Genomic DNA, 70,646 nt, shown 5'->3' with positions numbered 1-70,646 from the left:
GAGCACAGCTTTGAGCTGGACGCTGCAGCGCTGGAGAAAATCCTGCTGCAGGATCACGTGAAGGACCTGAATGTCGTGGTGGTGTCGGTGGCAGGGGCCTTCCGCAAGGGCAAGTCCTTCCTGCTGGACTTCATGCTGCGCTACATGCACAATCAGGTGAGGCGAACCTGGGCCTCCATGCTGTGTCTGAAAAGTCAAGGGACTTTTCCCTGTAGGATTAATTTAAAGTACATCGCCATTATGTGTTTAATATTTAACAAGCCATAAAATAATAATTAAAAAAATTGTCACATTTGAATGTTGGTCCACTGCTGCTGCTATCAGTTTGGCTCGTCTGAAATGTAAACAATGCATTTTACTGATGGTGAACTGAGATTTTGCTGCAGTTTGCAAATGTCAGACTGTTTGTTTGCATAGACTGGAACTGCTGGAGGTTTTGCATGGTCAGATCTTTTTGATTGCATGCACGGTGATTTGGTGAGAAAGTTTTGGAGAGATTTAATTGTTAGTGTGACTCACCTGAATCTATTAAACGGCTTTTCATGATGAGAATAAGGATGATAAAGCACTTGCGTATGTACGCGTGCCAGACATTTTTTCTATCAGTCCTGGTATGATTGCTCAAACTGTGTTTACACTGTTGCTGAGTGTTCATGACAGTTTGTCATATTTGCTCTCATTCTGAAAGGCAAACTCCTTGCTGTAGGTCTGTTTGTACATGTGGTGTTATACATTTACTTTGCACATTTCTCGTCTGGAATATTGTGTAACGCTCAGTCAGTAGAGATTGTGAAAGCAGGTGGATAGATGAACAAGTACATTAGGTCAGATCACAACTAGTACTGGCATGTGTACAAGAAAGTTGCAAGCAAAGACGAGATGAATTTGACCTGAATTACGTTGTATAATAAGAAGTTTACACTCCTCCAGATAGAAACCTTGTATGCTAGTAAATAAAGTTGGGAAAGTTGGGTGTAAACATGATAAACTGAAACTGCTGCAAAACACGCACACACACATCCAGCAACTGTGTAACTTCTGCTCCAACACAAATGTCAACTCTTCCTTCTCTAGCAGCAGCTGGACACTGAATCAACAGAATCATTTTACACACATTCACACATCCACGTACTCTCTCTCACTCACCCACCCACTCAGAGGGGTGCAGCGCATGTTCGCCTGGATGTGGACAGATTTCTTGGAATTACTTCATGTTTTTTCTCTGAATATTGATTTTTATGGAAGTTCTTTGCATCTTTCAGAGCTGTTTATGTCTGTTTCGTCCGATTGCGGTAGGAGCGCATGAGCTTGTTATCCAGTTACAGATTATGATGTAGTCCTGTCATGGGATAGTGGTTAGCATGCAGGGCAGGTTACTGACATGATGTGGTCAATAAGAATCAGTGCTCACGCGTATTTTTGCTTGCAAATAGGTGATTTGCCTTTGAGGCTTGTTCATGTTTCCTGACCCACCCCCTTTTGCAAAGCCAGCCATTTATGCTGTCATTCAGTCAATGCATCATCATCATCATCATCATCATCATCATCATCATCTATTGGTTAAGTACAGACAGCAAGACTGTAGTTCCCCTCTGTGAAAACTGACATTGTTGATTATCCCATCATGGGTGTAATTTGTCCAATTGTCATGATTTTCCAAATGGAGTAAAAAATAAAGACCCAAAACAAACTGGAATGCTTTCAAGTTGACATTTTTCAGGGCTCCACAGTTCTTTAGAATGTCTTGGCACAAAAATTGAGAATTCCTACATTTCTGTCCTTTCAATTTCTTCGCTTCATATTTATGCATGTCCCTTTTTTCCTTGCCTCTCTCTTGGCTCCTCTGCAGGAAAGTGAGGACTGGATGGGGGGTGATGATGAGCCCCTGACTGGGTTCACCTGGAGAGGTGGTTGTGAGAGGGAGACCACGGGAATCCAGGTCTGGAGCAAGGTCTTTGTGGTGGACAAGCCCGATGGAAGCAAGGTAGACTGTTGATGATGGCCGCACCTCCACAAGAATATGTTCATGTTTGTATACGACACTTTTGCACTCCCCACATCTCCTCCTGACAGGTTGCTGTACTCCTGGTTGACACCCAGGGAGCCTTTGACAGCCAGTCCACCATTAAGGACTGTGCTACTGTGTTTGCCCTCAGCACGATGACCAGCTCTGTGCAGGTTTGACTGGAAACACACTGTAGGAGCGGGAAAAAAAAAATCCCTATTTTCTTTTCAATAGTTTTCCTAAATTTCTGTGGTCTTTATTTTCAGGTGTATAATCTCTCCCAGAACATACAAGAGGATGACCTGCAGCATTTGCAGGTTGGTGTCACCTCTTAAGAAAAAGAAGTACCTAAGTTTGTGTTTTCTAATTTAAGTTTGTCCTCTGCAGCTCTTCACAGAATATGGCCGGCTCGCAATGGAGGAGATCTACTCTAAACCTTTCCAGGTACTGGCTTGTAGTGGGATGATGGAGACGTCCGAGCCGTGCACTGTTTGTCTTTTCAGTGAAACATGTGGCTGCACAGCAATAAATTCTTGGTGTCAGGGTTTGTTTGTTTGACTGTTTGTTTTAAATAAGTGAAGAATAAAGAAATGTAATTTTAATGAGTCTTGAACTGAAAATGTAGAGTAAAGATCTTGTTTTATTGATGGATAAGTACTATTTTAATGATGATGTTGTGTTACTGTGGTGTCGGTTTTTGTGTGTTAGTCCCTGATGTTCCTGATTCGGGACTGGAGTTATCCCTATGAGCATTACTATGGCCTGGAAGGAGGCCACACCTTCTTGGAGAGAAGATTACAAGTGAGAATCATTTTCTAAATCATGTTGAAATGTATGTTTGTGACGGTGCAGCTTGGTGTTTCTTATACTAGGATGTTTATTGAAGTGTAGAATGTATTCATGCCCCAGGTCACATACATGTCTCAGTCAAATCAACCATCTCTCCAAAATATGCCCAGATTATGAGCACCAGCCTGTGATTAACATGGTTGATGTCGTCCGCCAAAACAGGTGAAACAGAACCAGCATGAAGAGCTGCAGAACGTGAGGAAGCACATCCACTCCTGCTTCTCCAACATCGGCTGCTTCCTGCTGCCACATCCAGGTCTCAAGGTGTCAACTAACCCTTACTTTGATGGCAGGCTGAGAGGTGGGAACGCCTGAACGCACATCTACTGCAGTTACTTAGCGCACACAACAAACACATACTAGGGTGAAGAGCCGCACTGCAGGGGACAGTCAGGGTGTGTTTCTGTGTTTCAGACATTGATTGTGATTTTAAGCGGGAGCTGGCCGACCTGGTGCCGCTCCTCCTGGCCCCTGAACGACTGGTGGAGAAGGAGATCGGAGGCAACAAAGTCACCTGCAGGGATCTGGTGGAGTACTTCAAGGTATGGCAGCATTCACTCCGAAGAGCCATGATTGAATGAACATAAAAAACTTCAAGTATACTGAGGCACTGTGCTTTAGGAGATCTAAATTGTGTTCTGATTAACATGACAAGACATAGCTAAAGTTGTGTCCACTTTAACAGACGTTAGCACACTAGGAAAGGGGGAGTGAATTTAACCTGACCTCTGACCTCTACCCCTGAGCTCCGATTGGTGCTTTTTACTTCAGTCTGGATTGTGGGTGCTGTTTAATTTTCACCTGTCGCCCCTCATCCAATTACAGATGAAATTACCAATCGTTTCTCAGTAGCTCACCGATCCTCCTGTTAATCATGTTCAAGTTGGTCGTGTATGTCTGATGATGTAAAACATGCAACACGTAATTCAGTTGGAGAACCAATATGGCAGGAAAACAGAATACATAGAAGCTCCCCTAAAGGGTTTTTGTCACATTTTAAACTTGTTAACATTGTGGCACATGAAGACGTGTCTGCCAAACCTTAAGAGGTTTTTCTGGAGTACTTTGATAGTGTAGATGACTCAGTACACACCTGGAGGGTGCAGGTGGAGCGGTACTAGCATGTGCTTCTTAGTTGTGGGAGTGGACAGGACGACATCAGTGGGACTCCCTCACAGCCACTTGATGCACATTATCTCACATCAGCATAGAAAGCCAGGTCTCCTCAGCACTACATTGACGTGTCAGACACGAGCAGCTGAACATAGACAGCTTAACACACACCAGCTGCTTACTGAGGGGAGTTTGGTGGATGTCAGAGTTGCTAATACACCCAAACAAGATGTGCCACCCTGTGGCCCTTCGTGGCATTGCAGTAATATAATGAATGTAGGATCTGTTGCTTCATTTCCATGGATGGTTTGTATCCTGCCTAGAGAGAGAGACACACACACACACACACACTTAAATGAGGCTTTACTCTTCATTTCTGCAGGCCTACATCAAGATCTACCAAGGCGAGGAGCTTCCTCATCCAAAGTCTATGCTGCAGGTGAGTTTGTATTAGTGCTTTGTGTTAACAGAACTATGTAGTTTAAACTTCATTGACACATTTATTGACTTTTGTAGCAGAATCAAAAATTCTGCCCATCTGTTTCATGATGGTAATATCTTGGAGTAATGAAACAGCACGGTGGGGCTGTGCTCCCCCAGGGCAGGGTATCTCAGAGTGCTTTGGGTTCCTTTTATCTCTGTAGTATTAATTCTCTTGCTGCTCTACTGGATGTAAGATTACCAGACATACAGAATCATTTTAGTCTTGTTTCCTGTATTTCAGGCAACAGCAGAAGCAAACAACCTGACTGCTGTAGCTGGGGCCAAAGACCTGTACAGCAAGAACATGGAGACGGTACAGATGTGTTCTTCACACGTGCACGCTGACATCATTATGTTCTACAAAACCGCGTACACTCCCAGCGGCTCGTGGCGCAGAATAGTTGCAGCCATTTATCTAACAAGAAATCAGATCTCCATCTTTACCCACCTTTCTTTTGTCCTGATTCGTATTCCTTTCTCAGATCTGTGGAGGAGACAAACCCTACATCGCCCCCGCCGACCTGGAGCGCTGCCATGATGAGTTCCGTGAGCATTCGGTGCGTTACTTTCGCTCTGTGAAGAAAATGGGCGGCGATGAGTTCTGCCAGCGCTACCAGAACCAGCTGGAGTCCGAGCTTGATGAGGCCTTCACCAATTTCTCCAAGCACAACGACGGCAAAAACATCTTCTACGCAGCGCGCACACCCGCCACGCTCTTCGCGGTCATGTTTGTCACTTACGTTGTGTCTGGTGTGACGGGCTTCATCGGGCTGAGCACGCTAGCGGCGCTGGCTAACCTGGTCATGGGCGTGGCGCTACTGTCGCTCTGTACCTGGGCTTATGTGAAGTATTCTGGAGAGTTTCGGGAGGTGGGAATGTTGATCGATCTGGTGGCCGAGACGCTCTGGGAACAGGTGGGTACGGACCAACGCTGAACATTTGTCAAAATACGTTTCATCTGATTTGTAAATGGTGAACAGCTTCAACTGTGTTCCATATTTAAAGAAAAAGGCTTAAATATGTGCAACCTAATTTTCTGGGCATGCAGTAATTTTAGGGTTTCTACATGGGATTACTGCCTGTCTACAGTGCTCAGTGTGTATTTTGTACGCACACGGACGGCAGGTGTGGAATTACAGGATATGAATCGCATTTTACAAGAGTTTCCTCAGAAGATCTGCTGTTAAGGTCTTCCGTCAGTCTCCTTGTTTTACTCTCCTGAAGTTTATCTGAATAAAAATTCCTCCTGCCACAGACACCCCCCCACCCACCCACCCCCATTCAACATCAGTTGTCTCACACAACAGGCATTTTTTGTGGTTCTTGGATGGTTTTGTTGTTTCCTGTACATTCCAGCTTTTCTGTTACTCTGAAGCCCAGTCAGCACCTCTTTGCGTTTGGTCTTCCTTCCTCCATCATGTGACCTCCAGACTTCATGTCTCAGTCAAACCTTAAGGCAGGCAGGAGTGTGTCAGTGACCTGCTTGACAACCAAAGTTAGGAAGTTGCCTTCCTCCCCATCGTCCTCGTCCTCCCTCCCCTTCTTTTACTAAACCCAGTCAGAAAGGTAACAGGTACTCTTTCTCGGCCTGCCTGATTTTCTTTTCCTTCCCTGTCCACCTTGGTTCTTCATTTTCTCCTTCTTTGTGTTGTTGTCTTTCCTGAACCCCTGGATGGTTCCCTCCTCCTCTGCCTGTCACTCGGTCTGGTTTAACTCTGCTGTTCCTCCCTGCTGTTTGTGCTCTCAGGTGTTTTCCAAACTATTGAAGCCTGTCAGGAGCCGCTTGGCGTTGCCCGCCTGTCTGCTCCCTTCACTTCCATCCGGAGTGACGCTGGGACTCCGAGCTTTGTCCCCCCTCAACAACAACTACAAGAAGGCCAACTAGCTGCCGCCTGACTGCTTCACTGGCAGACTGTTAAACTAACTTCTCATGACCAAACCTCTGCACTTCTCTGGCTTCTCAATCATTCATTTCCAGTCCACATGTGCTGGATTCTTTCATTTTTTTTCCGGAACCACCGGGCTTCTCAGTGGGGACACAACCCCACTGTTTGTGAACATCGTCAGGCCAGACTCATCTCAGGACCTCAAGGACTAGCAGCTGGCCCAAACGGTTTTTAACTGTCTTATTCTAGTGAATGTGGAGAGGATGTTTGGTGTTTTCAGTTGAAGCCGTTTCGTTCTGTTGTGAGTTTTGTTTGGTTCAAAAAGATGTGATCCGCATGTCTCCCTTTTTTTCCTCCCTAACCTTCTTTCTTTCAGTTTCTTTGTCCCCTTTATGGACTCTTGTGTTGACTTTTTAAAGATAATTTTTTCTCACTTTTTGCGTTTGTCCCCCTTTCCTTTCCTCTCCTGCAGGTTTTGAAGCCACTAAGTGAACATTATATGGAAGACAACGTCAGACAGACGGTGTTTAACTCCATCAAAGCCAGCTTGACAGAACAGGGCTCGCAGCACACCAAGTTAAAGACTCACTGACACTCCTCCTCCTCTTCATCTCCTGTCATGTTCATCAACCTCCTGCCCACTCACTCAATGAACTAGTTCAACACCAAAGCTGACCCTCCCCCATCACATCACTGTCCCCTTTCTGTAGTGGACCTGTATGCTTCTTCATCGCCCCCCAGTGCCTCGGAGCAGAAACTGCACGTTCTCCTGTGGACCGAGTAGCTGGCGTCGCCTTTTTTTTTGCCAAAACAGCACTTAAAAGGACTGTTGTCTCCTCCGGTGTGCCATGCAGTGATAGATGCATCTGGTTTTTTTAGTGCACACTGACAGCTGACACACACACACACGCATGCACACACGTGTATATTTTTTGGTATCTACATGTCTGATAGATGGCAGCACTCGCTTCAGGATTTAGCTGTAATTCAGGGATAAGCTGTGGGCAGCTCCTCTCAACAATGGATGCAAACTGAAACACTTGTGGTCGTGTCTTAAAGTGCTCGGTTTACTTTCTCCTCAGTCTGTTAATGATTCTTTCCTCAAAGCACAAGTGACTGATCCACTCAAAAACAAATTATGTGATGCGTTGTTTTTTGTTCTGTTTTCTTTTGTTTTTCACTAAAAAGAGGAAACGATTTGTGTTGAGGGGAAAGTAAATTGACCTCTCGTGTTACGGACCAGCTGTTTTTAAAACCTGTCCTTGTGGTCTGAAGGATCGAAAACTGAACTGATGCGTAGAAATGGACTGTTGTTTCTCTCTCGCTCTCTCTCTCTCTCTCTCTCTCTCTCTCTCTCTCTCTCTCTCTCTCTCTCTCTCCCTCTCCCCCCCTCCTGACATACTAGTAGTTCCCTTGCCTCCAGCTTCAGTTTTTCACACTAAATTTAGAAGACGCGTTAACATTTGTTGAATCAAACTCTGGGCTCAGGTTGCCTCTAGACGAGATCCCCATATGTCTGCCCCCCTTCTGTCGTGATCCTGTAAGACACCGCTCAGCCGGTGGTGTTTTTATAGTAGAACTTGTTTTATCTGGCCTTTACTGGAGAGCGTCCTAGTGGACCTGCCAGTGTTGGGCCCTCTGCATGGTGTTAAGAGCTACTGTACTGTAGCATTAAGCTAGCTAAGAGCTGTTAGAGCCCAGCTGTAGTCAGGTAGCCAGACGCGGGCCTGTTTCTCTTCAACTGCCTTTCATTAAAGCTGTACTCGTCCCAGGCTCCCCTTCATCTGTAGGGCCTGGAGGCTGCATGTGTGACTCACTCTTAGGTGTGGAAGTGATGACTCACCTTCATGTCAGCGGCCTCCCATTTAAAGGAGTAGTTTGACATTTTGGGGGAAAAAGGCACCTACTGGTTTTCTTACTGAGAGTCGAAATAGAATTCTTGTGTCTGCGTGAAGACCGAAAGGTCAAAACAGCTCAAATATAAGAGTTTCAATATAAATGTAACTGGATAGTACAATTGTCACCTTGTGGTTGAATGCTGGGTTACTTGCTGCAGCTATTCCTGGCCAGGTGTAGTGACACTTCCAAAAACAATCACGTAAGACTAGAAAATGCTGGGTTTGTGTTTTTTGTATTCTGGACAATCTGTATCTTCATATTTGAGCTCAGCACATCAGTGTCGTCCTCTCATCTAATTTCCTCAGAGAATTATAACTTCCCAAAATATTGAACCAACTTTTAACTGGTGAGACGCACGTCACCTTTGGTTGGGCTCCTCTGGAGCGGCTGACTAATCATCACGGATCATTTTAAGTCAAGAGGAGTGTTGACTAATGGCCGAGGAGCGTTCAGACCATCAGGGTCTGAGCTCTTCGGCATCAATTCCATCCACACCATCTCTCACCTCCACCACCAGTCTCATCATGTACAGTGTTTTATTTTTTTTGTGTGTGTTCACACATTACAAATCGGGCATGTATGTTGGATTCAATATTTAAATAAACTTTGTATACGTTTTACAGTGAATCATTCGACGGCGGTTTTCCTTTGTCTGGTTTAAGAGTGATCAGATGCTTCTGTACGCGAGGATGTTGATAGAAACGACAACGTGAATATTTGGATTCTGAAAGGAACCTTTAGAGTTGGAGATGTCTGTCTACCTTTTAAAGATATCTCTGGTAATTTATTTTTGAATAAAGTGTTTACCTTAAGAATAAACCATTCATACAGTTCATGTCCTATGTTTGGTCTTTTATTTTCACATCCACGTGTACAACAATATTACCTGATGTTAAATGTGTGGATTCAGTTGTGACCCATGCCTTCACATCATATTTTGGGTTTTCTGTATTTAAGTCAACTTCTTACCTTACCACCTCTCCGTTTAACATAATTCAAGTAGTTTTTATTGGCTGAAAGATGAATTAAAATGATCCCATTACATGAAATTAATTTGCAGCCCAAATATTTACTGGTTTAAGGTTCAAGCTCAGATTTGTACTGAATGTAATCGTTGCTTCATTACTTCATCACATCTTCCCAAAATATACTTAGATGTGTTCAAGGTCGGTGGTGCGGTGGTCAGCACTGTCGCCTCACAGCAACAAGGTTCTGGGTTCAAGTCCCGGCTCCAGCATGGGATCATTCTGTGTGAGTCTCCATGTTCTCCCTGTTCCTGTGTGGGTTCTCTCTGGTACCTCGGCTTCCTCCCACAGTCCAAAGACATCAAGAGGGGACGAGGCTGATTGATACTCTAAATTGACCGTCGGTGTGACTGTGAGTGTGAATGGTTGTTTGTCTCTATGTGTTGGCCCTGCGATGGACTGGCGACCTGTCCAAGGTGAACCCCGCCTCCCGCCCATAGCCGCTGTGATAGGCTCCACCCCCCCCGTGACCCTTAACAGGAATAAGCAGAAGAAAATTGACGGATAGATGGATGTTCAAGGTGAAATCCCTTTGTTTGTTTGATTGCCTCAACAATTCCCACAACTTTGTTTGAATCTGAATTGGGACAAGCAGAAGCGCACAGTTCAGAAACACGAGCTGCCGCCAGTTGACGTGATGAAGCTTCTGTATCAACATGTTTTACGTCACAAAGCCAAGCACTTCCAACATTCCCATTTAGCATTGTGTTACCAATGACGACCAACAGGAGGAGCCAGATTCTTAAAAATACACTGTTTATTTGACCACAAATTTTCAGCTTCATGTCACTAACAGGTTCTTAGGATGAATCCAGCTGCTAATCTAATTAATACTGCTTACAACTAAAACGCACTTAAAAAAAACAACAAAAACAAGGCATCAGACGGCTAAAAACATGTTATTAACAACAACGGAACACTGAAAGGCACACAGCCTTTTATTCTCCCACATTTAATAAAAAAAAGGGCTCCGTTTGAAAAACATACTCAATACTGCCAATATAACACACTTGATGATAAATGGCACTGACTCATAACGGCACATTCTAAGTCACAGGCAGCTTCATATTTGTCTTCCACTGTGCTTGAAATACATCCTGGCAGGCAAAGGTTGGAAATAAGGAAAGACCTTGTGATTCAAACTGAAGGAGTGTTTACACCGAATAGGCGCAGTTTGGTATAACCACGTCTAAAACTACTGGACTCAAACTAAAACATCACGATCTCTCAAGAACAGGGAGGTTCCCAAGCAGCCCTCATTGATTTAAACCTCGTCTTTAGGCTCCATCGCGCCTTTTGTTACATTCTTTAAAAAAACAAAACAACAATTTGTTGTGAGCGAGCTCACAAAAACAGGACAAAAAGTCAAAGCAAAACAGTTCAAACAGGTGATGGGTCGTCGACTCCCTGGTCAATTCCCATCTTTTCTGTATCTTGGCTTATTATCTGCATTTGGCTTGATCTGTAGAAGAGCTGCAACAGTCCGTCATGATGGAACGCTTGTGTTTGACATCCTAACGATAATTCCTCTGATTCCCCCCCACCGCTGGGAAGGAGTTTAATTAATGTTGGCAGTCTAAGCACAAATACCCAAGAGCCTCGTTTATAAATGTGTCCAGACTTCATTTACACACACCATCTTACATGTGACTTCCATTTATGTGATCGTCCAATAGAGGGAAAGAAATTCATAGTGAATGCGACCCTATTTACAATCATTTTAACATTACTTTTTGTGAACAAAGATGATTTCCTACTCGAAGCTCTTGGATATGACTGTACACGTTCAGGCTGCCTTCATCAACATATCCAGAACAATGAGAAAATAAGAACCACAAAAGGATTTCTGCCGTCTTCCACAACGCGATGAATCCAAGAACAGCTTTTTCTTTTGTTTTAGATTTTTGGTTTTGATTGGTGCGTTGTTCTGTTTAGGTCAGAGGAACAACGCTTTTGATCGATGGCGTCGATTGGAAATGATAACACACCTGTACACGCGATGCTGCTGAGGTTGGAAGGTACAAGTATTTCAGCTTATATTGTTGCCACGAAGACCAGTTCTCTGGTCCATCTCCACTTGATGGTAGAGAGGAGGGTGACAAGTCCAGTTCCTTAAAAGCTTCCCTTCGTGAAGGTCATGGCAGGAAGTCGGGCGATTCTCTACATCTACTGAAGCTTCTGTTGGAGGTTTTAGATCATAGCCCGGAAACCAAAGGAGACAGCGGCTCCCAAGGCCAAGCCGAGGGACAGGAAGAAGGCCATGATGGCCCCTGCTGTCTCCGCCTCATGCTGCGGCACCTTCCTGTAGGGACAGAACAGAGGGACAAAATTCATGAGAACGGGAGATTCACTATCACATCAGTAGCTCCAGGTTGTAGGGTGTTTTATTTCATTGTTGAGACATTCATGAGAAGAGGACGGTAGCATTTGCTTTTTCCTTACAATCAGGATAGAAAGCTTGAAGTTCTGGTAACATGCTGCCCCCTACTGGTTTGGAGTGTGAAATAGGAAGCTACACATTGTAAATGTGCTGCACACTTAAAGCGTGTTTCCACTGGCTCACTTCGGCTCAGGTCGGGTGGGGATGGCTCGGTATGGGTGCGTTTCTGCAAGCGCTGGTACCACGTCAGCGTGGGTGGACTCACTGGCCGTGAGTTCCCCACTGAATTTGTGTGCGACACAACAACAACAACAATGGATGGCAGCGTTATGCCTGTTGCTCGGTCAGTGGTTTTTGTTTAAACTTAACGAAAGGGACACTTGTCAATCCTTATTGACAGGTTTTGGACAAATGTGTGTGTGTGTGTGTGTGTGTGTGTGTGTGTCTCTCTCTCTCTGCTCTTACTTTGGTCCATAGCACATGCAGAGGCTGGCCAGGTATCCGTTGGAGAAGGCGAAGAAGGTCATGAAGATGATGTACCAGGCATCGTGGGCAAAGACGACAGGGAGGTAGTGACGCGGCATGACGTTGCACAGCATGAAGAGAGGGATGAAGATGATCCTCAGACCCACCAAGGTAGGAAGCCAATTACTGTCCTTACCAGGCTGAAGACAAAAACACGACCATGTCACCAACAGGACATCAGCTTCTCTGAATAACGCCAACAGAAGACGAATTACATTACACTTCCTGGTTCAACTCTCAATCAAAAAAAGCAGGAAATAAAAAGGGAGACCCGTACTTGCCCTCACAGAGCATCTGAGTTGAAACTGTCAAGAAGCTAATTAATTAACCCTAATGAAGATAAATGAACTCACATGGTGCAGAAGCAGATGACTGCTGTTAGCGCTAACACCGAGCAGCTCTGCAGAAGCAGGTCTGACGTTTCTAAACTCAATTATCCCGTCTCAGACATTCCACTCAGTGTACTGCGTTTGTACAGGACCGGTTGATTCAGTGTGATTATTTCAGTTAACACACGTGATGGGTCGTCGCCTCCCTGGTCGTTTCCCATCTTTTCTGTATCTTGGCTTAGTATCTGCATTTGGCTTGATCTGTAATAAAGCTGCAACAGTCCGCCATGATGGAACGTTCATGTTTGACATCCTAACACTAATTCCTCTGACCCCCCCACCACCACCACCACCACTGGAAAGGAGTTAAAGGAGTTGTCAGGCTAAGCACAAATACCCAAGAGTGTACAGAGCCACTTTGCTTTTTGGTGATTTTTCTGAACAAAGTTTTGAGAGGGATGAATCGAGTTTGTAGGAGAGAGTGATCACATTTCACAAAGAAAAATAACAAAAAACAGTTGAGGATCTAGGAACTTCCTCTGAAGAATGTGGGGCTCCTGATCCAGACAACACAAACGAGAAACATGAGACGGCTGAAAATACAATCGATAAAATAATCTCTAAAAACTTGCAGCCAAATGAAATTAGACTGGAGCCCCGTCTGACAATGATGCGGCTCCTCATCAGCTGCTTTGTTCATCCAGATGTTGGTGGAAGAAAACAAGGGCCGAGCCCTCAAAAAATCCACCACCGTCATCTGCTCTTTAAACCCCCACAAGCCACTTCCTCTACACTGACACCAAAACAAAGCTATTTTAAACAACAAAGCTCATAAACGTCCTCAAGGGCACTGTTTCCCCGCGTGACTCCGTCAGTTGAGGCTCGACCGACCACGCATGTCGCCCCGCATCTGGCGAAGAGAATGTGGTTACTGCACTTGGCCTGAACGCCACTCAGATAATATTTTTATTAGCTGTGCAGCTCTGGGGTGATTTATTCATGCACGGTGTGTCATGCCAGACAACAACAGAACACACGAAATATTTGGTTTCGGTCATTTAGATTGGACTCCATAAGGCAGGTGTTTATAAACAGCTGGACTGCGTGGCTGCTGCAGCTGGATGGAGATGATGTCACTGCTGTAACATGTTATTGCTATGATTGTTACCATCAAATCCAAACCAAAAGCGGATATAATTCAGCGACATGCCTCGTGAGTTTCTACGTCCACTGAGGAGGTCATGTTTTTGGTGGCGTTTGTTAGCAACATTACGTGAGAGCCATGAGGCTGCCAACTTGGTAGAGGGCTGCAGCGCGGGCCAAGGAAGGATCTGCTACGTAGCAAAAGAAACCATTATTTACATGGATTTTGGTATGCTTTCTCTGAGTGCCCTCTTGTTTAGAAATGTTTTCAGAAGCAACAAACTCCTTTAGGAAGTGAGAAAACCAGGAAAATATCTGGAACTTTACAGTCAACTGGAATTAAGCCAGGAAAGTAATTAACTTCACTCAGATCTCCAAAGAGGACGCCAGCCCTCCAGCCTGGTCTACAGGCCCCAGTCCAGACTTCTGCTCCCCTGGCGTTTGTTTGATGAAGTCCCATCGATTTTTTAATTGTCCAACATGGGTTCTGTTTAGTGTGATCTTGCTGTTACTGACCCACATACAGAAGGCAGTCAGACTCCTGCCAGCCCAGTCCATCAGGTTGAAGAGGAGGAAACATGACACAGGGATGAAGTAGGTTTCTGAAACAGGTGCAAAACAAACACAGTGTTGTTAACAACACGACTACACATGGCGTCTTTATTAAATGCTTCTCCCTGGGTTCCTGCGCATGTGGAAACAGTAAAGGAGAAGTTCTACGTGTCTGTGGGGTTCACAGCTGAATGTCTACATAGTTTAGTAAATTCAAATGAGCTAAAAATAACCCAAGATTCATCATGAGTGCGCCCGACCCCTTTTGCCACGACAGCTTACTGAGGTCACGGGTTTACTGGCGGTGCAGCTGTGTACAGGTGTTAGAGAGGGCGACTCACCCCAGGCGCCTCCGTCTGCCACCGTCGACTTGACCTCGACAGTCACAGCTGGGAATATTCCGATGGTGACGGTGAAGATGAAGCACACTGACAGAGCCACCACCCAAATCTAATTACAAAGGCCAGGGTGAATAGAAGCAGTGTTATGTAACTGCTTTAATCTCTGTCATGCAGGTGGAAAACACACATGAAAAGGTCACTTGAGACCTCTGAGAGCTTGCAGGAGGGTGGCGGGACTCACGGCCAAATTAAAACGGCTCAATTTCAAAGCCCGCTGTTCCTTTAACTGCAGTTCCTCTATGACACTGTTATTTCCAGACACATTTGGGCAGTACGCCGAAAACAAAACACTTTTTTCAATCATGCTTTATTTTTCTTTGTGTTCCATGTTACCTGTTTAAAGATGTTTATCACTGACACGCCGGGTTTGACTTCGTCCTCCATCAGACTCACCACCGGCCGCTTCTCTGCCGCACAAAAACAAGCAACCACATCTTTGTCATTACTGTGGTCAAGTGACACATGGACTGAAGACTTGTGTGGGCAAACCCACAAGATTTCAATTGTTACATAACTCTGGATCCCAGTACACTCACACGCACTCTGAACTGAATAAACGCCACAAACTCGCAATCAAGCTGGAGCCAAACTGACAAAGACAGAAAAAGTCCTCTGAGTATATCTATATATATATCTATATATCTATACATATATAGATATATATATATATACATATATATACACATATATCTATATCTATATACATATATACACACACACACACACACACACACATATATATATATACACACACATATACACACATATATATCTATATATATACATATATATATATACACACACACACACACACATTATATATATATATATACATACATATACACACATATACACACACACACACACACACACATATATATATATGTATGTATGAAGAGTGTACAAAATAATTATGTTTATTTTTATGTTTTTGTAACTCAAAGGGCAACATTGGCCCATCTTACAGTTTAGCTGGCCCTCCAGATCTGATCAAAGAACTAATCAAAAACCTACTGAAATCACTGTTGCTTTCCATTTCATGAAGTCAATGCTATCATGTTAAAGTTTAATAGGCAGGATCCGTAATATTCAATCATTTTTTTCATAATTTAATCAGGCAGCAGAGAGTTTTGACCTATAACATAATAGAAGCAACTTACAAAAATACATTTTATTGACGGACACATATGTGAAGTTGTTATTCAGCCATGTAAAGGGTTAACTAACATTCAAGTAAGGGAACTTGGAATCTTGGAAACATTTTGGCCCAGCATGAAGTTGTACTTTTGGCCTGCAAAGGGAAAAGTTTGGGCAACTGTGCACAAGAGGTTGACAGATGGAAGAATTTTAATTTTTTTATTAAATTTTAATATCAATGCAAATCGACATGAATGATTTCAGCTGCAGTTGTTCTGCTTAATAACATTCTTCAGATAAGCTTCCTGAAGTTAGAGAGAATAAATACGAGCGTATGAATGAGTTGTATACCTTTGCTAAGAAGGTCCATCTTGTTCTCCTCATCAGCGGAAGGTCGGGATCTGTTACTCTCCATGTAGTACTGGAAAAACTCCTGATGACAACAACCACAATGAGCACGCTCCACTCAGCCAAACAGGAACAAAGCTGATAAAAGTACAATGGGAATGTATGTGAAGGTGCCAAGTCAAATGCCAGCAGCAGCAGAGAGGGCGAGGAAATGGTTTTAGTCTAGAGAGAGGGAGGCTTTACCATCCTGGGCAGAGCGAGGTAGGACATGATGGCGAGGAGAATAACCACGCAGGCTGTGATGAAGTAACCAAACGCACAGTCCTGCAGGGACGACCCAGCTGCAGAGGAAGACAAAGTCAGGATTGTTTTACCTTAAAAAACTGCTTCAGACTGACAGCCATTGCATCTCTGGACATCACAACTGAACGGCAAGCGACCAAAACACTCACGTGGACTCAGAGACGCGTCAAATCAATTCTACTATCCTACAACCTCAAAAGTTCAAATCAGATTGAAGAAACGATTGAATATGGGAGAGAAGTTCATGACCTTTCCAAAAGGTTGTGGTTTATTTACATGAGTATTCCAGCTTTTTGCACGACCGTCGGAACGCTGCTCAATACTTTGAGAACTTCAGAATTCATCAATCTAGCAGCCTTTCATGTACAGGGAAGCTGAAATTGTCAAATCCCATCAGACCTGCTGTAGAACTGGACTAAAGCGAGCAAATGAAGGCCATGACGAAGTTGTTATTATGAAACCAAATTAGCAAATTCCACCAGTCTAATCTAACCTTCAAGAGGAAACTCTCGCAGAATTCTGGGAAAGCAAAGTCTGACAGAAACCATCCTGAGAGCCCAAAATAGGAAAGTAGTAAATGATGAAGCCCGCACACATTAAAATCTTTCTTTCATCTCGTGTTTTGATTGTTGAAAACATTCACCATCTAAAACTTAAAACGTGCAGCACCGCAAGGTATTCTTTTATTGTGAGGTTTTTATTTTCAACAGCAGTAGTTTAACTGTGTGTGTGTGTGTGTGTGTGTGTGTCAGTGTGTGTGTGTGTGTGTGTGTCTGTGTGTGAGACTCACAGGCCAGTGCACAGATCATGGAGAAAGCAGCAAAGGTGCCAGCTAAGCCCTGTCCGCTCATGATGGGCGTGGTGTAGGATGTGGGGAGAATTCCTGCCAATCCGAACAGACTTCCCTGAAGAATCGCTCCGAACGCTGAGGAAACAGAAAGAGAAGATGGCAAGGACATGTGGGGATTAGTATCTTAAAATCAAAGTGCTAAAACTTTCTCACAGTCACATGGAGACCATTGCACCCGGTCAAGGAGACCTTGGAAGCGGGGAGGATGACATCCGCTCTCTAAACAACACGGACTGTTCCACTTCATTACATAACTATTCTCTTCTTTACTTGGAGTTTCAAAGAAGGCTTTTCTATACCATCTCCCAACACATGGATGGATCATAAAGTTCATACAACCACTTGGGTTCGGCCTCATCTTCGTGTCCACTCAGTGGAATGTGAAATATCAAAGCTTGAAGGTCGCGACTTCCTCCCCTCTAAATCAAACATGATGGGCTGTTGTTCCTGAGGACCCGGGGGTCAGGATTGTGGGGTGAGCTTATCCCTGCTGCTCAGCCAGTCTTCATAAATAAACAAACACTGGGAGATTACAGTCTGTATTCCAGGACTCAGTATGGTATGAGGGACTGAGGGATTTGTGGGTTTCTGTGTGTGTGTGTGTGTGTGTGTGTGTGTGTGTGTGCGTGCGCGCGCGTGCACACGCATATACATGTAACGGGTTTTCCATCAAAGTGAATGCAGATGTTTTTGTTCCCAATGGAGTAGACGATGAACGGACATAAAAGTGATTTGCATGAACACAATGTGGAAATGATGTAATGGTGACCTGAGGAATTAACAAAAAACAAGTACAGGAAAAAGGAGCTCTGTAGAGCGCGGATCTCACCGTGTTTAACAGATCTGCCACATACCGGTTCTTCCTTGTTAAAGCTTCACGTCTCCCCTAAGTTTGTTAAAGACCAGCACCCAAGGTGTTACAGGTGGAGCAACAGACGTGTGTGAAAATATGATGGCAGATGTATTGAAAAAAGAGTGGGGGGGGGGGGGCAAGAGGCTTGAGAAAGAAAAAAACATGTTCGTGTGAAAACGAGCACTGCTGCAGCTTCCACGTGTTCAGGATGGACACGCTACTCGCTTCATACTTGATTAGTTTTGCACTGAGTCCAAGTTTAACGCTGTCAGCCTCTCTTGTTTTGCATTATTCATAGTTCGATACGAGCTTTATACAACAGATCACAAGACAGAGAACCTGCCTTCTCTGACAGTTGAAAAATCGTGTCTTTCATTCTCAGTTAAAGGTTGTATACTCACAATTGATGCAGACAATTTTGATCATCGTCAGGGTGAAGAAGGGTAGGGGGGCGATGTCCACCTTGACCACTGCGGCTGTCAGCAAGAAAACTACCAGGATGACCATGAGGCTGCCTGAGATCCGCAGCTTCTGAGGAATCCTGAGCAAAACATACAGAAATGGAAATTTAATAACACATTTTAATATTTTGGTAAAGTCAAATCAGACGTGCACATATTCAGGCTTCTGAGCAGTATTCAAACGTTGCAATGAGAGAAAGAATATAAAAGAAGAGATGAGAGCCTTTTTCCAACAAACAGGGTTTGAAAATCCTTGTTATTCAGAGAAATATCTATGACTCATGTCAAGTCACAATAATAAGCCCTTAGTTCCTCATTCACTGGAAGCTCATTTTTGTCTGTGAAGAAAACTGATCAAGGAAGCAAAAGCATACTGAGGAAGAGCAGGGCAGTGGGAGAAAAAATTCAAAAACCAAGCTGGAAGGAAAGATTGGTGGTGGGAACATAAATAGCATTCCTGGGTGTGTTTGCGCGGGGGACGACTTCACTTCGACATGGTCAGGGTCCACCCAGGTCTCTCGATCTGACTCTAATTAAAAGCAAACATGCTTGAGACACACAAACACACATTTGCAGACCAGGATCATGTTACTTATAGTGGCATGGGGGGGGGGGGGGTAACAACATAGATATTAAAATCATATCTAAGTCATGCTTAAATCATTATGCTAGATATTTATGATTGCCTTATCCACAGGGTTTATGCACACTTTTCCAAATACGTTTCCATGACTTTCCATTTTTCTTCCAGACAGAATTTCATGGCTAAGCGTTTGCTCACACCTCTTATCCATATTCAAATGAGAAGCTATGCAGTCTGATACAACATCAACGTGTATCAATCTCAACAAATATTCACCAACAGCAATTTATTCTTCAGTTCAGTTTAAGTGAACCACATATTCTCTGACATTCAGGTACTTGTGAAGAATGCAAAATTTCTCGGATTTTTCTGAAACTTCCTGACTTTATTCTAGAAAATAAACAAAAACCTTGCCAGATAGATTTCAAGCTCCATGACCTTTCCTTGTGGTAATGATGGAATGAACTATGTATCTAGAAAGATTTCTCAACTCCCGCTGTAATAAAAGTGGCGCTCCTCTTCGCTTTCAATGTTGTGCGGCCAACATTTGCTCAATAATTGTCAGGTTAAGCCAAAAACACTGTCTACTGACACTTCCATGGAACAAGGCTCTCATGTGTGCAACAGGAACTTGTGCGAATGTCATCTAGTGAAGTTTGCCCTCTGTGTGGTTTACCTCTGGTGTATGAAGGAGTTGAGGCAAGTGAAAATGAGCAGAGGCACCATGGCGCAGAGTGTCATCACGTTGTTAAATTTTAACTCCAGAATGTTACGGGTTTCCTGATCCTCCAGGGTTGCGTTAGTGGTCTTATTCGAGGAGAGGATGGCGGGTCCATCCTTCAGCCTGTTGGTGAAATACTGAGGAGGGAGGGTTGGAAAGAGTTGCAGGAAATGATGTCAAAATTTTAGGTGTTTAGAAAAAAAAAAGACAAAAAAATAATGGTGGCAGGTAGTATTTTCTGTTTTATGGAGTGATTAAAAGAGATTCAAAATCCCTTCTGTAAAAAGCTTTGACACTAACCTGGCAGCATCTTGGAGGAGACGCTGGATCTGGCTAATCCACTGTTACCATTGGTGTTTTGGAAATGTACGCATATTATAATTAACTTGCATAAAAACACTATTTCAGAAAACCTGTGATACATTAAATGGGCGTGATGTAGGCAATGAGCAGATGTTTCATGGGGCTGGTTCATTGTTGAGGAGGAGGAAGATTTTCATGGCCTTGCAAGAATGTTTGCTGCTTCCTACCTCTGACACACGTTTCCAGTTTTGATTGATTGATGTTTCATAAATTAAAATCCAAACCTTTGTTTTCTGATTATGGCTTAAAAACTCACTTTGCATTGACCTCCCAAACATTGACCTCAGGCAAGGAGATCTCGGTGGGACTTCCAGCAGGGCTGTTGTGTTAGCCAATATAAGTCGAGTTGGTAAAGTGGAAAGTAGGCCAATCACAATATTTCTGAACATACAAATAAAGTACGCTTTAAAGTTTTAACGTGCAACAAAACTGGCAGCATTTGCAGTCGACGTGATGTACGCCAATTTGCCCTGCAAACTTTCTTTTGTCAAAACCTGACAAAGAACTGACAGCTATCACCTATCAGGGTGGGTCCTCTTCACATCCTTGAGATAATAAAACCCGAATTCCACGTTTTAAGAAGTTAACCCTATAATGCTCAGAAGAATGGTGCTGGATTAAGAGAGGATAAAGCACTGTCACAGAAGTCCACCTGGCTGGAGTCGGGTCAGCCGCTCTGAGTGAAAGCAGGTGATTTTCAGAGGAACTCCAAACAAACAATTTTATTTATTTATTTATTTCTAATTTAAGTGACCCTCCCTTGAGTAGAGCGCAACCTTTTAGTCAACTAGTCCCTAACCACATGGCCACCAACAGAGCTCATCCTATCACTTCCGTCTGTGTGTTGTTTCAGGGATTATCTGCCTGGAACTCCAAACATTCAACCGAAATGATGATTAACATACCAGCGTCGCCGTCATGAAGAAATTCCAGGGTAAGAGGGTTCCCAACCCCAGGATGAAAAAAATGATCCACACTGCATTGTATCTGAGGAAAGAGACAGGAAGAAGTAAGCTCACACAAATGACATCAATTAAGCCATTCAATTTAGGATCAACACACAGTTAGGAATGTTTGCTGACTGAATCATCCATAAAGTGAATAAAGTACCGCAGACAACTGAAAAATACAAAATACAAAACAAAAAACATTATAAGAGGACTTTGGGACTTGTCAGTGCCATTGTCTGCATAAGGTTCTGTCTGCCTTTAAGGGTTTTCTTACTTGTCTCGGGGTGTGTTGAGTGCCGTCATGGTTCCTTTTACTGCGTGGGAGACACGCGTTCAGTCAGGGCAGAATGAGGGTGGCTCCAGGTCTGAAAAACACAGATAACGCTACGTGTTTCCAACACTTAAAACAACACAAACACATCGAGCATGTACCTACATTTTTATCAACAGCTGCCATCTGTGTCTCCTTTCCATGTCTAGATATTTAAATGAGCCAATTAAAACATAATCCACAACAGCGGTTAAATAACTGGCTGTTAATTTGTTACATAAAATAAGACAACTGCAGAGAAAACAAAAGAAGTGCCGGAGCTTCACCAAAACAAGCCTCATCCAGCAGCACTGCATTTCTCTTAAATATACTAATAACGCATGCATGTGGAAAAGCTCTTCTGTTTTGAATGAACTTACATAAAGCAGAGTTCAAGCAGGGACAAGATCTTCCAGCAGAAACCCAGGAGCTGAGATGCTTCCTTTTATACCACTAAGAGGGTTTAGAGGTTTAGGAGGTGGACACTCATGTCTGCAGCTGCATGTTGGACCTGCCCCTCGTCCTTGCAACAGTATCCATCCCTCTCTCTACCCCCCCCCCCACCTCCCCCGACCAAACCCTTCCTACATATTTTAACATTCCAAGGATGTGACATTCACTGGCATATAGATGCCAACTCCTACATTTCTATTGATTCAGGCAAATGGTAAAGGGAGTGAGGGCCGGGGTAGACCCTTCTCTTGATACGGAAGGGTCCAAAGAAAATTCTACAAAAAGCGAGTGCAAAAGACGCTACGCTGAGCGTTGAGGGATTGTTTCTTCATCATACTCAATGTCAACCGCCCGTCCACGGGCCTTTATATTCTCATCTGTTCTGCTTGGTGGCAGATGGCGCCTCCTCTTTAATTTTATAATTTTCATGTCTGTCACACACTTGTGGGCTTACACAACTCATAGTTTTCCTCCCCTTTAATTTTAATCTTCTCTCACCCCAAATAACCCTTGATTCCTCCCTCTATGACCTCTCTCTCACCCTTTATCCTTTCTGGGCATCTCTTCCACTAGACGTGATGGAATACATGTGCTCGGATGGTTGCTTGACACCTTCCACAAATAAAACAACTGTTTACTGTTAAAATTCCTCCTGAGAAAATACAGAGTGCTTTGGCATCAAAACAAGATAAACAGTTGACCGAGTACATGGATAATAAGCATTTAAACACAATAGTTTGAGGTGAAATGTTTAAATTAACGAGTAACACTTTGTCATAGGCTGATAACATGCATGAGCTCAAGTTTTGTTTACCACGTGCAGCCTCATGCATGTTGCATGCCTTGACCTAATCTGACACACATCCCTGCTAATGGATCAAAACGGTGGTCAACTGGTGACTCTAATTTCCTAGGAAACACAGTAATACAGAGGCAAATGCAGGGAAGTAGACAACCATGAATGTCCACATTGGTGAATCTGGAGCCTCGAAGGAAGGAAACACGTTCTTAGTAATCACAATAAACTTTGATAGGACCTTCTGCTGAGGACAAACTTTTGTTTAATTACAAGAAAACTCCACAGGGTTAAAAAATGTGACCATCCACCAGCAAAAACTCACAGTGACTTCTGTAGATTGCATTTTACAACACCAAGTTTCACCGTTAAGATTCTGGCGTCATACTTGATGCATTCATTAATTTCGTTAAGTAGAGATAAAACCAGCAACAATGATTTAATTTGCTCACAGATGAACACACTGCTGCTGGCTCCTTCCAAGTTCACCGTCTATGTTGCTAACAGACATGATGAATGAATTTGGCTGGTCATGCGTGTGCTCTCAGCAAGGACAGGCATGGCTTTATATGAAGACAGCATATGAAGTAACATGCCTCAACCCTACTGTGGAGTCGGACTGTCTAGAATATCAAACAGACAAAAGACAAGAGTGGATGTCAAACAACAGTATTATACATTTGGTTGCAGACATTTCGAGTGAGGCATTCCTGACCATTTATCTACAACTAGTCATTGATACATCAGCCACCATTAGGTCAACACTTCATCTATCAGCTGATAGAGTCACAAAGGTTTTCCAGTGATGGAATGGTGAAGCATCCACAGACTCACGTCTTTTTTTTCTCTTTTTTTTTTAAATCAGTGCCGTCTTTTTTGTTCATTAAAGATGTCAAGTAAAGCCAATTTTATTTGTATTGCGCCGAATCACAACCAAAGTTATGTCACGACATTTTACGAGTACAGCAGGTCCAGCCCCTCACTCCTTCAGTGAATTTACACCCTACAAGTCTCCATCAGCAAGCACATCCTGCAACAGCGGCGACGAAAACCTTCCTTTTAACAGGAAGGAACGTCAAGCAGATCCAGGCTCAGTGGGGACATACGTCTGCTTTGACCGCTGCAAGTGCTTAGCCAGTCTTTGCTACCGCTATCGGGGGACAGAGAAAACATTCGGAGCGATTTTAGAAATACTTGGAGGCATCTAAACAAAGCCAGGCACAAGCAGCCCTGTACGAAAGTGATTAGAGCCACCTCATCCAAACAGGAGTCGATAAGGAGAGTCTTAATTACTGATGCTCAGTCAGTCATGGACGGACCGCCTTCGGACACACCGCAACTGAAAACAACCAGCCTCAGAAATGTATTCTCGCAATGCAATCCATTTATTTGTATCCTACAAAGTAAGGAGATAGAAATTGAAGGAAATATCGGTCAACTTGCCTGCAAGTATCTGTACATTTCCTGTGATGCCTCACAGCTCAAACACAGCTTGCCCCAGATTCTGTAAAGTATGCCTCTCTCAACCAAAATGAGCCAACTGGCATTAATGGCCTTGTGTTGAAATGCTGCCCATAACACACACTTTGTAGTCCGTAGAGTGGTACAAGAGTCCAGTTTGGCACCAGCGACACACTTAACCATTTTGGTTTCCTAGCAACATCCAACAAAAACAATCAGCACACTAAAAGCAGACAAAGTTTAAAAAAAGAGGGTCAGTAATTAAATATTTCCTTCTCCATTGTTGAGGAATAAAATGTTGTTCCTCTCGCCAAATAGGACGGTCCTAAATGGTGAGTCACAAATACCTGAAATGATAATTATGAGGCTAGAAAACGTACAATTCTAATTTCCCCCTTGACAGCCCTTTAAAGAAACCCTTTCCTCAGGGCTTGAGCATGAGGATGCCCATCATCTCAGGGCTGACACTTTTTACAAAGTCAAAGTCCAGTACCTTCAAGTACTTTCCAGCATCTTATAGCTGTGATAAAGTACTTATACATATACATATTAGGGACAGAATGATTAAGCGAGCTCAGGGTTTGGTTTGCCTTGCATGTTTTGCGTCCTTATTTTTCTTCAGCTATTGCCGGGGGTTTAGTCCTGGTTTTAACCTTGGTTTAACTTTCTAGTGTTTCCAGCACCCTTACAAACCTGTTTGTCCCTAGATCAGCTTAACAGACCTCTGTATACTTTAAATACCAACAGATAGAGGTCTTAAAACGAGGAGCAGGCTCATCACACCGTTTAAACATGCTTTGGATGAGTGTAATGTTTACACCACCTTGGTAATGGTTCTTGTGCTGTTCAAATCTGCTATCCTATTGCAGATCTTTCCTAGAATTACAGACACACTCATAAAACACTTCTTGCTCAAGAGCATCCAAAAATACCTTACAGTTCTGCTGCAGCACTCTGACTTCTCATCTCAGGCTGTATTTCCTACCTGCCGTACCGATTCTGTCCTCAGTCAGCCTCAGGGAACACATTCAGAACTGTTAGCATGCAGATTAAGCAGGGCTGAACAATCTGGAGGAAAACTGTTATTTTGACTAATATTGCAATCGTGATATGATGCGCAATGTTAGAGGGAATTAGCATTGTGTTGTTATTCAAATTTAAATAGGGAAACAGTGAAATGATTACCTTGCCATTTTTTCAAGGATCTGTATTGCACAAAAATGTTTTCTTAAATAAAAGATGCAGGTTTCTCAAAATAAATCATATCATTACTGTAAAGAAACCGCCATTTCTCAAGTCGTCTTCTCTTTAGGATAACAAACTCCTCACAAAAATGTTTCCGTACATTTGCACTTGACACCACGCGCATATCTCAATGGCATGAGACTCTCACTATTCCTGCGGGTGAGGAGAGGTGTCAGCAGTTTGGAGACATTTCCAGATGAATGAAGAAGCCCACCCCAGTCTGTCAGATTATCTGATGAAAATTAAAACTGTCTTCAAAACTGCACATTAATGAAGGTTCAATGACCAGATGGAAGTGTTTGGTGAGTGGGAAAATCCCAGCTCTTGCATGTTGCACTAATGAGAACATCGATATTAGTCCTGGCAATAACATCAACAGAGAAGAAAGAACACCATCTGCATGCAGCCGACACCCAAACATATTAATCCATCTTTACTGAGACAAAACATTTTTGTGCTGCTGTGCTGTGATGAGCAGGACTCACAGATAATGCATTATGACTCGGGCTGACTAATTCACAAATTATTTTCACACAAATTGTTTTTAATACATTTCAACAACAGCTGCCATTGTGCAACACAAGTGAGAGTCTGGAAGAGAAAAAGAAAAACACTCCAACCACCCCCCCCCAAAAAAAAGCCATCATCGACTTTCATTGCAACTGGTTGCCTTTTGAGCGAGGGAGAAGTTTGTATTGTCAGTCTAACCTTGAATCGTCTCTGCCCCTTTGGCAGAAATGTAACACTGCCTAAGCTTCCCAACTCTCCACCTTTGGTTTGGTGGGAAACTAATCTGACTGTCAGAAGCCACGACTTCAAGTTCTGATTTCATGCAAGTGGCTGAAAGAAATTTTCTTCATATAAAACAGAATACAACAAAAATATATCAAACCAACAAAGCTCAGTTAAAAGAATATAAACTGAAGAACCTTGAGAGGAGGCCAAATTCTTCTTCACTGCATCACTTCAAGGACCGAGAAGCATTTGGATACTCAGTGGCACATTAGCAGGATAACACCGTAGGATTTGGTCACAACAAATGTTCTGATAAGCTACGTTTCCATTTAATGTCAAGTGAATTTTATGTGAATTTAAGTAGAATAAATAAAAGGCATTTCCATGAAGTGGGAGGGAGCAAATAAACTAAGCTAGGTGGTGTAAACCTCCCTTAGAGGATAGGGGTATAGGCAGCGCAACGCATGGTTTTGAAGGCAGTGGCAAAGAAGAGGGAACGGACCCGGAAACACAAAAGATCATTGTTTTGGCCATTTACAGCGAAAGTTGGCAAGTTTAGAGGGTTCTTCGATGGAAGGGTCAGAGTATTGGACATGTTGTACACTATCAGGAGACAGAGGCTTAGTTTGGGAATCTCTCTGAAGGCGGACTTTGAGTTTTTTGGTCAAATTTTGCAGTTTAAGTTAACCTTTTCCAGTGCAAAACTTCAAAATGTGCATCACGATACGTTTATTGAAAGGCACTAATAGACAAATAACCACGGACACTGAAAATGTTAAACCAAGTAAGTGTTTAGTAAACTTTAGTCTGGCATCCCATCAAAGCACAAAATGTAAACTTGGCAACCATTTGAAATAGGGATGCAAATTATCGAGTAATTCATTAATCGATAGTTGGTCCATCTTATCAATTGATGATCAATTAATTGATAAGCAGCAATTTTTCTAAGAAGCTGAATTTCCCCCTGAATATCTACTGTACACGCAACATAAAATGCTATCTTCCTTATATATTCCTTATATTTTCCTTCCTGACATAAAGAGAAAATGAAAATCATATTCCTTAATCAAAGATTTATTCAGGGCAGGGAACAAAACATTCATTCACGAACAGAAGCATGTAATAATACGTAGACTACTTTGACATGAAAATAAATAAGTGCACTGGCACTTAGCAGCAAAACACAATCCTTAAGTAGTACATTCACGGGTGTTAAAAGTGAGATGCGGATTTTAGCTTTTCAACGGTGATACATGGAGAAACACTGTGATATGTAGCATGTGTGTAGGAAGCATGTCACACAACCGCTGGGTCATACGCTCTGCTTTCGTGGAGTCACATGACCTTTGTGCCAACGCTGTGGTGATGGGAGGCTGGGGACCAGTCGCTCCTTGTAACACGGCTGAATGCGACGTATTTGGGTGGTAATTCAGCGAAGTTGTTGAGTTTTTGTATTTAAAAATACTTCCACATATTTTGCATTTGGCCTTTTTGTCGTCATTAATCAGCTTGAAGTGGCTCCATACTGCACTCCGTCTTGACCTCTTCATCCTACATATGTTCCTGCGTGTGCGTCAAGTACGTCTGGCGTCAAGCGCCCTCACGTGGACTGACGGGGAATTGCTGGTTCAAAACCCAATTAATTTATTTTAGTCGGGTAATTTCTTATCGACAATTAATCGATAATCGATTGACTGTTTGCATCCCTAATTTGAAACATTAAAAAGTTTCTCGTAGAAAGTACCGGGTTTCAAATTAAAATGTGTAAACTACTATTTTCCTCTTTTCTCAGTGCCATTAATAATCTCTGTCTGAGTTTGAAGTTGAGAGCCAATTTCACTTTCACTCTTTAGTTGCAAGGGAACTTTCATTAAGCACAGATGTTCAGTACTCTGCTTAAGTCCTCTATGATTAAACTCTGTTTTTCTGTCTGTGCAGGATGGGACGTAATCAGAATAATAGAGACAGTAACAATGGCACAAAGACAGCGTTTCGTGAGAAACTAATGCGAGCAACATACTGGTAAATAATCCCTATGGGAAAAACTCCAGAATGAAAACAAAACAAAACAAAAACACAAAACCCACACATCCATACCAGATGAGAGAGGCCATATAAAAGGTCTTCAAATCCATTGTCCTTGCCGTGACATCACCCTTTGCCCCCAAATCATTTCCTGCCAATTAGAGAGAGCAGGAACAAAGGCCAACTCCAGCTGCCCGTCTTTCCAGTTGATTCAGGTCGTCTGGATAAACACCAGACTGGTGAACTGGGATGTGCCACAGCTCACACAGATGGGTTTACATGACTTATACGAAAGAGCCTGTGGTTACTCTTGATGAGTCATCTTAGACTCATCTCATCTTCATGCCACGAGCTGCCACCACCCAGAAAATGCTTCTGCTGACAATAATTATTCACGCGTTTTTTTTCTTTTTTCCTACAACGCAGATCTAGTCAATTCAGGTAAAAGTTGGGACGACCAAACTGCTCTATAACAGATGGTCCTGTATACCAAGAAGTGAGCTGCTAATGCCGCTGTCAGCTGCTCACTAGAAAACAAAGCTACCATTCTGGTGCCCTCCTCTCCTTGCTCCAGGGTCAGTAGTGTCAGAAATAGCACACAGACATGTGTGACTTAGTGCCCAGCCCCGAAACACGCCGCTCACTTTCGGACATCCCCTGACACAGAGGAGCAACAGTCATCCTGCGATGAACTAAAATACTCCCTCTCTCCCTTTATATATATATATATATATATATATATATACATATACACACAGACACACACGCACGCACACATATATACACAGACACATGAAGATGCTCAAGGTCAATCATTTTCTATAATAACTGACAATTAAAAAAATATTTGCATCGTATTTACTTTGTAAAACTTCAGGGAGTTATTTTGTTTATTTTTCTTTTCACCAAAAATTTCAGTTAACTTTATAAGAAAAGCTGGGGGGGGGGGGGGTTCCCCACGAGTTGGGTTAGAAGGTCTCAACATCCTTCCCCTTCCTTGTTTTATGTTATTGGTTTTAAAAGAATATACCTGTTCACAATTTGACTTATGTCTCCTTGATTATAATTACCTGAAGAAAAAAAAAACCCCATATCTGCAGTCCTATACGACTGATTAGACACTGGCTGGTATTACTGACCTACTTACATAAAAATTGACACAGATTCGCAGATTTATCCAACAGAATGTTATCTATTTATGCCCCCATTTCCGATTTGGATTATCTCCATCTGATATGCGTATAAAGCTGTTTTTATGTGCGTTCATGTCCTGAAATGCACGATTTTTCTACGTGACGGTCCGCCACTGAATCTCACCCCTGTCTAACACGTGGCTCCGTCGAGGCAGCAGCAGCAGTCATATGCCCCATAATCTGTCACTGGCTCTCCTCTACGGCTACACACAACTAAAAAAAAAAGAGAAAAAAAAAGAAACAAGACTCTGATCTAAAATAACAGACTACCAACTGAAAAAGATCCTCCTTTGTCCATTTGAGAGGAGCTTAATGAAACTGGTGCCCAGTCACAAACTGCGTGGCAACAGGTTCAGCGTTATTGACTCCAAGGAAGGGAGACCACGTGTATCATACGAAACCCAACTATTACAGGATATGACGTTCTTATCTAATGACAGAATACTTTATTTTTTGTAACCAAAGCGCGAGAATGTCGTTTATAAACTAGCCCTCAATGCCGAGTGACAGTATTAACGAGCTAACTACGCCCTGCTCGGAGTTGGCGCTAAAATTAAGTTTTCTTCCCAGTCAACAAAGAAGGCATGCTGGGGAGTGATACGTGAACGCCGGCAACCCTACAGCCGACAGTCGCTCACTACTTCAAGAAAGACATTTAAAAAAAAAAACAGAATAAAAACAAGCAGAACTGCCACACTCAAACACAAAAGTTGGGAGAGTTTCACTCCAAATGCGTCATTGTGATTTTATCCTAAATTTCAACCCCTCGGCTTTTTGCGTGCCGAGTACGCAGCCGCCGCAGAGGTAACGGACATAAGCCGTTGCCATGGAGATACGGAGGTTTAACTCCGTGTTTAATCAATGAATAATGAGATGCCCTACCTTCTCATCACAGTCCGTGAAGCTTCGAGGTATCTGGTCCGCGATGTGTCCTCAGAGCTGAGGGAACTGCTCAACTACCCCTCCACCCCCCCCCCCCCCCCCCCACCACCATGATGCTTTCAAGTGCCCCTTGTAAAAGTTAGCTCTAAGAGTTGTCAAAGGAACGCACTTCCTGCCTGTAAAACAAAAATGGGTAGCACGTTAAAAAATATATATATAAAATCATTAAATTGTAGTCCAGCTTATTTGAGTCTGATCTGAGTCAAAACATACGTAAATTTTCAACTTTTAGTTACCAGAATGCACTTAAATTGTGGAACGTCAGATTGCAATTTAAGGCATCTGGGGGGGGGACGTGAAATGTCATCCTGAACGTGCGTGAGTCTTTGCTTTGTAACATTTTTGGTTGATGAATAACTTCTTTATTCCTGCATCAAAATAAATTCCCACAGAATGATAAAGGGCACAGCAAGCAAAGAATTCTGGCCACTTACTGTAATCAGTCGTGGTAAAGGCAGTTGCTTTAAACTGAAATATATGTGGTAACGCTCTGCAAAATGGCAATGAAAGCAAACAATCTCTTACCAAACTCATTTGCTGGTTCCCTGGCTTAATTTTTCATTGGAAAACAAAACTTGGAATTATTATTATTATTATTATTATTATTATCATTATTATTATTATGTGTTGAAGTAAAGAATTCAGTTGCTGAACAAGACTCAAAAAGGAACAACTTTTTTTTCACTTTGGCAGTTGCAACTCACTTAACATCAAGAAAGGAAAACTAAAAGTTATTCCTGTTCTGTTTTTCTCAGAAAAGTTCCGTGCCACATCATTCCCTTAGTGACGAAAGAGGGATTGATTGCTTTTGGTCAATCTATTGGCAGAACTGCCTGGAGGGAGCTGTTCACTTCTACCATTAATCATGTGATCTCTGCTTTACTCCCATTTAACTATACTGTTTTTTACAAATACAGACACCACATGTACTTGGACGGAAGGTCAATACAAATGCTGACGGTGACGTCAAGGACAAAACAACATGAGGTGTTGGTATAGGAAAGACAGCGTTCGCCCGTATCGTTCAATCCATGAACAGTGAATGAGATGGAACAACTGTCTCAGTCCAGGAAAAAATGTGCAATCAGTATTGCTATTGTGCAACACAATGTTCTGTTCTAAATCAGGCAAGAAAAAGAAAGTGTTGGGTGTCAACACAGCACAAACACCTCTGTGACTCCCTTTAGAGTGCAGCTTGTTTTCCTAAGTGTCTGCATGGACTGACACCAGTGTATAATTCCATCATAACACTGTCTGAACCACATTGCCGAGGAGTTGTTTATGGTCACTTGTACACTAAGCTAAGTGTCAGTCTGTGCTGTTTGCTCATATAGTCGTGGTAGGTACACAGTCATCCACACCCTGTCTCCCCCCTGTCTAAAAAAAGCTTACTGAGGTTTTGGACAGAAACCATCTGTGAAGGAGACTGGCTGCTCCCTCGCGGTCATGAAGCCAAGGTCTCATGCCGCTTGTAAGAAGACACAAAACTACTCTTCATTTTCATAACTTGGCACTCAATTTCCTTAATTTCCCACACATAAATCTTTCCATCACAACTCTCTCTCTCTATCTCTCCTGCTCTCATTTCCTATTTGTTGTTTCTGTAGCCAAAAGCAAAAGTCAGTTCAAAAGGACACAGCCTTGACTGAGTTTTTCCAAAGACTTGGAACACGAGAGGAAAAAAGAGGGACTAAAAACAGAGAAAAGACAGAATAAGGAGGTTGCTAGCAAGTATCTTCCCCCTCCGGATATTTGAAAGGAAGTGTGAGGAACGAAACTGAAGAAGATGAAGAGCAAGCAAACGTGCACTGCCAGCGATGAAAAGGCTTTCAGTCCGTAGCCCAGCAGGTGCATTTGAGGTTGATGTTTTGCCACCAACTGATTCCTGAGAGGCATCTAACTGTCACTGACGTTACAGTGTTCAGCCTGCAAAAACAGAACCTGCTGCCAAATCAACCTATTTGCCATCATCACCAGAGCCAGACAAGGAGATAAACCCCTTCTCTCTCTCTCTCTCTCTCTCTCTCTCTCTTTTGTGTGTGCTCTAGGGAGCTGAGACCCACAGAAGTCACTTGTTAGCTTAAAATAATGAAAAGTAGTGGGTGGGTTAGCTCGTGTTTGCATTTCTCTGTCAAAAGTCATCAGCTAGATAACGTTCAGGATTTTGGTTTGTCCAACAGTAATCTCCCTCATCTTCGCTTACAAATTAGCGGCAGCGGACGCTCCTCTAAGCACCGAATCAAGTTTTGTTTGTTACGATTGCGCTTTTAACGAGCTCCGCCATTTGCGCGCGTTGTGCGTTATTTTGTAGCGAATGTGACGCAAGTTTTTTTTTTTTACGCTGGAGAAAAGTGAATTTGATGACTTTTGACTGAGCATGTGGTAAACACCAAGGAGAAAAGTGTATCTGTCTTCTTATGTCACCAACTCCTCCCCTTCCTGTTTACCCTATTCAGATCCCTCTGATGCCATTTTTAGAAGTAAAATGTTATAAGCAAGCACACATCCTACATGTCTACTTCAAGTACATCCTGTGATGACTGTGGCATAAGAGGTGGGTCCTGGAAAGGAGGAGGGAATGACATGAATGAGCTGGAAGTGGCTTTTTGACCACATACTGAGATTTAAGAGGACACAATTAGCCAAAGGAATTTCAACAGATGGCCTCTTTAACCCCTAAATGACTCAGAAGACACAAAAGACAGACAGAGAGAGAGAGAGAGACGGGAATTCCATTTGAGATTAAAATTTTTAAGGCTATGTTTGGAGGGATTAAGTTTTGGATTGACGCGATTAAAAACAGGCAGCTCCTCGGGGAGGTATGCCAATGAGAAAACCCTCCTCGTCTTTACCTGGCTAGATCATTGTGAATGGTCAGTAGAGGTCACATCCTCGGACCAAATGCCTGTCAAGATGGATGAAATGTCCCACAGACAATGGATTCCTGTTAATCCAGGGAAGGTGAAGTCCCTCCATTCTGGGATTTACCTCTTTAGGAGAGAACCAGTCGAGGACATTTCGTCTGCATGTGGTCACGCTAAATGATGTGGTCAGTACTCTTCTGTAACCCCCCCCCCTCCCCCGTATTTTAGTCATGTGTTTAAATCATCAGTCTTTGGCTCTCATCCTGATTTACCCTTTCTACCTTATCAGAGACTATCCATCCTCTTGACCTGAATATGTTGGAGCTCTGCCATAACCGTGTTTTCAATGGTGGGGCAGGTTAATTTGACATCCTTTTGCAATTTGGAATGCATTACTCAATTGTTCTCTCTGTTACTGCGTGAGGCGGCACCAGTTGTATTCTCTGGACTCAAGGATAACAGACAATTAGGTCCTGACCCGCTTCATGTTCTCTGGAGCCTGGAGTCCATCTGTTGAAACCATCGAGGACGCTATAAAAGAAAATACCATACGTGGAGGAGAGATTATGATAGAAATGACCAGAGCCCGCCCATTAATGGATGTTTAGGCCTGATGTTTATACAAATATTAAGTAGTACAAAAATTTGATATCAGTACATTGGATGCTATAATTGATGATACCGCGATCCAGAATGATTGGTTGTTGTTAAAAATTAGCACATGACTTCCCTTGAAATTATCTGTCTGTCTGTCTGTCTGTATTACACCTGGAAGAGTGTCTGCCAGACATGTCTAGGTGTACTGCATGGTGTCAACTAAACTGGAACATCTCTCAGTCAAAAAGATTTCAAACATCAGATGGCCTGGACTTCGTGCCATCAGGCTCCCCTCCTGTGGAACCATCTCCCAGTTTCAGTCCGGGATGCGGGCACCCTCTCGACCTTTAAGAGCAGACTTAAGACCTTCCTTTTTGATCAGGCTTATAGTTGGGCTGCTTAGGCTGGCCCTTAGATATGCTGCTATAGGCTTAGGCTGCCGGGGATCTCCCATGGTGCACTGGGCTTCTCTCTACTCCTCTCTGTCCTCCTATATTAGTCATACATAAATCATACTCATACATATTACTAACTCATCTTCTTCTCCGGAGCCTTCGGGCTCCCCTCATCCCAGATCCCGGGTGCTGCTGGAGGAGGCTGCAGACCTGAAGAGGCTCAAGCTGCCATCCGTAGCTCCACCTGCTCACGTCCCCCTCTGTCCATCAGTCTCTTCCCTTTCTCTCTCTCTTTATCTCTGTCCCTCTCTTTCCTTCTGCATATCTGTCTTCCTCCATTATCTGTCTTTGTCTCTGCCCTGCTCTCCTGCTCTCTTTCCCCCCAACCGGTCAAAGCAGAAGGCCGTCCCCATTGAGCCTGGGTCTGCTCGACGTTCCTGCCTGTTAAAAGGAAGGTTCTGGCGCCGCTGTTGCAGGATGTGCTTGCTGATGGAGAATTGTTGGGTGGAGGTTCATTGAAGGAGTGAGGTACTGGACCTGCTCTACTTGGAAAGTGTCATGAGAGAACTGTTGTCGTGATTTGGAGCTATATAAATAAAACTGACTTGACTTGATGAAGAGATGAGATGAGATATCGATAGAAATACAAAATTTACATCTTCGCCCCACTATGATGACTAATTGCATGGAAATCTGATGAACTTTCATGAACAAAGGTCATCAGATGTCTCGTGCGCCATGGGCAGTTCCTCAAAATGAATCATTTTGCCCGCGTGCCCAAAACGTGAGAAAATCGCTGATACATACAAAACATGTCATGCAGCACCCATGTGAAGGGGCGTGTCTCCTGGTGTGATGTCACACTGGCCCCCACAATTTTGACCATGAAAATGTGTCAGTGTGCTTTTTTTCACCACTAAATGTTACACATCTAATACTGAATTCCAACTGGACTGTGGAGGTCCATCAACTACTGGGGAACCTATGGGGATAAAGCTTATTAAATTAATAAGTTTTTAATTTTTACTCAACACACCCAGAAGATGAATCAATCCCTTAAATCAATGGGCTTTCTTTTTTTTTTTTTTTTCCTTTTTAATCAAACTCAAATACAGAGTGCTCACCCAAAAACAATGCCTGATGGTGCATTCACACCGCACCAGAAACAAAGACAAGGTCCCCCCGAATCATATGCCCTGTAACACCTCATACTCACGAATAGAACGAGCTCAGAATTTGCAGATATGCAAAGTCGTGTCCAAAAGTTATTGCGGACTGTGCAGATTTAAGGGAAAATAACAAATATCAGAAAAAAGAAAAGATGGTGCTGAAAGGGCTATCATATATGACATTTACTGACCCTTCAAGCATAAGTATGTTTTTGCCTACTCAGATGGTACGAGTGATGTAACTTGTTTACTCATAAGAACAGTAAAGGACGTGTGTACCCCACCCTGTAAAGGAAGACAGCCCGGGGTCTTTAAAATCGCTTTCTATCAGTTGCTTTTGTGACTCATAAGAATTCTCTAATCACTCAACTGCCTTAATCAAAACCGTATTCTGCAAATGAAGCTTCCTCCTATTGAGCAGGTTCAAATAAAGAAAGCGTGACCTCACAGGCTGTAACCAGACCCTTCAGCTGCGCATGTGGACGGCATGGTAACAAGACACCCATGTGATTAAGTGAGATGCATAGGTATGTTAGTGGCTACGTGTGAAACATCTCAGAGGCCATAGGACAACGTACTCAAGCGAGCAGGGGTTCAATTCCACTGTTGCACTTAGCGATCAATCATCTAACTACTACACTGACTTGTGGGATGATGTATTCTTGTAGACCAAACCCTAAAGTTAATTATCTCAACTGGGGGATTTCTGACTGAAAATTTCTTTACAGCTTCACATCAGTCCAAGCCTTATACAGTCGTATTTTGGTGGTGGGGGGGGGTTGTGTTTTTTTTGGAGTTGCCTAAAACCCTTACAACTGCAGTACAAAAGCAGAAGAACCTCTAAAAAAACAACAGGATCCTTGTACTTCATGCTGAGAACCACTTCTGCTAAATTCAGCTCAGATTTCCATCCATCCATCCATCCATCCATCCATCCATCCATTTTCTATACCGCTTATCCACTAAGGGTCGTGGGGGGGCTGGATTCTATCCCAGCTGACATTGGGCGAGAGGCGGGTTCAACCGGGACAGGCTGCAATTAGGGGCTCAGTATCTTGCTCAAGGATACTTTGACATGGTCGCCTGGGGAAGCGAGGATGGAACCAGCGACCCTTGGGTTGCCAGAGGGCCACTCTACCTCTGAGTCACACTGCCCCCCCTCTCAGCTCTGATTCAAATGATTAAAAATATGTTTGTGATTGTGTCGAGGCGTTTCCCTGAGCTAACATTGGGAAGTTACATGAACTCATCCACTGCCGAATTGTTAGGAGGGGATTTTTGTGTCTTTTTTTTAAACACAGAAAAACATTCTTGTTGCCTTTATTAAACCACTGTCTCAAATAAGAACAAAAGCCTGTTAGAACATTTGTTGATAGAACAACGACAGACTCGTTGGCCTCTTTGCAACTCACTAAACGTATATCTGTGTGTACAAGATGCTTTACCAAAGAAAATGTGAAACAAACCCACACTTATTTATGGTAAGCTTGAGAGGAGTAAAACCACATTCCGATGTAAATAAAATGAGCCCTAGCATGTAAACTTCCTGATCGAATATTCTCCCTCAAGTAAATTTTAAATTATGATAGTGAATCGAAATTGTAAATATTTGCTGGGGACATTTCACTAGACAAATATTTGGAGTGTATGGTTTCCATTGCGACAGTAAATGAGCTTGTGTTATATTTTACACATAAAAAAAACTGGGTGAAAGGTGATTTTAGTCAAGCAATAATCCATCCTAAAAAAAAAAAAAGTACTTCTACTCAACGAGTGTCAGTATTCATACATGAGGATTTATGACTTTCTGCCTCAGAGGGAATCTGCCTGTAAACACAATCAGGCCCCTTGGTCATCCGGTTGTCACGGCATCATACCACGGTTAGTCTGGTCTGGCTTCCACACTGAACTTTCTAATTATAGTTGTGGAGTTGTTTTAAGGTCCTGACGGGAGACGTGCGCCGGAGGCTGAAGGCCAGCGGGACTTTCAGTGTCTTAGTTAAAGGTACTTACACAGGAAAACGCTCGCCGCTCCCACTGGTGACGCCATCTGAGGTTATTTCAATAATTTAACCCAAAAAAAAAAATCGACTGATACATATTTAAATAACTATTCAAGTGTTTCTTTTACAAAAAGGAGGTTTGAAAGACGAAACGTACCAGGCAGAGAGGGTTTAACTGATTGCGGGAGTTCTAGGATCTGTTCATGCCGTACGCTTTGAGTTTTCCTCCTCCGCAACATGGGCAGATAAGTACAGACAGAAAAAAAATGATTCATGTTTAGAATGTTGGCCCCTGTTTCATTTTGATCATGAAAACTTCACTCATGAGTTTTTCAAATTTATAGAGGTGCAATATGAAACCAGATGCACACATATTATTAACTGAAACTTTTTGTTTCTCAAAAAAAAGTTAAATGGAGTACAAAAAACAAACTTCAGGGGAATCTCAGTGATGACGTTCTCTTTTGCAGTCACATCCTGAAGGCTATCGAGTACAACCACAGTCTGATCTGCTGGCTACTGAGCAGCCAGGGTGGATCCAGGACCTTGCTCAAGGGCAGCTGGTGGTGGTCGTGAATGTCAGGCTGTTGCTGCTTCCTCACTGTCCCCAGCCAACTTAATCTTCAAAGCTCACAAACTAATTTCTCTATATTATCTCCAGACTCTCAGTTGATTCAAAACTTGGCTGTACCAACATGGCTTCTTTGGCTCCTAATAGTCTGAGCCCCCCTTGATTGCAGTAGAGAGCAATGGGATCAAAAACCAACAAGCACCCGGTGAGATGTTCAGGAAATCCTGACTCTGTAGAGCAAGCAGGTGCCATAACTACACTGAACATTTTAAGTTCAGCCAGCAGCCGAGGAAGTTGTAAAAACAGGCAGTGAGTTCTGAAGCTGCAAGACGTTGTTGCAACGGTTGTGTCTGGAGGCTTCAGACTTTCTCAGAAAGAGTGAAGATGAGGGGAGACATGTTACAGGAAGAATTTTAGAGCCATCAGGAAGGGGTGACAAAGGCTGAGGAATAAGGTTCCCAGGGCGCCTTGACAAAATGGGATCTGTTGAAGCACAAGATATGGGGGGCAGATTTATGGAGACTGGAGCCATGCGGGCTGGGAGAGGACCCTGAGTGTCTGGGTGGCATCCATAACTCATGCAGCTAGGTGACGTCATGATAAGGTGCTTGTGGCTCTTATCTGCACACGCTTCTTGCAGGGAGGAACGCCGAGGCCGGTACAGAGATCGACTGTTGAGATGACAGCGTCGTGTGAGGAGGGAGGGGAAACCCTCGCAGAACCAGCCCTTAAGTGAGGAGTGAGGACAGGAAGTGGCAGGTACAGTCGCTCCCTGTTTGGCTGCAGATTTTTTTCCAAACCAAATCAACCAATCAGTTGCTGTCAAGTCAAGAAGGGCAAGAAAAAGCAGCTCATAGGAGAAAGAGGTACCTGAAACACCTCATGAAGGACAGTTACCACCTGACGACATCTGCCTCTGGTCAGGCAGCAGAATGCAACCCAGCAGGTGCATGGAAGGAGCAAGTGGACAACCTAAAAACACATTTAGTTATCAGACATGCAGTTCATCTTCTAATGATCAGTTACACTCAGGTCAGTCAAAACCAGCAACACCAGCAACACCAGCATCCACAATCTTAACACAACAGACCAGCAAAGCAGCTTTCTCCAAACACCAGGACTGCTGAGAGGCAAACAGCTTCAGACCTTATCAAACACAGAAGATTTTGTGTGTGTGTGTGTGTGTGTGTGTGCAGGGTGAGAGCCTAAATGTTTTTTACATGATGGTGAGCAAGTCTATTCTCAGAGCTCTTTCATGCTGCCCCCTGCTGTGTGTTTGTTTGTTTGTGTGTGTGTGTGTGTGTGTGTGTGTGTGTGTGTGTGTGTATATGTGTCTGTATTTGTGTGTGAAGAGGATCTACAGTCTCACACTGTCACCTGCTGCAATGCCTCAACTCAGACTGTGCTCAATCTTTGTCCCACAGCAACTTTGAGTCTAAAGCCAGGTCACCTTTTAACTGCAGCTATCACAACACACACACACACACACACACACACACACACACACACACACACACACACACAGCACTGTCTAACATAAACCATCCAGACTGCAGCATGCAAGCCTGATGTTTTTGTTGTTGTTTTAATTAATGAGCTCATGTCCTGCAGCATCAGCTCGCGCGCTGTCGGGTCTACTTGGAGAGACAGATGTGATGCGTCTGTCACGTGCACGCGGCGCACTGCGACTTTTAGTGAACATTTGACCTTGTCACGTCTATGCCGGCGCTCCGCAACAAGCTTGAAGACCTCCCTCCTCAGAGTTACCGATAGCTTACCTACGTCTGCATCCCCTCAAACATCCTGATCGCCTCCAAGTCCTTTTTTTTTTTTTTTTGCGTTTGCAGCAGTCTGCGCTCTTTCCGACGCGTGACTTACCTCACTCAACCGACCTGCGACGTTCTCACAACTGCGCAGTGGTAGATGACAGCATGCATGCACTCACACAGCACGCACCTATTGGTCCGTTTCCCTCTCTCGTCTCATTCATCAGCTGGAAAAGTTAACACAACCCCTGCACGTTCATGCAGCTGGCGACGAGAGACGAGCCGCGGGAGGAGGCAGGATGTGCGCGACCGCTCGGGGTTCCGTCAGGTAACCGCTCAGCAGGTTACTCTGGATTATTATCAACGACAACAAAAAAAAAGCAGCAGCAGGTTAATGAAGTACGAGCTGAAAACCAGACAAAGTTGGAGAAAATGACTTAAAACATGTAAATCAAATTAACGGAGACAGTAATACTTCTTTGTTACTGTTATCACTGTACTAGTATTTATATATCTAATTAAAGGTTATATTTTTTAATTTTATATCATTAACTTTTACATATAAAACTTAATAGTGTGTGTACATATATATGTGTGTGTGTGTGTGTAGGAATGAATAGATAATCCACAAAATTAATGAATAATATCATTGAATTAAAATAATTAGTGGTAGAAATGTTATTGATAAAATCAAATAATAATAATAATACAATTAATTTATATATATATATATATATATATATATATATATATATAGTGTAGTTTACTAATTGTGTTGCTTCCTGTTTTGTTAGGTAAAAGGCTACATAAAAATATACAACCCTAATTATAATATTTTCATTATAGTGGCAGGAAGTGTTTTAATAGCACAATATTTGCTTCGCTTTTGTCCACTTACCCGCCTGAAGTTTTCAGTTTCTAAAAGGGGAGAATTTTGTTGTAAATACTGTGAGATTTTGAGAGATTTTACCGCAAGAAACGAGGTTCCCCGTGTGACTGAAATGTTAAATACTGTGCAAAATCACTTAGTGAGCCACAGAAGAATGGAAGCACATAAATAACCAATATTTGTCACATCTGTGAGGTGGGAAAAGGGATAAAATCGTTGTGGGAATCCATCAACAACAGCATCACTCTTCTTCTCTGCTGTTGATGGCAGACCTGCATGTGACTTGTATATGCTGGGACTTGCAACAGAAAGACCAGTGTATCATCTGACCTTCCTCCAGATGTGCAACACGCAAACAGGAACATTTGACATAAAACTTCTCTGTCAGGATTGAGACATGCAGAACGGACAGACGTATTTCTGTCCGTCGGTTTTTGTTTCCATCGGTGGTCCAGCAGATGTTTTCGTTCTTCTTATATGCCAAACCAAACTTCCGAGGACGTTGTCGGTCATGTCTTTGCATCCCTTGCACCAAGAATTCCCTGTCCAAGGAACTTCCTTCTGGATGTGTTTGGTGGAAAACGCGCTGGATGCGTGGGAGAATCTCTGAATGAGTCACTTATGCCACTGAGGCTCTGCAGAATTCCTGACGATTGCTTGGTTCATGTGAAATTCCTCCTGGCACTTTGTTGCTGGTGCAGTGTTTGACTGCAACCCCTCTTCTACTGTGTTAATCTGAGAAGGAGCCTGACCCACATACATAAAATCCCTTGAGTACTTTTCACATAATTTAACTTCACAGAAGATTAACCTCTTGCCCTCTTTTTCAGGCAAGTCGGGGCAATTTCTCTAAAAGTCTGGGTCAAAATCCTCTTCGTACAGTGCAACACATTGTGAAACTCTATTCAAATGCTACAACAGCAGTGATTTTTTGATAAATCTGGGTAGCTGGAACTCTTGTAAACAAATAATGTGGTTATAGTTAAATAATCAGCTGGTCACTGGAGTTCCATAAAGGCCTGGCATGAGCTGACATGTGGGAAACAGTTCCCAGGGGTGCTTGCTGGTGACCCTGTGTCTATAGGCGAGGTTGCATAACCAGATTAGAGTAGCTGGTTTGGGGTTTGAGGGTCACTGGGGCCTGATTAGCTCTTTAGCTTTAAAATGTACAATCTGAAACGCCTCGAGCAGCTTCTCAAACACGGGGATTCCTCAAAGAGCTCCTGTTCTGTGAGGTTTTGGGGCCAGCTGGGAGGGAACCAAGTCTGGCTTTTTCAGGTCTGTGCGCTCCTTTGATTAGACCCTAGACTCCTGGGTGAATGGTTAAACCCAGGCTATTGTGAGGATAAAAATCTACAGCAGCTTTTTGATAATTAGCAGCTGGGATAAAAGACTGTCTTAGATCAAGCCTGTAGTTTTGCAGCTCGTCGTAGTTGTAGTTTATCTTCCTCACAACTGCCACTTTGATAAAATAAGATACCGCAACAATGTGAACAGGCTGCCCTTTCACTGAATCTCAAGAGTGAGCAGGACGCAACGAATGTGATAACTTGCTTTAACATTCCGCAGACACTTCCCATCAACTGACTTCTTCTTTCATCCTCAAACACTGCTCACTTTATTTAGAGTAACAAACAGTGGCTGTATGCAATCTGTAAGGCCCAGCAGGCTGAGTTGCAGAGTAGATGGATAAATTCAAAGCTCCTGCAGTGCCACCTACTGGTCAGTCAAAGTCCTTGAAGAAAAAAACAAATTAACTTTGCTTGAAAGGTCACATAAATTGACACCAATATTTCGCTGAAAGTTGCTGCAGATTTTTTTTTTCTCGTAACTTACAAGTCTCAATGAATCAGGACGGATTTTGTTGTGGGAATTTATAGTGACACTGAGGAAGAGCAGCGTGCCGGGTCTTCCTATTCTCACAACTGAAATTGTACAGTTCAGTATGTCTATGAAACTTTTCAAGCATCTTCTTGTTAGCTGTTGTGCTAGTTCCTGCCACTGCACACAGGTTACGCTGCTAGACTTCAGTACGGAAGTGCAAAGGAAAGAAAAAAAAAAGCGGTAAAATTTATTCTATATTTATTAAACAGCCTTTTAGCAAACAAAATATGTCTTTCTGGAATTCAAAAGACAATACTGCTGAAATCTGCTATATAATTATAACTGAATTATAATTAATATTCTTTTACATAAGAACCTTAAAATAAATGTCCTTTAAGGTGCAGCATTTAGAAATGTAAAGGTACAAATACAGAGGTCTTGCCAGGGCAAGTTCTCAACAGTGTGGTAAAAAACACACGTTTGTTACGTTTTTTTTTTGTTTGATATTAAATCTTAACAAGATGCTGCTTAAGAGATTAAAGTACACAGTTTATAGGTACCAGTTCACATTCAGTCCACTGGCTTTGTTCCTGTCATCGGAGCTAGTTAGCTTAGCACAGTGAATGGCACTAGATGGGAAGTGTTAGCATACCTGTGTCAAAAGGCAACTAGTACACATTCTCCAAAATAGTCTTTGCTAGCATCAATAAAACTAGGGTGCTTATATTTGCTTTAAATAATTCAAAAATTCTGAGGTATCATTACCTAAGAATCAAACACAACTACTACGGAACTACTAGACAGAACTACTGCAACTGTCTAGTTGCAGTGATTTCACGCAAAACCTCAGAAATCCACTTGGGGTCAGCTGGCCTCTGAAGGTCTCAGCTCCCTAAAACACACCCAGAGGAGATGAACAAGTCCAGCTTCTTCTCTGGTTCTGGGACGGAGGGCAAACAAAAAGCTGGCGGATTCCTTTGAGTTTAACTCGTTCAGTGGTTAAAACACTTGTGCTCATGCACACTAAACCAAACCAGCCTGACTATGGTGGAAATATGCGTACCTGTAGTTGACAGTAAATAGAAACGTGTACCAAAGTCAAGATTTCAGAACGTGAGTCTTCAAGTGATATTTCAGATGTACGCTCTGTAGAAATCCTCGTCCACAGACGTTGCACTGGTATGGTCTCTCTCCTGTGTGGCTACGCATGTGCTTTCTCAGATGTCCGCTGTGGGTGAAACTTTTACAGCAATGAGAGCAGCGGAACGGTTTCTCGCCGGTGTGAATCCTCAGATGTATCTTCAAATCTCCTTTACGGCTGCACTCTTTCCCGCACACATGGCAGCGGTGTGGTTTTTCTCCCGTGTGAGTAGTCATGTGTTCAGTCAGGGAAGTGGTGCTGCAGAACTGTTTTCCACAAAAGTGACAAGATTTGGAGCCCCTGTGTGACTTGAGGTGGGCATGAAGACTTTCAGTGGACTCCAAAGTCGTTCCGCACACAGCGCAGAGGACGCCGGTGTCCTTTGAATGGATGCGAAAAGCATGATTTATCAAGTGTTGTTTGGAGGAAAACGATTTCCCACACAAGTAGCAGTGAAAGTCTGCCGTAAGTGAATGTGACAGGTCAGTGAAAACAGAACTGTGCTCTGTCTGTGTTTGATCTGATGCCGTAAAACCCGCCACGGGTCTTTGATTATCCTGGCCTTCTTGGACACTCTCTGTTTGTGATGTCAGAGCTGAGGTGACAGAGAGCATTAAATGTGCACTTTTTGTATCCTGAGACAGCAAAGAGTCTTTGGTGTCCTCATGTTCAATCTGACCCCAAGCAGAGGAATGAGGCAGATACGTGTCGTTACCATCTTGCAACTCTCGGACGTGGTTCTCTTCTTGCGGGCCGGCCCAGAGTCCCTGATCTTCCTCTTTAATGGGTCGAGGTTCTTCTGACTCCCTTTGAGAACGCCTCAGATTTGACTCCGGCTCACGGCGGTGCTGCTCAGGGGGGGTTTCCTCTTCGTAGGCTGCTGGCTGAGAGAAATCTGGAGAGAAGAGTGACGAATTTTAAAGCTTATGCTTCTCCTGTTTTATGGTCAGTGATGTCACAAAAATAGTTGTGAAGAGGAGGCCAGATGTGGGCTGAAGGAAGAGGTTTTTCTTTCAGACTGACATAACATAAAGGAATGCATGATTTTTTGGAGGGCGGGGGGACTCCTATTACTGGAGTTTTGACTTATACTGTCATCAAAATATGATTTGAGGTATCAGAGGTAATGTTCATTCTGACATTTTTTTTATTCATTTTTAATTTAAACCCACTGAGAGGTAAACATATAATTTTTGTGGGGCTCTCAGATAAAAAGGTGTTTTTACATTAACAGTTCCTGTTAAGTAGAGAAAAAATGCAGTATTTTGATATATGCAGCAAAAGTTCCTGTGCCTCCTAATATTGCAAAGGGCGTCTTTGTTACAAACCCCACAACTTTTAGAAGTCACGTTACGTTGCCAAATATATAAAAATGAAGCAATCTAAAGTTAGGAATGTGAAAAGTTGTTCTATTTTCGCTTATTTGACACGGACAGATAGAGGAATAGGAAACATTGACCGACCCGTTTTCTGGTTTGAAACCAAGTCCAGCAGCATTCCTCTGAGACGGTCAATCTCCCTCTGAGAACTGGAAGCTTCCTCCTCATATTTCACGATTGTTCTTTCAAAAACCTCGAATATTTCCTCGGCAGCCGCTGTCAGACGCTCGTTTACGAAAGCCCTGAGAAGCAGCGGAGTAGACATCATGAGACAATCGCTAATACAACCAGCATATGGAGGTGAATGACCCAAAGGCGACGGCAGACTGTTTTGTTTTTTGTTTTGTTGTTTCCCCCTGCGGTGCTAGCTTACCGGCTAACGGCTACGGAAGTTATAAACAACAGAATCGACGAGTGTTGACGCATGATCAGATAGTTGCTGCCCTCTTGTGGACAAGAACCGGTATGGAAATTAATGTACATGAAGAGGATGAATTTTTTGGGCGGCACTGTGGTGCCACGATGATGAAAATATAATGATTTCAGTCGTATATTTTTATGTAGCATTTTACCTCACAAAACAGGGAACAACACAATCAGCAAATTGCACTATTTTTTTTCATCTTTCCGTAGATGGCAGGTCAAAACTGCTTGCTTTATAGCGTATGTATGACCAGCTGGAATGACCAGAGTAATATATAAATTAAATGAGCTAATGGAAATCTTATATTTATTAGCATTATTAATTGTATTTTTATTTGATTTTATCAATAACACTTCTACCACTAGGGCGGCACGATGGTACAGTGGTCGGCACTGTCCCCTCACAGCAAGGTTCTGAGTTCGAGTCCCGGCTCCATCACGGGATCTTTCTGTGTGGAGTCTCCATGTTCTCCCTGTTCCTGTGTGGGTTCTCTCTGGTACTCCAGCTTCCTCCCACAGTCCAAAGACATCAAGAGGGGACGAGGCTGATTGATACTCTAAATTGACCGTAGGTATGAATGTGAGTGTGAATGGTTTTTCGTCTCTGTATGTTGGCCCTGCGATGACCTGTCCAGGGTGAACCCCGCCTCTCGCCTGTTGACGCTGGGATAGGCTCCAGCCCCCCAACCCTTAACAGGATAAGTGGTAGAAAATGGATGGATGGATGGATGGATTCACCAATCTCTCTTAATAATCACTGAAGGAGGAACACTAACTCTACACTTTTGGGGTGTCCCTAAATCAAGGGTTTAAACTCATGTTTTTAATCCCTTGTGGCACTTTTAAGTGACACAGAGCCTCTTACAGAGATTTCTTACTGTTAAGAAGACATAAGTTTATTAGATTCTGTAAGATGTATAACTTTTAAATTTGCTTGATATTTTTCGAGTCATTTTACCACGCAGTTACAAGAAAGCATCATTTCTATACTTTGTTATTCCTTATTTTACCACCGAAAAGTCTCAACAAAACGCCATTAAAGAAATCACAAATTGTTCAAATAACTGTGGAAATGTGTAATGGATGAAACTCTCTATCAGTTCAGGATTCATTTTTGTTTCTCGGGCAAGAAACAGAATTTGTTCCCCAGTTCTGATGACTTAATGCTCAGGTTTTGATTGAGGTTTAACCAGGGTCACAATTGGTTACCTCTTTTATATCAATTCATGGGCAAAAATGCAATCTTTTCCCACATTGTAATTGGTTAATTCTCAGCTGGATGTATAATAAATGTGAAAAGAGAGCCAGAAAACAGAACAACAAGGTGAAACATTTGCCGGGAATGTCACCGTCTTGTCTTGTGAGTCGTGACCCGCGTCTCACTGCGCGCTCCCTTGTCCACCCACTTCACCATCTGTCCCACGCTGAGCTCAAAAGGAGGTGAAAGGACAGTCGTGAGGTGAAATGTACCAGGAACTGTGCTTCTCTTTCTGCAGCCACCGGTGCAAACAAGGACAATCTCCTGTCAGGAAAGAAGATCTTGTCCTGAATGAGGTAAATCTCATCTTTTAGCAGTAACGACAGGTTCCCTGCCTCTCTGTAGAGGGAGCCTGCGCTCGTTAAACATGCGCGTCTTTACCGTCACCATCAGAGGGAGGCAAATACTTCAAGATACTGTCCAGCTTGGAGCTTCTCTACAGCCAAGTGCTTCTTGCCTACTGATGGAAAACAGATGTATCATTAAGTTCTGGCTCGCCTGCTCGTGTGAAATAAATAAACCATATTTGGCTGCAAAAGCTGACAAAACTCTACCCATTGTAGAAACTTTTACAAGTAAAGTCAAATATGGTTCATGCTGTCACCTGATGAAAGCTCTGTCATTTTAAGTGGGGAGCGAAATTCTCACTTGGACAATAAATTTGTGCCCAAATAAAGATGAGTTATCTCGCAGAAGAGTTCACAATATCACAGCAAGTGGCAGTGTTTGTCGCAGTCAATTGCTTTTCATTTACTTGAGTTTTAAACTAAGCTCACAACAAACTCAGGGTTACCACAGTCTTAACAAGCTAATTAATAACAATTACAACCCCAATTATATAATATATATATATAATATATATATAATATATATATATATAATTATATATATATAATTATATATATATAATTCTCAAGTGTAGATCCTTTTAGATTCAGAATCAACAGGAATAAAAGTGAACCCCTTAGAAGTCTTTTCATAGAATCATAAACAACATTCTCAAATAGTTTCCATGATCATGACTGCAGACCAACACTCTTCTCTGCTCCGGCACCAGACAGGGGGACATTTTTTTTTAAAGCCGTTTTCTTTGTTTTATATCATCACTAGTTCAAAATCGTATATATTTGTCATAAAAAGAACTTATTGTCCTTTTTAATATTTGTTAAAACAGTTTATTTTTCCAGTTGGTCACTGCTTCATAACAATTTAATTCCTGTCTCTCCTGATGTTCTTGGACACTGTAATAGTTAATTTGAGGAGAACAGATTAATCAAATTAACATCTTTACTGTGGTGAATGCCAAAATTAATCTTGCAAATACAAATGTTTTTTTCTGCCCCAGTATGCAACCAGTTCCACAGCCCAAGATATCCAGTGCTGACCCAGAACTATCCTCAAAGATTTAACTAGACGGTCTTAAAAATGGCCACGCTTACTATTTTTTTTAAACAAATGGCTGTGTTAATCATGTGAGGAAATGGCCTTTTGCGTCATAAATGTATTTTATTAACTAGCCTGTTATCATGAACAGGCCATAATCCTGATCCTGAGATAACGACATTAAAGTTATGAGAGTAGTGGTACGATTTCATGAATCACCCCATCAAAACGCCATCTGACACAACAGTCGCTTAAGTAAGTGGGAATATGGCAGCGTGAAAGCCTGCAATCTACATTTTTTGAAGCTTTTCTTCACCTTTTTTATTATATTAAATAAAATTGAACTTTGAGGTGAGGTAGAACGTTAAGTACACGCATTCCAAAATATGGGATAAAGGTCCAAAGTACACTTATGGCTACTTGTAATCAAGTGAAGATACAGTACGTGAATTTTCCTATCAACAACTGATCTTGGAGTACAAAAAGTACATCCAAGTACTCACATTACAACTGATTTGAGTGTCACCCTAAAGAACATTATTTTTGAGCAGATTCAGACTTGTTGGCGCCTCATCATGAATCAGCTTTCGTTTACGTCTCACATTCTTATTTTTTTTCTAAAACTCACACAAGAACCATTGCGAATTTAGGAATAATATGGATGAATGCAGCAATCTGAGGCAAGCGCAGTGAAGGATAAAGTATTCCATCCGTTTTTAGTGTTGCGAGACTGAATTAAAAAAAAGAAAGAACACAGCTAACCTATCAAGTTGATACCAAAAAGTAATAATCTCACGTTTTTTTTTAAATTTTATTTCTTTTTATTCAACCGCTGTCAGCCACAGCAAGGTCATTAATGGTCATTAGTCCCGGTGACTCAGTGGTGACTCGCTGGTCGAGCCCACACATGAGTACTGGCGCTTGTACGCATGTGCAAGGTGTGCTGCTTCCTCGCGTCACCGTTGCTGTGGAGTGCGCTCCCGCGGTCAGTCCGCTCTGTGTTGCGCACAAGTGCAGTCAGCCCAGGGACCCAGCAGACATGTCGGAAAGTGCGAGTCAGGAACCTGCGCCGCCGCCTAACGGCAGCGACAGCCAGGCGACACGACCTCCTAGACCTCCTGTCGGCAACAAAGTGACGGTGGTGCTGGGGGCTCAGTGGGGCGACGAGGGCAAGGGAAAAGTTGTGGATCTGCTTGCACAAGACGCGGATATGGTGTGCAGATGTCAGGTTGGTTAACCCTCCCTGCTGGCTTCACTTATCTGCTGTCACTTAAACTCGTTCGCGGCGACAAAACAGTGGTAGCTCACTGGCTAACTAGCTACCTCTAGTTTCCTACGAGCTAACCCCAAATTGCTAGCTAACCAACATTTCCCGTCAACGTGTGTGTCTCTGTGGTGTTCTGCTAATGTCACCTTGAATTCCTGCTAGCTGTTTAGCTTCTCAGACACCTATAACACCGTGATGAACCGTCTCCTGTCGTGTGCACATGACAAGGAGGTCCTGAAGGCACCTTTGGCTAACAGAAGTGGCCAGGTGCATCGCTCCGGACTGGGGCTTCATGTGCGCTAAAGCCCGGCGGTTAACTTGCTAGCAACAGGACGGGACTACTGTTGGCAGCGGCGGGGTTCAAACACTTCCAGATGTACATTTAACCTTTGTAACTATTGTATTAATCTTGGCATCACATGGCCTCTAACTTGATGTTATTGCCTGTTGTTGAATGCTGCACATTAAAGTTTTGCGATGTGGGTGGGTCATGCAATGGTAATGCCATAATTAGTTACATAATTCCAAAAACACACTAGTAGATCCCAAAATTTCTATGGGAACATTTTGTAAAATGTTTTTTTCGTTTGTTTTTTTTTGTTTTGCCTGCAGTGCAATGCACTCTTCTGTGTTGGTAGCATAAATGCAGGAGAACAGGCACAGTGGGACTGTGAACACAGTATCAACCAACATGGTTTTGATAAAGACACAAGATGACGTAAGTAAATTGGATTCAGTAATTTTCCAGGGTTTAATTGGAGTGTCCACAATGACCAGTAGGGTTGCGGTGGTATACTGGTTTCATGGTGTGTACTGTGGGATGAAAACTGTCAGTTACACTGTACGTTTAGTTCTCAAAAGGGCTTGTATGGACTTTATGTCCCCGTATTACATAATTAAACAACCCCAGATATACAGGGAGGAGAGTGAGGTGCAAATTTGAAATAAAAGATTGATGAAGTCTGTCTAAATCTGTTAATTGGATCCAGCTTGAGAGCACAGTACGTATATAGCTGCGTTGCTTTTGACAAGGAATAAGTGAACATCCGGATTATATTGTATGCTGGTATGTGTTTAAGTGTACGCAGACTGGAGTGGCTTGAGAGTTCATGTATCATGCTCAAATATGCCTTGATGGTGAGTTGTTCTCTGTTTCAGCACAAAGACTTTGTGTATTTTGGTCTGAACTAACTCATTCTAGTACCCTCCACTTGTTTACAGACCAGCAGCAGGCACGTATGCAGGAGACGGGTGAAGCCCGATTCCTCTTTACAGAACACGTGGATTTGAAATGAAATGTGTGTAAAAGTTTGTGTCAGACATCCAGCCTGACATTCTCTACTCAACTGTTGCCTGTTACACAAGAACGTGAGGGAAAAGGCAGGAAAAACCACTGCTAAACTACGACAACTACTTCTACAACTCATGTCTGAAATGATTCAAATGCTTGTACTCTGACACAGACCACATACTAATAGAGCATTTTAAGTCCAAGGCTGGTCGTACTCGGTCTGCTGGTGTCTGATGCTCAGTCACAGTGTGTTCAACTCATCTCTCAGGACTAAAAATCAGAACCACATGTTGGCAGGAAAGTTATTGTCTGGGCAGCAATGCTCTTGAGAAAGAGTTTAGTCGAGAGCTAACCACAATCTAACTTCCTTTTTTTGTTGAATGAAGATTTTATTGTCAAACTCGGTTATTCTTTCAATTTTATTTCGCTGATTTCAATGTTGTGCTCAACCCGACTCTTCTCCACGCTTGTCAGTGAAACAAAGCAACGCCGCAGTGCGCGAAATCGATCAAGTTGTGGCTGCAACAGGGAGAGAAATTTGACATCGTCTTCTACTTAACTACGCTGCACTGCTAAACAAAACATGAATCTAGAGCAAGAGATTCTTGAGATGCTGTTGCTTTTTCATGTAGTAAATCGTGATGAACACCTCCATGATAAAATATTTTTCAAATAAGAATTATTAGAAGAAATCAAATTTTTACCACATTTCCATTTGTTTCTCTGAGGGTGGTTTTCAGCCCAGGGTGCAGAGATGGTGGCCTTGCAAAATAACAAGATCGGAGCTACACCCCAACAGACGTGTTTCATTTTCTGATCTAAATCTTGCCGGCGGTTTAGGTTGCTTCTAGCTTGCTAGCCGGCTCGGAGTTTGCTGCTGTTTTGAAAAACCACAACACGCCAAAAAGTGAAAGCAGTACAGGCTGTCAACTGAGATAACTGCCCCATGGCAAGTTATTTCAGACTTTCTGGCCATAACTCAATAATTCACAAGCTAATTATGAGAGAGACAGAGACAGAAAAAAGACAAGAGCAAACCACAGACAAGTCTGCTAGCATGAGATGCTGAAATGGTTACATTTTGTTCCCAGGAGGAATAATGTCCATTGGACTTCACGATGCTCTCAAACCCATTTTTCAGGACATGATTCATCTCTGGAACGCCTTTAGGGAGTTCCTTTTGTCCAGAAACGAAACTTAAAGCTTTTCTTGAATTCTTGATTCAACTCCGCCTGACACACTGCGTGTTACACAAGTCTGGACAACCATGAGTGTAACTGCACCTGAGGAGGAAAGGTATCTAGTCTGGACCTAGATTTATCAGATTTAGATGTTGGAGGCTTGTTTTTACAGTTGAGTGAGCAGCTCTTTTTTTGAGTCGTAGAAATCACAGTGACACAAGGGTGTGTGTGTGTGTGTGTGTGTGTGTGTGTGTGTGTGTGTGTGTTACAGAGGGGGCTTGTAAGCTGCTGAAACACATCTCAGGAAAGTAGTCAGCATCCACTGCAGTGGAAGATAGCATATCCACATCCTGCTTCCCCGAGTGAACGCTACACATACCCTCCAACCACAGTGAGAGGTGTTGAGGCTGCAACTTGTGGTGCCGCTTAACTGTGCTTAGGTGTTTCTAATACAAATTACCACCCCTAAACTGACTATTAAATTAAAGAAAACATTTTTAGAATGGATGAAATAAAAACTGAACTGTAGATGGAGGTTTTGTTGCAGGTCTGCTGTTTTACCTCATTAAAATAGCGATTAATGAGATTATGTCTGCTCTCATGCTCCAGACTTCTGCAGTTTGAAGCTCCCATCAGTTCGTCACCTACGGAATGAGAAATGAAGAAATTTGAGCGCGAATGAACTGATTAATTGGTTTCGATTAGGGCTGAAATCATCAGGATAATAAATAATAAATTGATCAGTTGTTAACATAGGGTTGCAAGATATTGGATCTTTTGGTGAATCTACAGTTGATTAACCAAGCAATTAAAAAAGCAGATTAGTTTTAATAATAGTTTGTATGAGCTCAATAAAATATGTGATATTTCTGAAGGGATGTAGTGCTTTAAAAAAAAAAAAAGAAGAAGAAGAATAAATAGGCTAGAAACTTCAGCTGAGGTGGTTAACTCGACGACTCAACCCTAATCTGTGTTTGGTAGATTTGAGCGTGAATTCAAGCGCTGTTATTCTGCTGGAAGAATAGAAACCTACCTGAATCAGGCTGTAGGGCTCTAAAACAAGCTCTTCAAGTTACACCACTGACATTTGGTTCCTGTAGCAACATGTCTGACATACAGTACTCAGGGCATATTTATGTATTTGTCACGCACAGAGTTTGATTCAATGTAGATTCTGTCCCACTTGACAGTTGCTATGGTAACGCTTGCTGAAGACGAGGCTTGGTTAGCTGAGGCAGTCCACTGAGGCGGTGTTGGTCTTTTTGACTGGACATTTAGTGAGTACGCACAAGAGCTTTGAAGACTGAAAAGAGCCACTATGGTACGACTATTTAAGTTTCAACTATCAAAGGAAAGTGAAAGTGACACCACAATAAAGTCAATAAATACACAATTCTGGATTTTTAATGAGTGAATTTGAGTTTTCCCCCCACAAATTACAGCAAACTGAGCTGCAACGACTGGCCAGTTAAACCCTGACCACTAAAAAGGCCAGAGTGCGTTTACCAAAATAGCCTTGTGATACACTGTAAATACAAAAATTGTGTTTATAGCTGCTTTAATAAATGAGTCATACTTGATGCGTTTCCATGCATCGGCTCGTGTCGGCCCCCCCTGGTCTAAAGCGAAGCAGTGTCGGGTTCATGTTGGTTCCTTGTCAGTAGAAAGGTAGCGGGCTCAGATCAGATAACATGTCTGTAGCCATTAACCCCAACAGTAAACCTGTGCTTTTCTTAGATCCTTGGTTAATTCCTAAGTGTTATCAAAGGAACCTCAATCACCCGTCATTTAGTTTTCATCCAAAACTCCTGACTTGTGTTTGTTTTCCCTACTTTCTCTGGAAAAGCGCCAGGCTCCAGTAACGTCAGGTGAACAGTTCGCATCACATCAACCCTAAACTAAACGGATCGTCTTTCCTGACACCACAGTGTTAATCTGTGGGACCTTTTAATTGTAATCTCAGAACACGGTGGATAATCCGTGCCACCGTAACCGGCCAGTACAGTAGCAGGTGGTCAAGGATCAAAAGTTTCTTCCAGTGGCAGCGAAAGGCCGATCATGGGACTGTTAGATGAGCGGAGTCGTTCTGTTCGGGGCGGTAGATCGTAAAAGTATTTCAGTGGCGAGGCCTCTGCCCCCCCCCCCCCCCCCCCCATCGATTTCCCCTTCTCTACCTTCAGGGCACTGGTGTTGCCAGGAATAACTCAGTGTGGTCAAAGCACATGCTGGGCTTGATTTATATCCGCAGGCAGCAGCTCTAGAGACACACCCTGGTCACAGGACTGGGAGAGTAGATTTGGCACCTCAGGTAGGGAACAGTGACGCACACTTCATAAGCACGGACACATTCACCGCTGCCTTATTATCAGGTACCAGCACATCCCTGAGATGATTTTTTATTTCTCTTCCCCAAGATCATCTGTGTTTTTAAAAACAACAACAACAACAACATATATTTCTCAGTATTTTCTACATTTGTTATTTATATAAAGGTCTTGGGAGCAACGAGTTTTGACAGGATCTGTCCACCTTTTTAAGAAGGAGTGGATACAAGATTATTCTCACCATGCTTAATCCTTTTAACAACCCGTCTCTCCTGACGCATCAGTCATCAGGTTTACATTGGACCGGGACCTTAAGTCAAGTTTGGTTACGAGTCTCCAAGCAACAGCACGGAGCAGTGGACATACTAGCAGTCCGTCGTTTATGTTTGTAGCGTGTCGCTGCTTGTGTAACTATTCATCTTGCGTTCCAGCTATGCCAAACAAAGTTGGGAGCCTCCGTTAGACTCCTAACCTCTGTGTGCTTGTCTCTTCTGCAGGGCGGCAACAATGCGGGACACACAGTGGTGGTTGATTCAGTGGAGTACGACTTTCACCTCCTCCCCAGCGGCATCATCAACCCCAAGGTCACCGCCTTCATTGGTGCGTTACACACTGACGCAAGCCATCAACATACTCAGACACACACACACACACACATTTACTCTACCATTTATGCACAGACTCTCCCTCCAAGGACTTTTTTTTTTTTTTTTTTTTTTGATGAATTGATTGCACCTCCTTTTAGCCCGGCGCTCGTCATCGCCAGCAGAGCGTCCTCCATTTTGACGAGTACAGCGTGTGCAGTCAGCTTGACGTGGAGCCAGACTGCAGGCTACATCGCATCCACTCATCTGCAGTAACTTCATTAGCTAATGGTCTCTTACTCCTTCCCTCGTTCTGGCTCTGAACCCTCCACACATCTGCACTTCAGCGTGTGCAGCTGTGAGATTGATTACGTGCAGCTGTTTGTGTCTCAAGGCACCTCATCAGTATACGCTCTGGACTGTATCTTTTTATTACGTTCAGTTTGATGCTAGTCCTACCAAACAGTACCATGACTAACATCCTTTTGAAGCTACTTCACGAGTTAATTAGACACTCAGCTCATTGATGTTTCCTTCCTCGAGGCAAAAAACTGTCATAACAGCCACTGATCTTTGCTGGAAGGTGTTAGGATTAATTTTTAAAGGTGACAAGTCTGTCGTTCATGGTTGACATTTTATTTACAGACCGAACTTGGCGCTCCAGCAGCTTTAGTGTCTCTTCCTTGATGATGCTGTGTTTATTGCGCGTCTGATTTGTGTCGAGGAGACGATGAGTCATTCAGGGAGCTGGGAACAACGGCGCTGTGAAGGGACTCAGGAGTCGTTGTCATCCCTAAGATATAAGTTTTCCATCTGTAACTGGACAAGTGCTGCAAAAGGATGATCATTTCTGTGGAGGACGACCATGTACAGCTTCATCAAGAGCTTTTACATTAATCATACTCTCTGCTTCTGTTGCCTAATCTGGCATTTAAGATTGCTCTCACAGCTGCAGCACCCCTAATGACTGTAAATGCTCTATTGATCAAACTGGGAGACCAACGACTAACAGGAGATTATTTGCATTGCTAATTACTAAATTAAAATGCTGAATATTGAACACAGCCAGGCTAACAAAAGGTCAACCCTAAATTTTCCCCCTCTTCTGATGTTTTAATCGTCTCCTCTTCTTTCTTTTTTTTTGTCCGTCTTGTCCGTAGGGTTACGTCAAAACTACTGTAATAATTCATATGACATCTGAATAATCTCAGCCCAGTAGTGTGCAACTGATAACTATTAATACGCAAGATTTTGTGTGGTTTATTTCCTGCTTAGAGTTTATTTTAATACATCGATTGTTTGCTTTCCCTCTGAGTGCATTAGCTGTTTCTTTGTTCCAGAGTGGAGACAGATGGATTTCTGTGTGTAAAAGTACTGTCATGCTCTCCATCCCCGGTACGTTCATGTCCTCCAGCTGTGGAAGGGCATGAATGTCCTTCTGTGTTGTGTTCGGGTCGTCAAGTTCTGGAGCTGTAAATACACATTAGTTTCCACTCAGTGTTTTTTGGGGTTTCACCTCTTTGTTTCCTCTCCTCACTTAAATCAACTCACGTAAAGTGATGACTTAGACGAATACTTCAACATGTCACATAAATTTATTACTACAGGCAACGGTGTCGTGATCCACCTTCCAGGCCTGTTCGAAGAGGCAGAGAAGAACGAACGCAAAGGACAAAGTGAGTTCAGAGAGTTTCTAACAAGCTGTAACTAAACCAGACTCTGCTTTTGTACGTGGAGATTGAAACTTTATTCTATGCACAGGTCTAAAAGACTGGGAGAAAAGGTTGATCATCTCAGACAGAGCACATATCGGTAAGTTCCTCCAGGTTGACACCTGGACCTTTTTATTTTTTAATCTGTGTGTGAGTGAATGAGTGTGTGTGTGGGGTGGGGGTGGGGGGATGAACACATTAAAAAAAAATATGTGTGGACGTGTGAGCACTGCTTTCTCTGAGGTGTGTGAGAGTGTGTGTCCCCTCTCTCCCTCCTCCGCAGTGTTTGACTTCCACCAAGCAGTTGATGGCGTTCAGGAACAGCAGAGACAAGAGCAAGCAGGCAAGAAGTAAGACACCAGTTACTTAAAAATGGTTGCAGCACACTCACACACACACACACACACACACACACACACAAAGTCGAGGAAAGGAGGGAGAGATCAGATCAGTTTCTCTGAGGAAGATGATAACTAATGAGTCTTATCGCCTTCTGAGACACAGTAAAAGACACAAGGAAATGGTGTTGGTCACATGACACCCAAAACAGAACGGGAGTTTACAAATAGAAACTGCAGCATTTCTTGTTTTCCTCTCTTCTGATTGATTCTTCCCTTCATTCTGGATGATTTGAGGGCTCTTACTGCTAAAGTGTAGGAATCAAAAGGTGGTTGCATTTTAATCTGTAAGAATTAGCAGATTACCAGAGCGTTGTAGCGTGATTGAATCGAACAACTGAAATCCTTGTGACTCAGTTTATCATCAGAATTACGTTGACATTGTTAGTTTAAGCCAAAAACTGTTGGAGATGTTTTTTCTGTCTTTGTTGTTAACGTTTTTGATTTTCAAGTATGAGAAGGACTGATGAACGTAAACCGCTGTGAATGAATGTTCAGGAGGGAGAATGAGGCTGACTTGACACGACGGAGGAGAGCGAGCACTTTGTGGGAGGCGCTGAAACTAAAGAAATGATCAGTCCACTCAGGAGTGAATCGTGAAGCGTCTGCCCTCACAAGTACAGACGCCAGCTTGAAGAGAGCACACAAACCAGACAACCACTAAGTTTATTTTTGGGCCTGTTATCAAGTTACTCACCAAATTAACATTAATTAGCAACTGTTGTCGCAGGCAGTGTGTGTGTGTGTGTGTATATATATATATATATATATATGTGTGTGTGTGTATGTGTGTGTGTGTCATCTTAACATGGGAAAGTGTCAGCCTAAATTCAGAAGCTGCAACTTGAATATTATCAGTGGATGAATGAACTCAGTCTCTCATTACTGAACATAAATAATGGGAATCTGTTTCTGTTTATCGGGAGTCTTTTTTTTTTTTTTTTGAAACTCTGTCAGAAGTTATGTTTTTCTACAGCGCGTGCTTTATTTTTTGGCCAGAGGCATTATAATAAGTTGATTATGATCTTCCCTGTCTACTATATGTTTGGCCCAGGCAGTAAACCATCCTGGTGTATGTGAGGAATGATAAGATAAGCCTGTGGGGTATTCAGAATATTAAGCTGAAGAGAGCCCCTGTATATTCCTGTTGAAAGCTGAGTCGTCTGTAGCAGCTCAGGATGAAAGTGCCAGCCAGTAACAGCATTTGTTAGAGCCAAGAGGGGTGAGGTGGTGGGAGGGTGGGGGGGTTATTTTCACTAGGGTGTCCTAATGCCACAGTCATTATAAGCTTTCAGCAGATTGCTCCTACAGCCTGGTGGATTTCCAACATCTCCAGGCATCCAACGAGCTCTGCTGCTGGAAGTCAGAGTGACAGAAGACAGTTTGGTTTAGTCAGGACTCTCAAAATTAGGAAGAGCGCAAGCGTGGGTTGAAAACGCACGACCGAACTGTAACGCGTGAAGATAACGGAGTAGAAGCACCGCCAGGTCCACATCAGGTGAAATACATGTCTCCGAGGCGATGTGATGTCATCAAGGTGTTAGAGACGAAAGACAGCCAATCCCGGGTGTTGTGTTAAGCCGATCTGCTCCAAAATTCAGGGTCTTCTTTGCCCAGGCTCCACCAGCTTGGGTGGATATCAGCCTGGTAGCTTTGACATAACCCGGTTAACAGACAAAAACCAGCAGCGATCACGTTACCTCCTCAGCGGAAGAAATCATCCGTTCCTATTGAAACCAGTAATTTGAGGCGTTGCATTGATCCGTTCTCATCATAACTCCAGAAACACCCACACAAACAAAAACAGGTGTCCTTGCTTACAGGTGAAAGCAGCAGCAGAGCCCTTGAGTTACGATACAGTCAAAACTGACCCTGATGTACAGTGTTCTGATGCTGCGACCAGCTCAGTGCGGGGAGGGTGTGTGTGCTCGTATCATGTGTTTTCCCTCTACAATCAATGACAGAACTCGATCAAGTGTACTGGTTTAGTATTGACACGAAAGAGCAGGTCTGCACTGTTTGCTCCCAATAAATAACGTCATTCTCTCTCTCTCTCTTTTGTTTTTTGCAAGGCCTTCCTCAGAATTTGAAATGTAATTCCATGCTTGCTGGAGATATTTTCAAACCCATTTCTAAATATATACTGTATGTCCATGTTAAGGCTTATGTTGGCTGCACAGAGTGCGCGTTCTCACACACACACACACACACACACACACACACACACACACACACATTACACTGCATGTTTTACACTAAGGGATCGTTTGCATGTAAGGTAGGCAAATGCTAATGTGCTAAGCCTTGCTTTTAATAGGCCTTGTTTCCATGCCGAGCGTGCCATGTAAATGGTTAGCAAGTTTATGAGGATAGCACTGTGTCAGTAGAGGTCTCAAGTGTAAAGGTTTTTAGTGTCTTGATGATGGAAGGATGAGGACGTTCATAGAAAGTGGTCTAGTGACTCAGTCCTTGTTCCTTCGCTTCGCATCACTTGCTGGCACTAAATGCTCGATCAGTATTTGACATCTGATTTAATTATCAACCTTTTTGACTCACTTTGGTGATGTAAGAAAACTTTTTGTTTAAAGGAACTCCCCCCTCACCCCCCCCAAGGATTCTGTTGGCATCATTGTGAAGTCGAATCACGACTTTGCTACGACATGTATTTATTGTCACATTTAAAACTATTGCACACACACCTGAATGCTGCCGAGGAATTTCAGAGTACATAGGTGGATGATGTGGTGATCTTTGGAACTGTATAAAGGAATGTCATGTCCCCATCTTCCTCCTCTCTCTCTTGCTCTCTCTCTCTTGCTCTCTCGCTCTGTCTCTCTCTCACTCTCAGCCTGGGGACGACAAAGAAGGGGATCGGTCCAGTGTACTCAGCCAAGGCAGCGCGCAGTGGCCTCAGGATATGTGACCTGTTGGCTGACTTCAATCATTTCTCCGAAAGGTTCGCTCCATAATTACAAGTTTGTATTCAATGTGGATAAAATGACCTCTTGAAAGGACATGATGATTCAATACCATGATTTGGGATCCTCATTTATTTAGGGACTGTTGGTAGAGCTGTTTGACTCAACTCCTACCAACACTATTTTTCTTATTAGAAAAACTGTTTATTTTGCAAATTGACCACACAAACCTGTCCCCGTATGTACGACCCAATCCAAAACAGGCCTTCAGCCACATAGACTTGACACAATAAAACAACAAAGAAGTTATTTCCGTGCATTTCTCTTGCGTTGTCACGGCATCTGAGTCGTTGTGAAGGTGAATACACAGCACAGTTGTGCGATTGTAACGTTTCTTCCCCTGGTCATGAACGTTGTTTTGACTCAGGTCGGATTAAACAGTGCTGAAATTAAAAAGAAGAACAAAGGAAAAACAGTAAATGGAAATAAATGCAAATTTTGTGTTTACCCTTGTTTGTCTAGTGTTCCTCAACTTCACAACTCTTCAGATGCACCGCAGGCACACGCGGTGACGTGCATGTAGACAGTTAGCTGTCTATCCCGAGGCTCTGCAGGTTGTAAAATTATTTGGTTCGAGTGCTTCCAGAGTTTGTAAGCCAAATGCAATTACTATTAAAATGAATTTTGCTTGCTGCAGGTATAAAGTACTGGCCAGACAATATAAGTCCATGTACCCCACACTGGAGATCGACATAGACGGGGAGCTGGTCAAATTAAAGGTAAGGCATTTACGTGGAAACCGTTACGAGAGACTCGTGTGTGTGTTTGTTCATGTGTCAGCAGACACATTTAGATTGGACAAAATTGACTTCATTTTTTTATGTTTGCAAAGAGTTTCTTGACGTTGCTTATTGGGTCGCCATGCTAGAATTTGAAAAAAAATCATGGAAGTATTTCCGTATGCATTTGATCAAGTGTCCTCTTTATGTTATGTCTGTTTGGAAGGATTATGTGGAGCAGATCAAGCCTATGGTGAGGGACGGTGTGCACTACATGTACGAGGCTCTTCACGGCCCCCCCAAGAAGATCCTGGTGGAAGGAGCCAACGCAGCGCTGCTGGACATCGACTTTGGTCAGTAATTCACCTCGCGGGGATCTGTGATCCAGTGACCTGCTAACCTATAATCTCTGTATAAAATAAAGGTTGCTTCTAATTGTGAATGCATCTCCATCGACCTGGTGACGTTGCGTTGAAACATTTCAGCTTTGTGATGCTCTTTACAAAAAGCCCGCTTGGAGCTCCGACTCGCGACGAGGGTAAGTTTACTAACTCCTACTGACGTGTGCCGGTGCACAGCTTTGGTGGGCACGCTCACAAGACAAAACCACAGCGGACTGTGCATGAGCACTAAAGGCACCCTGAATCAGCAGTCTGTCAACCGTCACTGGATGAAAGCGTTTTCCTTTTTCTTTTCTTTTTTTCTTTTCTTTTTCCACCGACAGTTAATGACACACCAGACTAAACATACTAATCTTCTGGGGGTTATGGTGCGTCACCGTGACAGCAGCTGACCTGTCATTCGAAGCAGTGACGGCACTGAGCAGATTAGTTTCCTGTTGAATTCCAGCATGCAATGTTATCAGAACACCACTCCGGTGGTGTGAGGAACCAGTTCGGCAGATCGTTATCGAGCTTATTTGTTTCCAGAACCTGTCAGCCTGAATTCACCAGCATGTAGAGTGTCACTGTTTGTCTTTGTCAGAACAACCTGATGGACACAGCCGCTGTTACAGGGATCAAACTTTGTGCAACGATGGATTTGAACACTTGGATGCTCTGCATGCAGGCAGCTTTTGGTATTTCGACATAGATTCTCAAGCTTTGTTGGTTCTCGGTACAGCTTTTGAAAACATGCACTCGCCCAAAAAGGAGATATGGAAGTTGAGTGAGTTTTTAGTACCTCGGGCGTTCTTCCAGCAAGTTTTTAAAAATCTGTTCCGAGAGCTGCTTGTTGGGTGAGAGTCTCTCATTTCAAAAAGCTAATTATTCCCAAAGTGTGTTTTACATAGTTCGGTTGGAATTTTTCTCACGAACCAGTCAGCATTTAAAGGATTTTAACATCTCGACAAGCTGTAGTTTGCTTGGCATCCAGTGATTGATGAGAAAAGCAGTTCTCAGTCACATGACACACTGGTCCCCGCTGGTCAGCCAGCTATATCAGGACAGGCACTAAAATAAACTGATGTGCTGCGTCAACATGGGGGTCTTATCTGGAAACGGCTCACAGCCCACATTGCAAACCCACTGGACCGTGGGTGGAGGATATAAACGCTCGAATTTAGAGAAACAATGAATCACCAGGATATCGTGTTGTGCAGCACAAGCGTATCCCTAAAATTTTCACTATTCTGTTTATCACATGACACACGATACCGAGCGTAGTGAAAGGTGTGATCAGGCTTCACTCATGGTGTCATTGCAGGGACGTATCCGTTTGTGACATCGTCCAACTGTACGGTGGGCGGGGTGTGCACGGGTCTGGGCATGCCACCCCAGAACGTCGGGGAGGTCTACGGGGTGGTCAAGGCCTACACCACCAGAGTGGGCATTGGTGCTTTCCCCACGGAGCAGAGCAACGTAAGAGGGCACACACGGGCACCTTAGAATAATTTGGACAAGGATGCCGCAGAATGAAGAATTTGAATCTAAAGGTGTCAAAAAGCCGAGGAATCAAAAAGGGAAGAAAAGCTCTCCTAGGCTTTAATCTGCCAGCACATCATTGTGTTAAAGACACAAGAAGACAATTAGTTTTGTTCTTAAACAGCACCACCCAGAGGAGATCCTGTGACACTTCATCTCTTATACGCAGGCTGATTCCAACTGCATCTTCATTTGTGTTTTTTTTTTTTTCTATAAATATTAAATTGTTGAATCTCTTTCAACAAAAAAAGGTCAAAGTTATTAGTCTGACCATGTTTATGACTTTTTTTTTTAATCTGTAGGAGATTGGAGAGCGGCTTCAGACGCGTGGTAAAGAGGTGGGAGTGACCACAGGCAGGAAGAGGCGATGTGGTTGGCTGGACCTGGTGCTCATCAAATACGCACATATGATAAATGGATTTACTGCGTGAGTTTGAGGTTTTTTTTTCCCAAAATGAGGCTGTAATCTTTTTTTCCACTGCGACTTAGAACAAAACTAAAGCTGAGCATGATTTTTTTTTTTATCTGATTTTTACACGTCGTGTTCCATCTACACACAATTTGGTAACAATAATGGGACCTTCCTGTCTCTCTCACCCCTTCCACCCCCCCACCCCAGTTTAGCTCTGACCAAACTGGACATACTTGATGTGTTCTCAGAGATCAAAGTGGGCGTAGCGTACAAAGTCGACAACCAAACCATACCTCACTTCCCAGGTGAGTTGGAGCTGCTCGTTTGGGAGCTCCGTTTCAAAAAAGAAACAGATCCCGTTGCGTCCTGGAATGGCTAATTGTGTTACGTCAACCACCTCCCCACCCCTCCACCCCCCTCCTCTCCTCCCGCTGACTCTGTGCCAGCCAATCAGGAGGTGTTGCAGCGCGTGGACGTCCAGTATGAGACGCTGCCCGGCTGGAACAGCGACACCTCGGCTGTTAGAAGCTTCGAGGAGCTGCCGGAGAACGCCCAGAAATATGTCCGCTTCGTCGAGGAGCACGTTGGAGTGCCTGGTATGAACTTCACCGTCACTGACATACCCACATGGAGACCTGAGCCAAGCATGGCGATTCCTCCAGGAGAGCTTCATGTGTGTCCAGCAATGTACGGGGTTTATAATCTAATGCAGAATGCAGGGCAAAAACTCAGAAAAATCACATTTTTGCAATGAGAGAAAATCGTATCTATGAATGTGAAAGCAGCCCTCCAGTATCCAACATGAGTGAAACTCTAATATCCAACATTTTGGACTCGAGAGCGACTTTAAAGTAAAATTGTTGCGAGGTATTTTCATTCAAATTAATTCTATGAATTTTAAGTTAGGGTAAATATTTTTTCACCGATTGTTTTGAGGCACAGCACGTAAGACTCTGGCTATTGGAGACATCTCTTTTAATCTGAAATTATCGATGAGTGATGAGTCCTCATCACGGTTAAGAGTCTCACATTTGGCGGCTGAGAGCCTTGGAAACTCCCTTTCCCACACTTTCTGACACGTGACAGTTGAGAGCCATTTCTGTCTCTCTGAAACCTGACAGTCTGACAATCACGCCCACAGAAATAAACCAGGTTTGACCTTCGCTTGCTAGCGAGTCCTTCACATCATGTCTGTCCCTTTTTTTTATGCGAATAACCGAGATCATCATATCTGCAGTTACATTTACTGGAGTGTTCTATTTGAATCGACCTCCATCTCTCAGCCGCTAGTGAAATTGTTAATTTTATTTATTTATTTTTAACAAAAGCTTGACAAATATATGGTCCGTCAGAGAATTGTTAGGACTGAGCAATAAAGTGTTGTTTATTATTAAATTTAAAGTCAAATTTTTTTAAGTAATCATGATGGTAAGTAGAAGTCATGTTGCCCAGCTCTACCGAGCGACCTGGTTTCTGGAGAGCAGGTGTGACACGCAGGTCTGTGAGTCCCGCTGCAGTCAGGTGGGTTGGACTAACCTGCACCTTCTCCTGTGTGTCCTCAGTCAAATGGATCGGAGTGGGCAAGTCCCGAGAGTCCATGATCCAGCTCTTCTAGATGGAGAGATGGAGGGAGTCAAGGATACCCGCTTCAACATAACACACACACACACACACACACACACACACACACACAGCCTACCTACCTACCTGACTCAGCTCTCTGGCGGAGACGTGACCATCATGTCTGTTTTTTATTGCTTTTACCACTGTATCATCAGACATCAGGAACTCTGCATCAGACTGACCTCCAAGTGTGATTGGTTCCCTAATCGTCCTCATCAAGATTTTCAACTGTAGGACAAGAGTTCCACCTCCATGCTGTAGCCATTAACTGTCAGACACACACGACTCAGTAACACCAGCTGCTGCGAGGTCTGATAAACACGAGGGGATGGACTCCACACACACACGCACACATAATCTGACGCCGACACTCTGGAGCAACTGTCCGTGGATGTTTGGTTGGTCAAACGTGTATTTTTGTTCATCTATGCTGTGTTTTAAATGCGCTGTGCCAGTCTCTCGTAAATTGGTTTTAACCTCTGCACTCGAGATGCTTTTGGACTTCATGTGCTTTATATTTTATTCCACCTCGTCCTGAAGCGATAAAGGGATCCTTTAATGTTTGAAATTTTGTCTTTAACGACTTGTTTTCAACCAAAAAGTTTTAGCTTTGACGTACCTTGTAGCTCTGGATTGGTTCCCGGCGAGAGGGCAACTCTCATCTTTCTGTACCGTGATGATGCACGTTTGATTTTTGACAGGTGAGTTTCCCTTTAACCACTACAGACGATCCGGTGTAACTGTCCCTGTTATTTTTCTTTTCTTTTCTTTATTATTACTTTGATTTATTTGCACTTTGTAAGTCAATTATATTTATACAGTCCTGTATACAGCTGGCAAATCAGCCTTTAAAATCATAACGACACGATCTGTCATTGTTAGTTAATCCATTTTGATCTGATAGTGGTGGTAAATGATAAAAATAAAAGAAAACTATTTGATAACAGTAGGGTGAAGAAGTTTTCCCAAAATCAAAAGGATGGCCTTTTTTCTTTTTTTTTTTAATGTGTGTATCTGCTCCAGTAGCTGAGAAAGGTTTAAGTGGATGTTGTAGAGTTTTTCAGAAAACCCTCAGGAGGTTATTTTAATAAAAAATTTAAGGTGAAAATGGGTAAAGATACTGTATAAAGTCATAAGAGAACATTTGACTTGTCGATTAAACCTACAGTCCACTTAAAATTATACCATCATATCCGCTAAAGCTGGGCTGGATGAGATTTAAAAGCAGACGAGGCAGACTTCTTTTTTTTTTTAGGCATTTTTTAATATAAAAAGCCAAATATGAGTGATTTGTACAAGGGTTTATTGTATTTACAACTTGGACGTTGTGGGCTTGGTGGTTTGAGCCTTTAATTTTGAGGTGGAAACAAAGCAAAAAATGAAATGCGAGCGTGACTAATATCCCTCATTTTGAAGTTAAAATCATGGGTAGTGATGGCTGCAAGGTACTCTGAGGTGTCTGAAGTTTGTGTGATTTATAGTCAAAAGTTTTGGCGTGAAACAAGGCAAAGGGTAATTTATATTTTCAAAAACTCCACTAAGATGAACATCAGGAAGCTTCCTCATTTCATCAAAGCAGCCTCAGATGTTTGTCCTCGTTCAAGGGTTCCTAAAATACACATGGGATTCCTTAAAATCAAAGTTATTTTTTTATATGAATTATTTTGCCATGGTTGCCAAAACAAAGTTCAAATTAATCTAAATTTGAAGTGTTCCATTACCTCCAGGAATAGTGGGGGCCACAGGTCTCTGACATCTTTCATTTAGGGATCGGGGCCTGAAACATCAACCATGTGACCTAACTCGCCTGTGTCCTCATGACATCACTGTTGTTTCTTCTTCTCTTGTGTTCCAGAAGGATTTCTGTATCTCCATTTTATGTCTTTTCGATATATGACTGCCAACTTTCACTTTTTTTTAGCAGCTAAACTTGAGATATTTGCAACACAATCTGCAGGGTTTGTTTCACCGCCGTGTGCTCCAGGGAACCTCGAGGACGGACTGATTTGATGAAGACTAAGCGAATGTGTTTCAGGCTCTAGACTTGCACACAGAAACCCTCGACGCAGCACGTCATGTTCATTTCATCAAGTGTACCTGGCATATTTGATGTCAACGGAAATTTTGGTACCTCCACTAGAATTTGCAATAAAGTTCTGTGGGTTTGAACAAAGTTTGGCTGCGGAGAGTTTGTGGTATTAGTTGGATCACGACAAATTCAAACTAGCTGCTTGTTGTGTTGCTTTATTTGATAGCCAACACTTTTGAAGCAAACCTCTCAAAAAACATTTCTAAATGTCATCTGTTTTATCTTTCTATAACATTAAGTGGCAAGTTAAATGTCAAATTTGACGTCTTCCTACAGTCAATTGAAGCCAGACTCATTACAACACAACTCGTGAAGCTCAGCTCAGTAGGATTTAGCTTATTTTTCCTTCTGCATCACTTCTGCAGAAAGAGCCAGCAATGTATACATTTAGCTTGAAGCTAAAGGTGATCGGTGGCTAACAACAGCCACTATTTGAGTAGAGCACAGCTTAACGCATGAAAAATAATTAACCCTTTCCCTAAAAGTGTATTCATAACTGACCGATTCATGTAGCTTAGCTAAGCCAAGTAGCTTGCCCTGGCTAACCATTTGTCCCAGTGTGTCTTGCTAATTAGAATTAAGCCAAGAATTAATAAGTTAAGTTTTACCTTTCGGCTGTTCTAATTTACGAAAGACAACACCAGAACCCTGACAATAAAGCGATGTAATAGGATTTGTTTGTTGCTTGTCACATTCATTCATCAAGACTGACTTTGACTGCACAAACACATGAAGAAATGAAGACCTGTGTTTTAACATGGCTCTGCAAACAGTTGGAGGCTTCACAAGAGTGTTAAAGCTTCATTTGTTTGTGTGGGTGGATTATTTCCTTCCACGCCGCAAGTCAAATATGTGGTCGCTCTGTCACAACAGAAGCTGCAGAGTTTATCACGGGCATCACAACTCACATAAATGAGGCCCAGCTTGGTGCTTTGCACTTAAATACATTGAATTTTCAGTTTTGTTTTTCATTTCTTGTACGTTTCGAGAAAAAAAAATTAACTTAGTGAGTACAGTACTACAGAACGTTGTTTACACATCACTGACGCATTACATATTTTTATGTCACAGTAATTAGGTTATTTCTCCTGTTTTGGTACAAATGTAGTGTCTTGTAAGCCCATGGAGGCTCGATATCTCCAGTGCATGATACTTTTACCTCCGTCCTAGTTTATTTACGCACATTCCCTCTCAGTTAAATAGACTTTTTTGTTGTTTTTATTAAAATTATAGATGCCCTCTTGTGGAGTTGTTCATCTCCTGGTGTTAGTGCAATGGTCAAAAGTTTCCTTCCGTCTGAATCAGGTGAGGTCACCTTTTGCTGTTAGAGAGAAATTCGTTTCAGTTTTCTTTATGAACACTAGAGGGAGCCGTTTGACCGTAAATGAGTGAAAACCTTCGCTGAGGACCTGTCAACCTGAGTGAAATTTGTTTTCTCTTCAGGAATGTTTTAGGGAAGTTACAGATTTATATCAACTACTAATAATTTTATATTTTATATTAAATGATTCAAACTTGTCTTGACTGATTTCCAGAGTCTCTCAACAACACGCAGTAACCACAGCTTGGCTTTTAACCACAGCCTCACCTGCAACTCATTTCCCTGCGTTCACCGCCCTTCCTCCCCTGATTTGACTGCGTATGAATACACCGACCTCTAAACACCCATCAACAACTCATCCAGATGTGACAAACTGGGACAAAAACATCAGATTTCCTCCATCAGCTGGACATCCAAACAGCTGGAGAACAAAATGTCCAGATAGAGGCCGTCTCAGTGAATAAAACTGTGTCACCTTGACTCACAAAAGTGGCGTCTGGCACGGCGCCAGGCCTTGTGTGACTGTTGATGTGAGGCTGGACGGTATCACAGCAGGCCGACGGGCACCACTGTCCCACCGTTCACCAATTGGGTCAGGGCTCCACCCCCTTTACCCCTCATCATCTATCACCACCCCCCCACCTTCTCATAGGAAACATTCCCCCCCCCCCCCAACAAACCCCCTCATTTGAATCCCACAGTGAGGCTTCTTTGTCCAGTGGCTGCTGCTGCATTGTGCTGCAAAGGGAAGCTGAGTAAATGGACAAGCAAATGAGTTTTCTCCCTCAGTCAACTGTGGCGTCCGAGCACACGCACACACACACACACACACACACACACACACACACACACACACACACACACACACACACACACACACACAGAAACATACAAGACTGCATGCACACAGTCAGGAAGCCCTTCAAACGTCTCATTGAATTACATATATTCGCTTTTGTGTGCCTGCGACCTTTTGACCTGGACACAAAAGAATGTGTAAGCGAGAGAGAGTTACGAGTTGCTCAACTTTTGTCATGCCCTGCAAATACATGTTTGTTCACCAACTCGAAATAAACACACTTTTTCTATAGCTATCACTAATCTCTGCTGAAAAATGATTCTTTTACGAGGCATCGTGGCGACAGAGTTTAAATTTTGCACTGATGAGGCTGCCTCAGAACATCCACCTGGAGAGTGAGCAAATGACTTCTGCAGAGATGTTTTTAATTATTTCCAAGAAAGACTGGAGTAAATGGGATGAATTACCTCATTAGCTCGTATCTTCCTCTGAAGGTGGCCTGATTTCAAAGGTCAATGAGCTGGTAACATGGGGGTCACGCGTGTGTTTTTGTTCCCACACATTTTTTCCTACATGTTGAGAATGGACATTCCGCCCCAAAGCAAGATGGAAATAAAAGTTTGGCATCTGAAATATTATCTTTTACTGGAGTGGAATATTTCTGCTACCCTGCTCCAGGTCAGGTAAAGACTCGACATGAGAAGGGGGAGAGGGTAAAGGCCAGGTCAGGTCGTCATTCCTCGCAATAAAACTTGAAGAATTTGATGGGGGTTTTTTTTTAAAAAAAGAAAAGAAAAGAAAAAGAAATCTTAGAAGAGCCATGTTTAAATCCACAGCCCAGTGAGCGATTTGTTCTACGAGTGTTGGATTTGATCCAGACGTGGAGAACAAATCGCTCACTGATACGTGGATCGCAACTGATCCCAGCGCCACTGTGGAATGCATGATGGTGGCTGTAAAAGGTGGAGTTTTGACTCCATATCTCTCTTGACCCTCCTTCACCTGCCTCAGCCACCCCCCAACACCCCCCCCCCCCACACACACACACACACACCCCCGCTGTGGCGCTCTGTAAAAGAGCCCAAACACAGCAGATGTGTGACGACCGACACTCTGAACAGCTGTCAGCCCTATATCAGCTCCTTTTTGGTGTCTAACTACACACACACACACACACACACACACACACACACACACACACACACACACACACACACATACACACACACACACACACACACACACACGTGTGCGCACCCCTATGTATCCTTCTCTTCTAGATCTTACTCAAATTTCAAGTTCGGGGAAACGGCCAAATCATTTATGTGACCTTTAATTTGAAGTTAGAAAAAAAATATACAGCCAATAAAAAAAAAGAAAAAAAGAAAACGACAAAACTTCTGCTCCAACATTAAAGGCTCACAAAACTTTCTTTTAGCCACCTCATCAGTCCTTTTTGTCTCTTCATTTATTATGCCGGTAATATTTTTACGGTCAGCCTGACTCACAGGATCCCCTAAATTCTAGTCCCTCCTTTAATCATCAAATGGCGCACAGAAATACAGCCTCAGCTGTCATTTTACTTGGATACTATTCTACTAGAAGTTGCTTGGTGTTAAATAAATAAAGTCTACGACTGATAATCGATATATATTTTACATTGGAGCCTACAGGTATATGCCAAAACTTCAATTAATCACTGAACACTAAAATACCAGGAGTTAATTTATCTTCTCAAAAAAAAATATTCTCAAAAGAAATATTAGTAGGTTATTCTTCTCCTTTAAACTTGTTATTATATATCAAATTATTTTGAGGATGCAAGACATAACTTCCTCCCTGAATTTAATTAATTGGAGATTTAACTTATTTTTTTAATAGAAAAAAATCTATTTCATGGCCTCCAGTTAACCACGTATTTCTGCAAAGAGTGTTTTCTTCTACTCCGGGGTTCTGTACGATAGCATATAAACAAAAAATATAGAATGAATTGTGATGCTCAGGAACAAAGTCCCTTCATCAGAAAGGTGAGGTCAGTATCTCAT

General features: G+C 42.8%; 4 protein-coding genes across 11 annotated transcripts in view; 2 read left to right on the top strand and 2 right to left on the bottom strand.

The window, feature by feature from the left end:
* The window catches only part of atl2 (atlastin GTPase 2), a 17,054-nt gene extending 8,192 nt beyond the window's left edge, over positions 1 to 8,862 (top strand). The window contains exons 3-15 of one of the 3 annotated variants that reach the window (XR_015109469.1): positions 1 to 156; positions 1,850 to 1,984; positions 2,074 to 2,178; positions 2,272 to 2,322; positions 2,393 to 2,449; positions 2,714 to 2,806; positions 3,017 to 3,155; positions 3,269 to 3,396; positions 4,350 to 4,406; positions 4,692 to 4,763; positions 4,933 to 5,364; positions 6,198 to 6,563; positions 6,809 to 8,862. The exon at positions 1 to 156 is cut by the window's left edge and continues 57 nt beyond it. Coding sequence is in view for 2 of the 3 variants with exons in the window: in XM_086180651.1 (XP_086036777.1) it covers positions 1 to 156; positions 1,850 to 1,984; positions 2,074 to 2,178; positions 2,272 to 2,322; positions 2,393 to 2,449; positions 2,714 to 2,806; positions 3,017 to 3,155; positions 3,269 to 3,396; positions 4,350 to 4,406; positions 4,692 to 4,763; positions 4,933 to 5,364; positions 6,809 to 6,928 (1,545 nt within the window). In the remaining variant the exon portion in view is untranslated. The remainder of the gene's footprint in view (positions 157 to 1,849; positions 1,985 to 2,073; positions 2,179 to 2,271; positions 2,323 to 2,392; positions 2,450 to 2,713; positions 2,807 to 3,016; positions 3,156 to 3,268; positions 3,397 to 4,349; positions 4,407 to 4,691; positions 4,764 to 4,932; positions 5,365 to 6,197; positions 6,564 to 6,808) is intronic. The other 2 variants (XM_086180652.1, XM_086180651.1) reach the window with 2 other exon arrangements.
* Positions 8,863 to 9,999: 1,137 nt separating this feature from the next.
* On the bottom strand, positions 10,000 to 39,840 carry LOC147247321 (equilibrative nucleoside transporter 1-like). 5 transcript variants are annotated; one of them, XM_086180727.1, is made up of 13 exons: positions 39,797 to 39,840; positions 21,434 to 21,524; positions 21,115 to 21,196; positions 19,802 to 19,983; positions 18,483 to 18,622; positions 17,169 to 17,303; positions 16,319 to 16,416; positions 16,079 to 16,160; positions 14,924 to 14,997; positions 14,531 to 14,639; positions 14,154 to 14,239; positions 12,106 to 12,305; positions 10,000 to 11,562 (listed from the first exon to the last, which is right to left on the bottom strand). In XM_086180727.1, exons 2-13 carry the CDS (start codon positions 21,460 to 21,462, stop codon positions 11,451 to 11,453), a joined length of 1,329 nt encoding a protein of 442 aa, XP_086036853.1. In that variant the 5' UTR covers positions 21,463 to 21,524; positions 39,797 to 39,840; the 3' UTR covers positions 10,000 to 11,450. The 5 variants fall into 5 exon arrangements, with proteins under 5 accessions (XP_086036853.1, XP_086036854.1, XP_086036855.1 ...); XM_086180728.1 differs by lacking the exon at positions 39,797 to 39,840 and adding an exon at positions 39,697 to 39,775; XM_086180729.1 differs by lacking the exon at positions 39,797 to 39,840 and adding an exon at positions 37,505 to 37,558.
* Positions 39,841 to 42,218: 2,378 nt separating this feature from the next.
* On the bottom strand, positions 42,219 to 45,294 carry LOC147247320 (uncharacterized). The gene is made up of 2 exons (XM_086180431.1): positions 45,002 to 45,294; positions 42,219 to 44,433 (listed from the first exon to the last, which is right to left on the bottom strand). The coding sequence occupies exons 1-2, from the start codon at positions 45,183 to 45,185 to the stop codon at positions 43,496 to 43,498; spliced, it is 1,122 nt and encodes a 373-aa protein (XP_086036557.1). The 5' UTR covers positions 45,186 to 45,294; the 3' UTR covers positions 42,219 to 43,495.
* A 3,635-nt stretch (positions 45,295 to 48,929) lies between these two features.
* adss2 (adenylosuccinate synthase 2) lies at positions 48,930 to 66,559 on the top strand. 2 transcript variants are annotated; one of them, XR_015109401.1, is made up of 14 exons: positions 48,930 to 49,209; positions 54,542 to 54,644; positions 56,236 to 56,304; positions 56,390 to 56,440; positions 56,624 to 56,690; positions 59,587 to 59,694; positions 60,354 to 60,435; positions 60,662 to 60,788; positions 62,140 to 62,294; positions 62,660 to 62,784; positions 62,977 to 63,074; positions 63,216 to 63,365; positions 64,332 to 65,093; positions 66,350 to 66,558. XR_015109401.1 is itself a non-coding variant. In XM_086180344.1 (13 exons), the coding sequence occupies exons 1-13, from the start codon at positions 49,021 to 49,023 to the stop codon at positions 64,382 to 64,384; spliced, it is 1,377 nt and encodes a 458-aa protein (XP_086036470.1). In that variant the 5' UTR covers positions 48,930 to 49,020; the 3' UTR covers positions 64,385 to 66,559. The 2 variants fall into 2 exon arrangements, 1 of the variants encoding a protein (XP_086036470.1); XM_086180344.1 differs by having other exon boundaries at positions 64,332 to 66,559.
* Positions 66,560 to 70,646: the final 4,087 nt, after the last annotated feature.

This window comes from Aulostomus chinensis, chromosome 16 (genome assembly GCF_037954235.1).
Source record: "Aulostomus chinensis isolate RoL2024-O1b breed Wild chromosome 16, RoL_Achi_v1.0, whole genome shotgun sequence".
NCBI classification, from domain to species: domain Eukaryota; kingdom Metazoa; phylum Chordata; class Actinopteri; order Syngnathiformes; family Aulostomidae; genus Aulostomus; species Aulostomus chinensis.
The sequence above is the reverse complement of the archived record's forward strand: the minus strand, read 5'-3'. Positions and strand labels throughout refer to the sequence as shown.

What these genes read in the sequence shown, in the direction of transcription:
- LOC147247321 (XM_086180727.1), bottom strand. Translation starts at nt 21,462, where the DNA reads ATGACGGCACTCAACACACCCCGAGACAA. An exon ending in TGACTGCCTTCTGTATGTGG is followed by an intron (nt 12,306 to 14,153) that starts GTCAGTAACAGC and finishes TTTTGTCTTCAG; the next exon opens with CCTGGTAAGGACAGTAATTG. An exon ending in TGCATGTGCTATGGACCAAA is followed by an intron (nt 11,563 to 12,105) that starts GTAAGAGCAGAG and finishes CTGTCCCTACAG; the next exon opens with GAAGGTGCCGCAGCATGAGG.
- LOC147247320 (XM_086180431.1), bottom strand. Translation starts at nt 45,185, where the DNA reads ATGATGTCTACTCCGCTGCTTCTCAGGGCTTTCGTAAACGAGCGTCTG. An exon ending in GGTTTCAAACCAGAAAACGG is followed by an intron (nt 44,434 to 45,001) that starts GTCGGTCAATGT and finishes TCTTCTCTCCAG; the next exon opens with ATTTCTCTCAGCCAGCAGCC.
- adss2 (XM_086180344.1), top strand. Translation starts at nt 49,021, where the DNA reads ATGTCGGAAAGTGCGAGTCAGGAACCTGCGCCGCCGCCTAACGGCAGC. An exon ending in CAAGAGCAAGCAGGCAAGAA is followed by an intron (nt 56,691 to 59,586) that starts GTAAGACACCAG and finishes TCTCACTCTCAG; the next exon opens with CCTGGGGACGACAAAGAAGG. An exon ending in GGAGCACGTTGGAGTGCCTG is followed by an intron (nt 63,366 to 64,331) that starts GTATGAACTTCA and finishes GTGTGTCCTCAG; the next exon opens with TCAAATGGATCGGAGTGGGC.